At 50.3% G+C, this 60948-nt stretch overlaps 2 protein-coding genes across 8 annotated transcripts in view; one reads left to right on the top strand and one right to left on the bottom strand.

Annotated features, from left to right (window-relative positions):
- Positions 1–986: 986 nt before the first annotated feature.
- On the bottom strand, positions 987–28775 carry ZFR (zinc finger RNA binding protein). 7 transcript variants are annotated; one of them, XM_078880921.1, is made up of 21 exons: positions 28653–28775; positions 28257–28335; positions 22633–22945; positions 21962–22072; positions 21722–21839; positions 20733–20993; positions 19599–19837; positions 18239–18424; positions 17419–17698; positions 15183–15340; positions 14259–14378; positions 13942–14087; positions 13664–13823; positions 13125–13324; positions 12465–12657; positions 11850–12003; positions 8773–8870; positions 6616–6711; positions 5295–5406; positions 5057–5154; positions 987–4035 (listed from the first exon to the last, which is right to left on the bottom strand). In XM_078880921.1, the coding sequence occupies exons 1-21, from the start codon at positions 28687–28689 to the stop codon at positions 3877–3879; spliced, it is 3318 nt and encodes a 1105-aa protein (XP_078737047.1). In that variant the 5' UTR covers positions 28690–28775; the 3' UTR covers positions 987–3876. The 7 variants fall into 7 exon arrangements, with proteins under 7 accessions (XP_078737047.1, XP_078737049.1, XP_078737048.1 ...); XM_078880923.1 differs by having other exon boundaries at positions 13664–13799; XM_078880922.1 differs by having other exon boundaries at positions 21722–21836.
- A 24732-nt stretch (positions 28776–53507) lies between these two features.
- The window catches only part of LOC144950815 (ubiquitin-conjugating enzyme E2 R2-like), a 16455-nt gene continuing 9014 nt past the window's right edge, over positions 53508–60948 (top strand). Inside the window, exons 1-3 of the mRNA XM_078880920.1 lie at positions 53508–53645; positions 56159–56252; positions 56594–56961. Coding sequence (XP_078737046.1) covers positions 56776–56961 — 186 coding nt within the window. The 5' untranslated portion in view covers positions 53508–53645; positions 56159–56252; positions 56594–56775. The remainder of the gene's footprint in view (positions 53646–56158; positions 56253–56593; positions 56962–60948) is intronic.

Below are 60948 nucleotides of genomic sequence, written 5' to 3'. Positions count from 1 at the left end.
AAAAATAAACGAAACACGATTCAACATTGTTGGGTGTCTTGTTCTGTTCTATCCGCTCTGGGTATCTGGGGAGGGGGGAGATGGAGGTAATGAAGCGATGTAAGTTGTAAATATGGACGTGTCCTTCTTGGTTCTTTCGGTAAAGTCACGTAGAAGGGAAATAATAATAAAAATAAGCAGCAGTACGGCTGCTTGTGTTGTTGTCGTGAGCATTTTTTTTTTATTATTTCCCTTCTACGTGACTTTACCGAAAGAACCGAGAAGACGAATCCCTGCAGTCACGAAAGCTTTAAATCGAAATTTGGACGTGTCGTTAAACCCGCGCTTAATTTGAGTCTTTTGATGATTTCCCTTCGAACAAAAAAACAAATCTGGGCCATGTCTCTCACAAACTCAGAAAAGGCTACTCGTGCCCCCAGGGCGTGTTGCGAGCCCCCCAGGGCTAAGAAGAACCACTGCTCGGGAAGAACTTGAAATCCCAGCTCGTCTGTTTTTCGCGAGATAACCAGGCATGGCCTCATATCGACACACGCGTGTCCACCCACTATCGATCACTTCCATTGTATTCCTCCCGACAGACGGCCACGCAACAGTAACTCTCTTCATCCTCCCGACAACCCCACCACCCCTACCCCCACCCCCGTCCACGCTGTAATCGATGAAGCTTTCTGCGGGTCACGGGAGTTCGGCCAGGGGCAGCCTCACAACCGATGCAGCCCGACGCCATTTGGCTGGTCAGTGAGGTCACCGGTGACATGACCGGTGACATGACCGGTGACATGAGCGGTGACATGACCGGTGGCATGACCAGTGACATGACCAGTGACATGACCAGTGACATGACCAGTGACATGACCAGTGACATGACCAGTGAGACTGCGAGTGAGATGACCAGTGAGACTGCGAGTGAGACGACCGGTGATACCAATTTGACCGCGAGGGGTGTTTCTTCTCTTCCCCCCCACAAACTCTGAAGGTGTCAGCACTTGTTGTTTTATTTCTCGAGGTTTTTAATTCTACATCGGGCGACACCGACATCCAAACACAACACTGCACTTGTACACGGAAGTCACGACGCAGCTTCTCCCCCCGTGTCCTGTTTGTGTCACAAACTAAAAAGGTGTTGCCAATCGCGTTACCTTCAAGAACAAAGGGGGCGAGAGCTCTGGAACCAACAAGCATCGTCTGAATAATAATACTAAAAAAAATAAAAAAACAACGGTAACTCTTACTACGCAGTGAGTTTTGAAAGCCTGAAAGCCTGAAAGCATGCAAGGTCAAGTCAGTAATTCAGCCACCGGCTGCCCACAAAAGCCACGTCCTGGGCCTCTGCGACTCCGTGCCACGTTTTTGCAATGCCCACGCGCTCGGCGGCACCGCCACACGTGGGCCCCGGGCAAGGCCGAAAAACGTGGAGCAAGGGGAGTCGCGATAAAGCCCGGCAGTGGAGTTTAAGGGACATGCGGAACGCACGTGTGCGTCGCTCGCGACGACGTCAACAAACTGGACACAACTGGTTAAAAGTAAAAGCCGTCGCGCGCACAAATACGTGAAATAAATAAAAACAACAACAACGTTCTTAGAAAACAAAGCTCCTGGAGCGAGCGGGACACTGTCTGGGCCCCAACGAGCCGGTCGGTCTCCGCGCTCGTGCTTGGACGACTCTCTCCTCCTCCTCCTGCCGCGTCTTCGGGCTCCGTAACATCCCACGTTTGCGCTCCCGGGGGTGGTGGGGTGGAGTAACTGAATTCCGTTCCCAGAGCTGCCGGCACGTGGAGAGAAAAACGTCGGACACCGAGGCGAACAACGAGCCAGTGGCAGCCCTGAAAGCACTTGGGGGGCAACCAAATCAAGTTGTTTACCCCCCTCCCCCACCCTGATCGTGTCGCTCAAGAAGGACCGAGACTGGGGTTTTAGCTCGGGCTGCTACTCTGCATTGGCCCATTAATCCAGCCCACGTTTTGCTACCAGTCCTGGCAGTGTTTGGGTAGGCCCACTGGCCATCCTCGCAGCAGCCGCAGTAACAGCAGCTGCAGTAACAGCAGCCGCAGTAACAGCAGCCGCAGTAACAACCGCAACCGCAGCTGCAGCAGCCACAGCATCAAAAACACAACCTGGACTGGATCAACAAGGCAGATTGAATTTAGGCATAAGATTCGTGTTAGGTTTTAGGGGGGTTCTCTTCGTTGAAATTAACAAATAAATATTAACTAAATTTAGAACTTGTCGAATAAACGCTCAACTGTCCGACGCTTGGAGTGCAACTGTCAGGGCCATATATCAGCAAGCTCCCAATGTGAGATCCGACCCGCAACAAAAACGTTGGTATTAGTGGGAGCGACATGATGAGTTCACTGCGAAGGAAACCACGGGGCGGTGGGTTGGTGGGGGGCCTCTCTGCGTCACGCTCTACCCCCTAACGCACTGCCTGCTGGGGGTCTCCTCTACGGCGGCAGGAGCCACCCCCTCCTCCCCTCTCCTCTACGCAGCAGCGCTGCCGAAGCAGCTAATCACCGGTTTCACGACGGGAAGTCACAAACTGAAATGAGAAACAAAATGTAACACAAATTCACTTGAGCCGAAACTCACCGTCCCTACAGAATCTTCAGAACATCTAGACATCGAGGTTTTTTGCGTCCGCTAACTTATGTGGTTATTTATTTATTATACATTAACATTCTTAGCGTGCGCGCGTGTGTGTACAGCTAGAATGAAAAGTCTAGCCCATATCCGAGTCTGGGTTGCTGCCGAAGTCGGCGGGTTAACACCGGTTACGGTAGAACGCCAACTCGCGCCACCACGGCGGACGGCGGTGGTGGTGGTGGGCGCACGGGAGGGTGAGGGGTGGGGGGGCGTTCCGCACGACGACCGCACCCGCTCAGCACGAAAACATCGTGGCAGAGCGACGCAGGGGAGCGCGACGCCGCCCTACCGAGTCGTCCGCTTAAACCTAACGGACTCGTTCCGGAGACGCACGGCAATCCCTGCGATATCGCCGTTGGTGTATGGGGGGGGGAGGGAGGGGGGTGGTTGGGGTGGTGCAATCGAGGGAGGGGGGTGACACACACACGACCTCGCGGTCAGCTCCCCCGATTGTGGCTCGTCACCAGGGCCCACGTCTTTTATTTGTGATTTACGTCACCAAGAGCAGAAAGCGCACGGAGCTACGGACGGACGGCAAGGGCTGCTGCTGCTGCTGCCCTCTTGCCGTTCGCTCTGCAACCGCGGCTGCATATGCGGACCGCAGGCTTAATTAACCGAGTAACTAATCCAGCGCAGCCACATGGGAAGTCCATTCCTCCGCAGCGTTTTTTTACGTCGGGAACATCCGGCCTTCCGGAACGGATGCTTTCCAGGGGGGCATTTTTTTAAGCAGGTAAGTCATGGACTGGTTTTTGAACTTCTGGGTCTCATCGGCAGATGCCAAGGCCCGTGAAGACGCGGCGCCGCTGCCTGAAACGAGACTTCCCAAACCAATTTTAAAACTCTGTAAATGATGAGCGACTCGCCGGCATAGCAGCCAGAGGAATGTGACAAACCGTAAACCGACAAAAAAAAAACCTTCGTATGATCGTCATCCATCTGCTGCCGCTGCGGCCTTAAATAAAAATATCATCACTCCTCCTCCTCACCCCGCGGTCGTCCACCCCGGCGCACAGTGAGCGAGCCGAGCGAGCTGCGCGAGCGACATTTGCCGACGCCATTAATGGCAGCCGGGAAAGACGGGGGTCGAACCGAGCGAGAGACGCGAGGAGCGCGAGGACGAGGGCAGGGACCGGGCGGTGCGGGCAGGGCGGTGCGGGCGGGCAGCGTGTTGCCGGGTGTGCCAGCTGGGGCAGCAGGGTGACCACCGCCCCCCCCCCCGCCACCCTTGCCCTAGGCCTCCTTCTTGTCCTTCTTGCCGTCGCCGTCACCCTCCTCTCCTCCGTCGCAGCGCCGCTTGCGGTTGTGGCTCCGCGCCTGCGTCCTGAGTGGCGGCGTGTCCATGCCCAGCAGCTTGTACACCTGGCGGAACGTCATGAGGCGCAGGGCGTGCTGCGGGGGGGAGACACGGGGGCGGCAGGCAGCGCGCGGGGTTAGAACGGACGGAGCGCCAACTCCGCCGACGCCACGAACCGCTCACGCCATCGCCGCTAACGACACCGCGAACGACACCACCGTCAATCACGCCGAACACCGCCGCCAACAAAACCACGACCGCCACACCCCAACAGCAACAGCGCCACCGCCACAACCACCAACTCCACTAACAATGACCACCCAAAGCATCAACGCCAGTGACCATCACAGTTCACTTTTGAGACGGTCACGGCATCGCCGCGGCGCTTTCAGGTGCGCTTCTCCATTCCTGCGGAGCACGAGGTATATACTACACAGGGTGCCTCAAAACAATGTTAACAACACCACGAGAAATGTGCCTCCGGGCTCTGGAGACCACTTGGAGAAGATTCCAGGCACGCGTTGGCAACGATGGCGAACAAGTGGAGAGAGACTGACTTTTTGAAGCGATTAACACACATTTGTTATCATGTTACAGTGTATTTATTATCCGTTCTTTTTCCATTAAAAACGATAGTCCCATATAAGTGTTAACATTTTTTTGAAGCACCCTGTACCGCCAGACGGGACTGCAGCTGCTGAGGACCAAGGTCGTTTTGAGCTGGAACGCTCTTTCCTGCCTACATTACTAAGTCACTGGGAGCTATGCACTTTCAAATCATCATCATCATCACTTCTTAAGAACTGCTTTTTGTGTTCCGTTTGTTGTCCTCCCCTCCCCCCCCCGATTAGCAGTTGGCTACGTACGGTGGTGCAAAAGAAGTTCAACGCACAGTACATCAGCACCGTCACTCCGCCGTTAGCACCTCCGCCGTTAGCACCTCCGCCGTTAGCACCTCCGCCGTTAGCACCTCCGCCGTTAGCACCTCCGCCGTTACCACCTCCGCCGTTACCACCTCCCCCCGTTACCACCTCCGCCGTTAGCAACTCCCCCATTCCGCTGTCCACCCCCCCCCCCGCCTCTCCCCCCCCACCCGCATCGCCGTGCAATGGATACCTGAGCGCTGGCGGTGACCTCCTCCCTCTGCTGCATGGTCATGGATGCCAGTGCGTCCGTGGGGGCCTTCTCACACGGGTCGTACAGGCCCGGGCCGTCTGCGCGCAAAAGAACCACAATGAGGCCGCCGGCGGCGTCACGGCCGGTCAACGTCGCGTGGGGTGTGGGAGTGTGGGAGTGTGGGGCGTGGGGGGGTGGGGCGTGGGGGGTGGGCGCTGACACGAGCAGAGTCACTCACTGGGGAACAGAATCCCAGAGGCGAGACACTCCAGGACCCTGCGCAGGGCCTCTCCGGGGCTCAGCGGCCCCGCACTGCTGCTGATGGCCTTCTCAATCAGAAGCTCCATGGCCTGGGGAGACAACGCGAAGACACAGGAGACACTGACAAAGATCCCCCCCCCCCCTCCCCGTGTAGCTTTAACAGGCTGTTGCGGCAAGTGCCGTTTGCAAGTAGAACCTATGAAGGCCCGACTGGCTTTGTCTCCCCAGTGGCGATGTTTACACACCGCACCGGGTACTCAATTGAGGCCGAGTCGACCTAGGGGAATCGTCACTGGTGTTGGCCGCAGCGCACCGAACTCTACAGCTCTTTTTCAGAAGCGACCTGGCCACAAATGATAGCTCAACGAAGTGGCTTATCGCGTGCAAATGTATAGCAGCCAAATACTCCCCAACGCGTGACGTTGATTCTAAATGTGGCGGGGAAAACCGGAGGAAAAATCCACGCAAACTCCAAATATACAGCAGGCGTCAGGGTCGGCATCGAACCCACAACCTTCTGCATACCAAGCGAGGTAATTAACATCATTATAAATGGGTTCACCACGGTTAACCCAACTGGCATGTCACGTCTTTTAAGACGTCTGGGCCAGTGTGGCAAAGCCCCCGAAACACCCCTCTCCACAGCTCCCTCAAGGTCCTTGTACCAGCAGTGGTGGCAGCCGGCAACTGCATTATCCCAGTAGAGGTAGTAAGCTTACAGAGCTCAAACGGAAATGATAATTTCAAAGAGTAAGCATGTTTATATTTTATATTTTTTCCCTTCCCCCCCCCCTCTCCTACACCCCCCCAATTGGCCGACACCAGAGGACAGCCTTCTGTATGGCCTTGTGTCTCACCAGTGTTAGAACAGAGAACACCGCCAAAAGGCGGACACTGGTGAGGCAAGGCCGTAAAGTCGAACACTGTTTAAACATCCAAAAACCTCCTGTTTTATTGTCAGAAAGAGTAAAGCCTATTCTTATTTTTTCATCATTTTAATACTGCCAAAAAGGTACCAGTGATCCAGGTTTAACCCCCCTCCTCCCTCTGGCTTGTGTCAAGCGCGGTCGTCATCATCGTCGTCGTCGTCATCGTCGTCGTTGTCGTCGTCATCATCATCGTCGTCATCGTTGTCGTCGTCATCGTCGTCATCGTCGTCATCGTCGTCATCATCGTCATCATCGTCATCATCGTCATCATCGTCATCATCGTCGTCGTCATCGTCGTCGTCATCATCGTCGTCGTCGTCATCGTCGTCGTCGTCGTCATCATCATCATCATCGTCGTCGAGATCTCACCCAGCTGGGCAGGCTCCCCCACGTGGGCACACGGCAGCAGAGGTCGCGCAGGACGCGCATGACGACGACGCACGACTGCAGGCCCGTGGCCCTAGCCTGTCGCCATCGTTAGAACAGCGGGGGGGGGCGCCACCCAACGCAAAGAAGCGCGCACACGAGAAAACAAAACAACAACACAAATCCATCGTCGCTAACGGCGCCGTGGCGGGCGTGCACCCCGCGGCTCCGCGCCGGCCGTGTTACCGCGGCGTCGCCACCGCGGCGGTCTCGTGCCGACGTTCTCGCCGCTGGTGTTCGTGACGGTGGCGGTGGCGGCAGCAGCCGGCGAAGCCTCTTAGACGAGAGCTCGTTTGCTCGCCTGCCTGTGCGGCTATCCGGCCGTGTGGCCGTCCTTCCGGAATAAACGCCAGAACGCGCTTCGGCAGATTTAGCAAAGCACACCAGACAATCCGGCGGAAGCAACGACGGCTCCTTTAACACGGCCAAGCGAAACCGATGATCCGCCGATCCCCGTTGTGCAGAAACCGGAGGGGAGGGGGGGGAACGTTTGAATGGCCAAGTACGATGCCGAGTGCGATGTTGATTTCCCGCGCCGTCACCGGATTGATCCGGGGCTGTTGCCGACAGGGGGGTTTAGTTTGGCGACTGTCGCGGAATTTAAAATTTAGTCTGTTATTTTTTTTAATGTAGCTGGCTGTGATATTGCAAATTAAACTTTTGTAAAAGCGGCCGGTTTCACGAACATAAAAACGCGTGCTTCCATTTTTGGTCCGCCGTTCCTCGTCTCTACGCCGGCTGCTGCCGATCGCCAACACCACGAAAAAAAACTGCGTGCCGTCACGTTGAGATTTAAGTATCGCAATACGGATAAAGAAACTGAAGGTCAAAGGAAAGAAAGCAAATATATATATTCACGTAGAGAAGCAGCACGCGCTTTAATCACTGGGCTACTTGCTTGCAGCCTTATGAAAAATTGCCATGGGGGAAAAAAACGACTACATAGCTAAAGGATTTGGCACATACAATGACCAGAAATTAGCAAAATAAAACGAAATTAAATAAAACATCTCACTCGATAAGGAACAAAAACAGATTTTTTTTTTTCTCTCGTCGTTATCTGCTGCACAGCGGAGCGCCGCCGTGTCACTGGTTGGGACAGCCGGCTCCGGTTACTCGTTACAAGGGTTAACATCAACTCACTGTTTTATCATTAGCATGGTTAACATCAACGATTAATCAAAGTTTCTACGGACTGGATTTACTTTCTGGTCATTTTTTAATGACATTAACGGGTTCAAAACAGCTTGCTCTTAATACAACAATTAACGCGCATCCAATTTTTGGGTTTTCATGTTTTTTTTGTTTCAATCAATTCGGCTTCAAACGTTCACATCTAAAGCTTTGCACGACGATAGCGTCACTTTACTTCAAACTCCGTGAGCCAAAGGGACTTCGCGACTGGGGTGAAAATAATGCCCAGTCGACCGAACGTCCTTTCGAGAGCTTCGCCTTTCCCGGGCGAGGCCTCGGTTCAGAATCTCCCCCCAAGCACGACCGCGAGCGTCTTCGCCCGCCGAAGATGCCCGCAGTCGCGCGCGGGCAGAAGCTGAACGCTCAGCCTAACCCGGAAAGGACCGCACAACTGCATTGACGGAGTTTCTGCAACAAATAAAACCTTCGCGCCGAATGAAACAGTCCTTGAGTGAGCCAGGGTGGGTGCCAAACTCGAGCGTCGCGTCACTCTGCATACCTGTCAACCCATACGGTTCAACCCCGTATTCTTGTACAGGGAAATTGAGTTTTGAGGTCCATACGACGTACAGCCGTTGCAGGACTTGTAGGATGAACGTTGAGATTTATAAGGGCACGGGGTGACCAATAAGGTCTGAATTAGTCTGTAATAAAAGAGGGCACTGATAAGGGGTTGACAGGTATGACTGCGACGGGAAACTAAACCCGTTTTTAACGGCAAGGACACTTTCAACTGCTTCCATTCGAATGAGCGAAGAGGATGGCACCAACGCGGGTGGTGGGGAAAAACCCAAAAATCGGAGTGCGCGGGTATCTGGTTTTAAAACGCTTATTTTTTTTGTTACTTTACTCTCTTAGCGATAGAATGTGCTCATAAGGCCACAGGAGTAGAAACGGAATTCGAACCTGGAACCACTTAGCGTGGCGAAGGGCTGCCAGGGCGTCAAGGCACTTTTGCCTGTCCAAGACGTCCGGGGGGTCTTTCGCCGTACCGGTGGTTACATCTAAAACGGATTGTGCACAGTCTTGGTGAGGGACGGGTGTTTGACCAGTTGGGTATAATGGTGACTTTAAAACTTTCGTGACTGCAGCAATTCATATTCTTGGTTCTTTCGGTAAAGCCACGTTGATAGAAAATGAAATAAAAATACAAGACCGCTTGTGTTGCGATCGAAACATCGTGGGTTTTTTTATTTTATTCTTTTCAATTTATTACTTTTATTTTACATTTTTATTTCGTTAAATTTTATTAGCTTTATTTTAATTTTATTTTCTATCTACGTGACTTTACCGAAAGAACCAAGAATATGGTATAATGGTGTTTTGTTTTTCATTTTGTTTTAGCGTCGAGACAAAAAATAAAGCAAACGCTACCGCCGCAGATTCAACTGCCATCAGAGTACAGCTCTGACTTTTGAGGCATCGTCTGCGGCAACATTCCGTCGCGAGGGGGGTTTTTTTTTTTCTGCAAATGGGAACTGTCGGGTGGGCGCACGGAATTACGGGCGCGACGCGCGGATCCCCGGAGCTTACGCTTTTTTGGGTTTTAGCGCAAAAAAAAGTCAAGTCAGCCATTTGTGGACACGTGATGGGGGGGGGGGCGGTGGGAGGTAAAAGGATGCCGGCGTTTCGACCGAATGGCCTTCTGCTGAAGGACGATATCGGTCCTGAAGAAGGCTGGCGGTGATGAAACATCGACATCCTTCATGGCCCCCCGCCACCACTCCTCTGTTCACCATCGTCACCGATCATTCATAAATCGGACGTCAAAGTTGGTGCCACTCCCCGCACGGCGCTCCGTAATTCCGGACGGCTCGGGACACCGCGGGGAAGGGACGTACACCCCCCCCCCGTACGCGGATAGCCAGCCAGCGCATCTCGGACACGGGCTCAAGCGCAACTAACTGCCAGGCCACGGACGAAAGGGCCCCTCCGCCCCCCCCCCCCCACCCTCCCATTGGCCAAAACGGCACACCGGCTGGGTTTTGAAAAAAGCAATTTTTTTTTGCTATCGTCGTCGCGTCTCTTCGCTCTTAGCCGCGTCGGCAGTTCCCTCCGGTGTGTTTTACGGGGCCGTCGTGATCTCGGCAGTCGGGAATCGCTGAATGTCAGCGACTGCGAAATGTGGCTCCCAAGTGGAGCTTCTGCCCCGCCCCCCCCCCCCCCCCCCCCTTCGGACGCAGCTCGTCGGTCTAGAAAGCGGCCAGGAGCGACGCGCCTGAGCAATGGGAAAGTTTCCGTAGGCAAAGGCGGTGTGTTGTGTGTGTGTCAAACGTGGGTATTCGATGACGGCATTAAAATTAGCGTGCCGGTCTATCATTGTCGAAAGACTACAAAGACGGCGTCCGTCAGTCAGTCTAGAGTTCAGTGTCGATGACTCAATGCTAAAATGATTTTCACGGATCGCCCATGCAACAATGAGATATTTTCCCCAAATTAAAACTACCCGAAGAATGCCATAAAGTGTTCATGGGAAAGCTGTACAAATTATAAACAAACAAACAACCTCAGCAAATCCGTCAATAATGCTCCAAATAATTGGAATAAAAGCTAATAAACTTGCATCCTCTTCAGTCAACTAAATCAGCTGCGTAATGGGTAGCAAAATACATAACATTTTGTGAAAGAGATCGGAGCATCTCTGCAACCGTTCTGTTGACCACTTCCCACGGCCTTGTGGGGGGTGGGGGGGGGGAGAGGAGTGTGGGGCCCACCCCACCCGGGGGACCCACGAGTTGAGAAGCGCTGCTCTACAGAGGCTGTCAGAGGCGGGGGCGTCAGTCTGGGTCTATGGTCCATGGTGGAGTCGGTCCGTCACTGTCACTGTCCAGAGGCCCAAGGAAACCATCCCACGGCACAGACTCGCCCTCCCTGGCACGGGGGCTCAATAGTGGCAGTAACGCCTTGTGGAAACTCGTGACTGATTGGTCAAAAATCCTCCACAGTGCAGCAGCAGCGGCGGCCAATCGGAGCGGTCTGCAGCAAGGAGCCTCCTGATTGGTCACCTGCAAGCTGAACACAGATTCATCAAAGTGGATCGACCAGATGGATGGGAAAGGGGGGGGGGGGTTGTTGTGTGAAGGGGAGGGGGGGTGATGGGAAGGGAGGAGGTGGGGGGGGATTTCGGAGAAAACAAACCCTCCCGCTAGAACGAACGTGTGTGGAGAAGCGGGCCGCCATGTACCATTCACAGCCACGGCGGCCCACTCCTACGCAGGCAAGTAACGTCACACCCGGACCTTCCGCACGTACACACACACATACAGGCACGGACATGCACACACACGCACAGAGACGCATAGATAACCCGTAAAGCCTACGCAGGTCGTTGGGGCAAGTGTTCTTAGAGAGCACCTATGAAGGCCGGCACGGCGCACGACAATGGGTGTTTTTAAGCCAGACACCGCGGGCCCGGCCGCCTTCGTCTTCTCAGTGGCGATATTTAAACAGCGCACCGGGTACTCATTCAAGGCTGTGTCAACTTAGGCGAAAGGCCCAGGACAGGTTCCAAAAATGACCACCGATGTTAGCCATGACCGGCAATTGTCGCGCAGTGGCGCGAACCACACGTGATCACACACACACGCACGCACACTCGGGGCCAGGGCTGTCCCGGAATTGCCTGTGTGGCAGTTGGTGAGATTACATGCCAACACGCCTGCATTCAACATCCAGGCGTTTTCACTTTGTCAGTTAGGGTCCTGCTGCCTTGGGATGTTTGGCCAATGGCAGTAATGAGCGTTTGGCTTTGTGCGGGAGGAAACCGGAGGGCCCGGCAAAAAACCCCCGCCGCATGCGAGGAGGATTCGATAATTATCGATAACTGTGCTCCCATCTCTTGGCCACCTCACACATCCCACGGCCTACAGCATCGGGGGCTATTCCCAGACAGTCTTTTCGAGCGAGCGAGCGAGGACCAGGATCAACTCTGCTCGGATCGCGAGACCGCACACAACGGACGGGACGCCGACGGGGGCACCGACCTGCGTCCTTGTCCCGCGTGTCCGAGAGCAGCTCCCGCATGTCCGGGGACGTCAGGTGGACGATCACCTCGGTCTTGGGCTCGCCCACCGCCCTGATTAACACCGCCGCCTCGTCCACCTTCTTTGTCACCTCATATTTCTTATCCGTCACCAACTGGCGGCGTCGTGCGGAGAACGGTGGGTGGGGGCGGGGGCGGCCGGGGTCAGAGGTCGAGAGCGCGACATCAAAGAGAGATGCGTAACAACGCGGCAAACATCGCGCGCCACTCGCATATAGAATCGACTCTCGCTGGACTCCTCCGGCCGTGAATTCCACACGGTGAGGTGTGGATGTTGTTCACCACACCTGAGGTTCCCGATCTCTCTAGACCCGGCGCGCCACTGTCAACCCTCAAATACAATTTGCAGATCACCGTGTTCACACGCTTAGGAACCGCTGCTCTAGACTTTGAGTCTTAGTCTAGAACGGTCACTGTTCGTGTCTCCTCTCGCCGTCATCTCATAACTCCACAAATCGACGGAGGTCATGCGTAGGTGCTTGCATGCGTCGCTGCGTGCGTGTGCGCAGAGAGAGAGGGAGGGAGGGAGGGGGGTTCGGGGGGTTGGGGTACGCACGGCGAGCTGCGCAGGCAGCGCGTCGGCGACGCGCAGCAGCAGCGACTTTGTCGGCTTCTGCACGGACAGCAGCACCAGCTCCACGCTGAGGTCTCCGCGCAGGAGCAGCCCCTTGGCCAGCAGCCCCACGCGCATCACGCCTTTCAGCAACCGCTGCGGCGGAGGGTCCGACTTGTCGGCCGGCGGCGGCGCGCTGCAAGCGCCGGGGGGGAGAGGGAGCCGGCAACGGCGTGGGAGCGGCATGCGCACGGATTAGGCGGCGACGGGTTCCAACGTGCGTTTCGACAAGCGACAAGATGGTAGCGCTGACCGACAGCGATCGAATGCAACGCGCCGTTACGGACTGTCGCTCGTGCCCAATTGGTTCGACCGCGACTAAAACAGAACTTCTGTTCGATCGTCAATTCTACGACTTTCACCGATCACAAAAACGACAACCAAACCACCCCGGTGGGAATAACGCAGAGGGGAAGAAGTTGCTATCGCGACTGCCCGACGCACCGCGCAGTGCTGCACTCGCGCGTCATCTTGCGCGGCGGTGGCCAACACGTCAGGTGGCGGGGGAGATGGCCACCGATCGGCTCCCCCCCTTGGCGTCGATTTCCACTCGCGACTCCGCCGCCAAGATGCTCACATGCGGTGTACACGCTCGTAACTCACGCGCTCTCCTGCGCGGTGGAAGCGGCCGTGGCGGTGGCGGCGGCGGCCGGGAGGCTGTAGAGGACGGAGACGAGCTTGAGGGCGCGCTCCACGTGGGAGACGATGTTCTGCACGGCGGACAGTTCGGCCTCCGTCGGGTAGATGAGCGTGTGCTTCCCCATCACCTGCCGGTCCTCTAGCGAGTCCGGGCGGCGCATCGCCTGCGGCGCGGCACAACGGCAGCGCATCGTGATTTGCTCTCAATTGTTTTTATTCCTCTTCTCTGTTATAGTGTATTATTGATTTCTTTGACTGTGAATTGCTGCGTTTGCCGAAGCGGTGGTGTTGTTTTTGTTGATGGAAGCCGATTTAAGAGCTTCTCGGCTCGTAGGGCACTTCAAAATAAACTGCAACGAACCGTCTCACGGATTGCCGCGAGAACTCACGAGACCGGGGACGACCCTCACTTTACTGGACATCCGTGAAAAGGGGCTTCGTAGCCCATCGAATTCTTCGAGTCTAAATCAAGATTTCCCCCGATACAATTTGCAAGCACCCACCATGGGAGCTGGGGGGGCCATGGGGGGACCCGGGCGGTGCATGGGTCCTGGCGGGAAGCCGTCGAAACGCCAGCGCTCCTCCCAGTACGGTCCCTCCTCCTCCACGCGGCGCCAGTACAACTCCTCCTCGTAGCGCCTGCGAGAGATGGCGCCGCACGGCCTGAGTGAACGAGCGGGCAGGTGAGCGGGCGGGCAGGTGAGCGGGTAGGGCTGTGCGCTGGCTAAGATGGGGGAAACTGAAATGTGACCGTGAGTCAGTCGCCGATGACGCCGCTCACCTCATCTCCTGGCGCCAGCGTTCGTCCTCCTCGCGCCGCCGCCAGTACTCCTCCTTCTGCAAGGAGAGGCGCACGCGCTCCTCCTGGAACTTGCGGGCGCGGATGCTCGGCTTCACCTCCACCTGCAGCTCCGGGTTCACTTTTTTCTGCGCGCGGGGCGGGCGGGCGAGGGAGGGAGGGCTTTCATCTTTATTTGACGTAAAAAAACACGGGAGAAAAGCCACAGCGAGCGGCCCTGGGCCGTGCCCCCAGCGTACCCAGCACCCCAGCGCCCCAGCGTACCCAGCGCCCCCAGCGTACCCAGCGCCTCAGCGTACCTTGTACTGCAGGCGGTGGCGGCGCCCCTTGAGGTGCATCTCCTTGGCGTTTGGGTCATTGAAGCTGCACTCGCACAGCTTGCAGTAGAATCGGATTACTCGCCCGTCGTCGTTGCAGACCTGCGTAGGGCGACCATTGGCGTTTCCAGTTATCTTTGGTTACGTTTGTTGTTTTTTTGTGTGAACGTTTTGATTTCCCCCCACACCCCTCCTGGGCCTACCAGACTGGCTTGTATCGGCTCATGCAGAACAACGAGTTTAACCAGCACCCACAAACACCACATTGCAGCTCACAAAAATACTCATTCACCCCACCAACTCACGCGTATGCGGTAATGTAGCGGTTAGAGTGTACGCTATGAACCCGGCGACCCAAGATGGAGTCCTGCTCACAGCCAACACCAGTGGCGATTATGTGAACTGGTCCTGAGCCTCCCTTAGGTCAACTCAGCCTTAAATGAGTACCCGTTGCAATGTGTAACATCGCCACTCCGGAAACAAAGGCAGCCAGACTCGGGGCTGGCCACCCGCCCCCTCGTGTGCATTGCCGGCCTTCATAGGTGCTACTCGCTAACAGCACTTTCCCCGACGGTATATTTTTGAACGACGCTGGTCCCTGCATCGCGTGGCGTTTTCAGATGCGCTACTACGGCCATCTGCAAAGCCCTTCCTTCCGTTATTAGGAAGCCACTGGAGCTATGCAACTTTTAAATCATCATCTCTAGACAAACACATTTCTTTACAAGACCGGACTATATTTCGTCCACCGGATTTTTTCCCATTCCGGTGATTTGCCGCACCTCCGATGGGTACGCTTGGCTACATGCTCGACATACTCACATACGTACGTACACCAAGGCTACGCAACACGAAGGCTACGTGCGTGCGCACACACGCGCGGCGTTTGCCGGCGCCTGTGCCCACCTCCTCCACGTAGTCGTATCCGACGGGCAGCACGTCCTGCACGGGCGACGACTCGACGGCCTCCTCGCCCTGGCACACGATGGGCTGCTCCGCCGCCTTCAACTCCGCCACCTTCACCTCCTCCATCTTGCCGCCCGTCGTCTGCAGCTTGCTGCCACCTGCCCCGCGCGCCATGCCGCGGACCCACCACATCGTCGGCGTCATCGTCGGCGTCAGATCTGGCTACGTCCTAGGTTGTGAGGCTGCGTCAATTTGAAAACACAATTCTTTAGAGCTGCTTTTTCTCTTTTAAAGTTTGTTGTCCTTCACCCGCACCTCCGATTAGCACGGTTGGCTACGTATCGTGGTGCGAAACAAGTTGAACATAACGTACGTATATGTACGTACAATGTCAGCGGAGAGCGGTGCAGCAAAGTCCGTTGTCGTGCGCCCAAGTCTACGCTCCACGCCTTCATACGTGGTGGAGCATGGCCAAATATGACCCTCGCGATTCTGGCATATCGTCCGATGAAGCTGGTTGTTGTTGTTGTTGTTGTAATCGCCAGCGAAATGTCACGGGTACTCAAATTGTAAATGTGTGTGGGTTTACTCTCCAACACACGGCCGGTGTGCTGATGTAGTAACCAATTTCCATATTTCGTTTACACGACAAACCTTAGTAATTGGCTGTATTGACCTGATGGAGGGTTAATGACACATTTAAATTTAAGCGATCTAACCCAAAAAAACACCTCTATTATGGCAAATAACCCCCGTGATACGACTCGCGGCTTCCCCCAAAAGCAAAACAAGCGTTGGAAGAACGCAGATCCCTATCGGCGGCTACCAAGTCAACGGCGGAAATTCCACATTCCTACGGAAGCAGAATGGCTATATCCACGGGGTTTTCCAAAGCGTAAGGAGACAAAAGCTACTTTCTAGAGAACGGTTTAACACGTACGCATTTCCCATGAATATGCTAAATTCCTCTTGATATGCACATTCTTTTGTTAAGGCTCTCTTCTTCTTCCACCTCCAACTCAGCTTATATATAAGCTCCTAGCTTGGCAGTGTCTCATTCTTCACCTGAAGACGGCTGCTTGCGTTGTGGCCGAAACGTTGTGAGAATTGTTTTATTATGTTTTATTTTTATTATTTTATTACTTCCCTTCTACGTGACTTTACCGAAAGAACCAAGAAGACGTACGCTTTCACGACCAATATCATCCATGATACAAGTTGCTTTGGGTTCGATTGCGTGAAAATATAAATGTGTCGTTAAACCCGCCACCAGCCGACACGGCCAATCGGCAAGGTTTGTCACGTAAACAGAACTTGCCAATTCGGCTATTTTAGTCGACACAATCGACACGATGCACAAGTTCAATGTGCATGCATAATGTCCATGCATAATATACGTTGATTACCTTATAAATAACCTAACCGCCAATGGATACCAATTGTATTTCTATGCGTTCATTAATCCCCCCACCCCACTTCACGCAGGAAGTGCTCACAAGTGATGCCATCACATCGACCCCTCTCTTTAAGGAAGGAAATAGGATTTTTACACAAATCTGGCCTAATGAAGCGAATTGTAATTACTGGTCGAAACGTCGTACTCAAATTGTAAATGTTGTGGCTTGGCTCTCCAACACACAAGTGTGCTGTACTTGTACAATACCCTCCCCCTCTTTGCCTCGAATCACTGCACCAGATTGAATTTAATTAAATGATGACGTCACCCTGATGCTGCTCTATTTAAGACCGGAAGCAACTGGACAGCTTCACCATTCTTGCGCGATGAAGCTGATTGTAATTATCAGCGAAACGTCGTGCTACTCAAATTTTTTTTTTAATGCTGTTGATTCTCTCTTCAGCACAGCGGTGGGCCAAAGAAGTGAATTATTTTTTCCTTTGAAAAACGTGACACATTTTTTACTGTTTGGCCGTGTCGGGTGGTGGAGGGTTACGACACATTTATAAATAACGCGATCTGACCCAAAAACCTATTATGAATGTACTCGCAACGAATGGCACGTTCCGTCTACGTGACAACCCTTACTCGTTGGCCGTGTCGGGTGGTGGCGATCTAACCACAAAAAAAACTCTATTATGGATTTCTAGAGAACGTTCGCGCTGGAGAAGTTTCCGAAGTCGCAGCGTGGTTCTTTGAACGTCCGAGCGTCATGACCACCAACACGAGGGACCGCTCAACAACCTGCCCCCACACAACACACACGCACGAGACACTTGCCGACAAATGTGATCTTGGGGGTCGCCACTTTCTTGGGCAACACTTTAGCTGCTGGCGATGCGATAGACGCAGCGGCGGCAGCGGCGGCGCCGACAGCGGCGGTGGCAGCGGCCGGCGTGGACGCCGGCGTTCCCTTAGCAGCCGCCGTCGCGGCCGCGGCACCGCTGGCCGTGGCGGAAGCCGCCTTGGCCCCCGCCGTGGTGGTGGCGGTGGCGGCGGGCTGGCTGTCCTGAGCGGGCTCCGGGATGGGTATGCCGAGCTTAGTGTGTAGCTTCACGACCTGGTGCGCAAGGGGGTGTTGGGGGGGGGAGAGAGATCACGGCTCAAGCGCGGCAGCTTTGGTCGGAATCCTGACCATGGGTCACCGCGAGGCTCATCGTCGCGGCGCCGGGATGGGGGAGATGAGCGTGCAAACTTCGTGCGGAGCCAACCTGGTGTAAAACGTAGTTAGTTTAAGTGTAATATCACCTTAACGCGCACGCGAGCACCTCCGCCATTAGGTCACGCGCAGCGCCCGCAACTCACAAATGCAGGCAACTTATATTTTGCCGTCACGTTAAGAGGGACGGAGCCATTTTCTCTTCCCGCCATTTTTGGGACAGCGCGAGTCGGAGGCTGTGCTTCGTGGCTGTCGGGGTTTTTCATTTTCATTATAAAAGTTTTATTGTTAAAAGACCATGCTTAGTGCGATCGTCTTTGACTACAGTAGTTAGTAAGGTGCCCGAATTAGGAAATCGACTACACAAAGAACAACACCTTCAGGAAACCTTCACGGCCTCATAACATTTCCCCACGGACCAATCGGCAGGCTTCCCCGCACCTTCTGGTGCTTGGCACCGCGGATGTGCGCTGCGTAGGCGTCGGCTCCGGTGCACGTAACGTCGCACAGCTCGCAGCGCAGCTGATGCTGGGTGGCGCGGCCCGCCGTCGTGGTGGTCGCCGTGCCCGCCTTGGCGGCCGCCTCCTTCTTCTTGTGCTTCTGCCCTTCCAGGTGCTCGCGGTACGTCTGTCGGGAGGAGGGCGCGCGAGAGAGCGAGAGAGCGAGGGGGAATGCAACCGAGAGCCAGCCTCGCAGGCCCGGTGCTGCGCGTCGCTCGGCAGTAATGGACGTGAGAAGGAATGAGCGATGAAGACACTGGGGGGGGGAACTTGAAGATGGAACGAACAAAAACAAGACGGGAATGAAGGAACCGCGACGGTGTGCGGTCACGTCGGAAGAATGGCACCAAACGGCCATGGCAGCGCTAGCGGAAGAGGCAGGCAGAGGGTGTCCTAGACAAAAATGGACTAATGGACGGGAGGAGACACCAGAGAAGAGCAGTGATGAGGAAATATCAGCAGGGGATATGACGATGACGATTGCAATAAGTAATATTTAAAAATATTTTTTTAAACACGCTTTAATGAAATGTACCCTACTCGTAATGGCAGAACTCCACGACTCCAGGAAACATAACATAAAATTAATGTTTAAAAATACTTACTTTATTTTATTTATAGAATATAGTATTGTCATCAGTATGACATAAGTATGCCAAGTTTGCAGTCCATAGCACATTGGGAAGTGGGTTAAAATAGAGTTACAAGATTTGAGGATATGACAACAACAACAGACAGAGTGAGTTAAATAAAAGCGTGTAAAATGGGGAAAGTGGCGACTGCTGCTGCTAGAAGCTCACGGACCCAGTGGCCTCTACAAAGGGTTGGACGGGAGAAGAGAGCTGTGCACACCTTGTGCCACACAGGGACAGCTCCCGCTGGAGTTCCCCCTAGGCTCTACTGCAGCACAGCGTTGGATTGGTCGAGATGGGTTGTATCGCAAGGAGTCCTGGGCTGCAGCGGTGGTAATTTAGCAAGCGACATATAAATACAAATGCTTTAAACAAAGAATTACAGAATTGCAGCTCTATCCACCGCTGGATGAAGGCCTCCCCACGTCACGTCGATTACGTGCGTTGTGTGACCACGCTGGTGTGCACGTACGGGACGGTCAAGGGCAGGGTGGGTGGGTGGAGAGCTGGGACCGGTTTAGATAGCAATCACCGCTGGTGTTAGCCGTGGCTAGGAATCGAACTCCGGTCACCGGGTTCAAGGCACCGCCGGGTCGACTTAAGAAGGGAAAACGGCCAAACGGAGAGGAACCGCCGGCGCACGGCGCAAACCGTCCCTGCTAAGATCACCTGCGGCCCGGCACAGCTGATCTTGCAGACGTCACAGTAGTGCAGCTGCGGCTGCTTGGGCGAGAGCTTGGGCCGTGGCGGCTTGCCCTGGAACGCCGACCTCTTGTTGAAGGCGCTGGCCCCCCAGGGGGACACGTGCTGCTTCTGCTGCTGCTGCTGCTGTTGTTGCTGCTGCTGCTGCTGGTAGTAGGAGGTGGCGGCCGAGTACACCGCGGCCTCGTAGCCCGAGTACGCGCCGCCTGCGAGCGCGCGCGCACGCAGGTCACGCGCGTGTCAGGGCAAAGCCGCGTACAGCGCAGATGCGAGTGTATAGAGAAAGATCTCCCGCGAAGCCTTTAACGGACTGCTGTGGCAAGGGCTGGTAGCGAGCGCCTATGAAGGCCGGCACGACACACAAGGGGGTGGGTGACCAGCACCAGGCCATCTTTGTCTCCCTCGTGGTGATGTTTCACACACGACACCAGGCATTCATTTAAGTCTGAGTTGACAGAGGGGAAGCCACTGTTATTGGCCATCAACGAGAAGCAAACGCGGTTTGCCAGGTTCGTAGTGCAGTGCACTAACGACTGCACCACCACCCCCAACAACAAAAGCAGCAAATTGCTACTAAGTGGCAGTGACGTCACCATGGCGCTTGTGCCAGGCCATGTGCACTTTGAAGCCACGCGGAGTGTCGAACGCCTGCTGGCTGCAGGTCACGGGACAGACACACACACACATTTACACATTCACGTCCCACATGGGACGGATGCCGTGGCGTACCCACGAACGCAATGGTAGGGCGCGGTGCTGTAGCTCGTTCAGACACGCAAACGCGCCAGAGGTCGCAACCCGGTACCCGATACTCGTACCCTACCCGATACCCGGCTACCCGTACCCGGCCAGGTACGGGTACCCGTTTGCGACCCTGGTGCGGCCGGGTATGGGTAGGCCGTGAGTCACTGGTGAGTCACCGTTTGTCACTCATTTCGGCCGGGTACGGGTACGGGTACCCATTTGCGACCCTGGTGCGGCCGGGTACGGGTAAGGAATCAAAACCCGTTTGCGACCTCTGAAACGCACCCCACGCACGCGCATCCCACACACACGCGCCCCACACACACACGTGCGCGTGCAATCCCGGGTGCGGCGTACCCGTGTAGGTGACGGGCGTGGTGCTGTAGCTGGTGCTCTGCGTGTAGGAGGGCACCACGGCGGGCGCCGCCGCCACCACGGGCTGCACGGCGGAGCTCACGGGGTACACGGTGTAGGTACTCGTCGCCGTGCTTGGCGTCGCCTGCTTGATGGCCGTCACCTGGCGCGGCTGCTGCGTCTGGGTGAACTGCGGCGCCGACTGGCTGAAGCCGACCTTCTGCGCCGCCGACACGGACAGGCTCGACGTGATCGGCGGGATCACTGCGGAAACAACGAAGCGGAGAAACGAGAAGATAATGAAGATAAATTCTCGATTTAAAGCTTTCGTGACTGCAGGGAGTCATCTTCTTGGTTCTTTCGGTAAAGTCACGTAGAAGGGAAGTAATTTTATTTTTATTATTTTATTACTTCCCTTTTACTTGACTTTACCGAAAGAACCAAGAAGATAATGAAGATAATGACGATGACGATGGCAGTCGTTTACATTTGTAAGGCGCATTTCATCCGTAGATCCCAACGCGATCGATCCTTACTCGAATCACCGTAGAGGCCAACCGGACGTTGTTTCTAAACGGTTTAACTTCTTTTATCTTTTATAACGGTCTTCTTTCTGTCGTGTGGCTGCTGATGTAGACGCAGAGCAACAACTGCAATGTCACATTCAGGTGGTCAAGCCAGATAACCGCGTGAGGAGCAGCGGAGTAGTGTACCATCGCCGTGATGTCTCCCCTTCGTATTTGTAGATCGGGGCATTGCGTCGTTATATGGTCTGTTCTGGATGACCACGGTCACACATTACTACTGGAGAGTTTTTAAAATTCCATGTTGTGCATCAGGTATCCGCATCTACTGCCATGGTTTGTGCAGCATATACGGGACTGTCCACCACCTCCCATTAGCACGGTTGGCTACGTATGGTGCAAAAGAAGTTCAACACACGTACGTCCCGGCTGACCCGGGACGTTTGGCCGCATCAGCCGGCGACTCACCGCTCTGATAGTACGTCTCGGCGCCGGTGTGCTGCGGCTGAGACACGGCCGGCTGTGGGTAGTATTGCTTGTCATATCCGACGACCCCAGCCGACGAGCGCACATAGGTGTAGGTCTCCTTGGGTCAAGGGTTAGGGGAGGAATAATAATTCATTAATTTTGAACACAAATGCGGTTGAGGCCTTCTGGTCATCACCCCTCGCCGCCCCCTCCGACGCACGCAAACCAGGCCTGCCTCACCTGGTTTCCCTGCCCGGGTCCTTGCATCTCCCAAGGCAAAGGGAGGTGTGTGACATCATGCATGTGGTTCCTCCTATGGCCGATGACGGCAGCCATGGCCTGCGGAATTAGCTGTGGAATATATTGCTACATTTTAGCCAACCCCTTTGGCGAATGTAACCCGGTCGTCCGCGAGGTAAGTTCTTCATAAAAAAAAAACACACGCAACTTTGCAATCGCCGCCTGATCTGCACGAGGTCAACCTTCGTGAGAGTTATCGTGACCCCAATCTTCGGACAGTCGGACAGTCAGACAGAGCCAATGCATTGAGGATGTTAACCTTAGTTGTGAATCGTCAATAATGATGATGAATGGGCCACAGTCTTTGTGGGGAGCCTCTTAACCTGTAGAATTCACAAATCCAGACACATTCAGGCGCTCACAACACCAGACGAGCAGGCACATGGCATTTGATCTGGAGAGGTGGGGGCTATGGGGGGGGAGGCGAGGAGACAGAGGAAATAGAAAGACATGCAAGGAGATAGGGAGATGGAAAGGGGGTTTATGGCGAGAGTGGAGGGAATGGTGAGATGTAAGGACGACAGCGAAGAGATGGGGAAGAACGGGAGAGAGACGGAGAGGCGACAGCCAGCCACAGGCGGTGGTACGAGCGCACAAGGCAGGCGCAGTACCTGGTAGTTCTGCGTGGTCGTGGGCGGCGGCGGGGGCGGCGGAGCTTCCTGCTGGCGCTGTGCGTACCCGTAGTCGGCGCCGTGGCTCGCTGCGGCGGCGGCGGCAGCGGCGGCGTAGGCGCCATATGCCGGCGACGCTGCCACGGTGGGGGCGGCGCGAGCGGCGGCGGCTGCGGCCGCTGCCGCCGCCGCGGCGGCCGGGGCGGCGGCGGCAGCGGCGGCAGCGGCCGGGGCGTAGACGGTGGGCGCCTGCGGCATGGTGTAGCTAACGGCCGTGGACGGGTGGGAATAGGCCACGGCCGTCGGCTGCTGGCTGCAGAGCCGCGTAAAGAGACACCGGCGCGCGTAATGCAGGCGTTTAACGATCGGCGTTTGCACGGCGTAACCATTTGTTACAAACGACGTCGTTGTGGTCTTTAACGTCGGCTGGGGACTTGCGACGCAGAAGTCGGCGGTTCGATTCGTTCGCCCGGTGCGGGCGGTCGGAAGTTTCTTAAATCCCCCAACCTCTATCCACCCAGCAGTATAAAGCGGTGCCTGATACTGAGAAGAATCGGCCCCAACATCGAAGCCATCCTCCCAACAAGCTAGGTTCAGGCCCCAAAGAAGCTGCAGTGACTGAAATCCCGGCCTTTACAACGAAACATTCGAAAGCGAAGTCAGGCCCAGCGCCGCTTTCAACCACCTGTCTTCGACCAACAATAAGATTTAGAAGCAAGGTCTCATGGTGAAGCTGGCCACAATCCTACCGCTTGTGCCTGAACACTACAAGCTGATCTGTAAAATGCTGAGCGAGTGAATGTCGCGTGCCTACCTTGGCGAGAAGGTCAGCGCACACCCCGCACCCCGAATAACGCGCTTCACCAGGGGGTCTGCGCTCGGGGCTGATGATGTTCAGCGTCTACACGAGCCATCGTCCCGCAAGTCCCTGTACGCGGACGGCCTGGCACCGGCTACAAGGGGCCCGCAGCCTCGGGGCAGCGGATGCCACTCCTCGTGCCGACCTCAATCAAAGTCAACGGCGGAGCAACTTCCGGAAGCGGCGAGCGACACCGAACCCAAGGAATTCGATCGTCGTCGCAGCAGTGCCCAAGTCACACTCAATGCCGCGGGGGGAACAGGTGTGACGAGACCAGAACCGGACTCTTCTTGGCGAGACACTTGACGGCACGCTGGCTTTTAATGACCGGCTAAAAAAGGTCACCGGCAAAACCTAGGGTGAACCTCATTCACACACCGGCCAGTACAAGCTGGGGGGTAGATGGATTTGCGCTTCGGACATGGGCCAATGCCTTGCGGTGTACTCAACCGCACAGAACTGCTGCCCCAGTTCTGACAAAAAGCCGCAACTGTCGGCCCAGTGACACCAAACTGAAAATTGCCGCGTGGACCATCACTGGAACTTTAACATCTACACCAGCGCCTTGGCTTCCCTGTACTCTCAAATATCGCACCACCGGGTAGGTGCCACGACGCTGCAACACTCCTCCATGAACTGCACCGATCGGAAGTCGACCCAAACCTGCCGATCAACGACGATTCTAACAACATCCCGCATCCATGGCTGAGGTCCAGAACTTGGGCGTTTTAGCATCGAAATGTTGTGGACCAAACACCCGATCAGCGATCCCACCACCCACTGCCTGGCTTCCACAACACTAAGCTCATCAACGACCCCAACACCACCACACTGCCTGGCTTCCAAAACATACAGCTCATCAGCGACCCCACCACCACACAATGCCTGGCTTCCACCTTCCACGGAAACAATGGACAGCAGTTAACAGGATCTGCACAAACCACGGAAGACGCGGATACCTAACACACAAGGGGAAATTCAAAGACTTGCTCCTGTGTGCAATTGTGGCTAAGAACTCCACACCATAGCCCATGTGACTTCACACTGCGCTCAAAATAAATTTTCAAGCAAGAGTGGGTGGTTGTATCTGAAACTCACCAACTCTCAAAGCAATTGAATGGCTAAATCACTGATAACTGAATACAGTTGTTCTTCATTGGCCATACAAGAGAACCCAACCTCTTTCGAGAAATCTGAGCAGCATGGAAGAGGACGTCAAATACTCTTGAGTGGTTCTCAAGAGCTCCCTCTAGTGGAGACACTTTGGCCAGAAGTTGTGTGAGAAAGTAAATGCAGGGCTACATCTTTACCTTTCCCAACAACCGATTCCCAAAACGAAATCGTGAACCTGAATCATGACAATTTATAGACTCGTGAGAAGGGAAAATCATTGCTTTCCCTATCAAATGGTGTCATTCATTTACAGAGGAAACCCTCACTGAGTCTCAAGACTCTCTTTTTTCTGGTCAAGTCCTGCTGATATATGGGCAATTCATTTAGGACGAGTGTTCGGCTTTACGAGGGAGGGAAAAAAAAACTCGGAGAAAGCGCACAGCACACATATCAGGGGACAACCTTTGAAGAATCACGGGTGGAATCGGGGGAAACACACTTGTTGTGCTGCTATCTACCGGCCACCTCGCAGCCCACAAGCTTTTGGGAGCCTCACAAAACTGTGGGATTCACCAACCTGTCCCTCCAAAATCAGAATATTAATTTCTACTGGAGGAATCTGATGAGCTACAAAGCTATTTTTAACAAATGCCCACTTATCATGGGTGTGGGCCACCTCGCCCACTTTTCTTTTGTCCTCACGCGACCAAACGCTTTGCGTTCGTTTCAAAAAGCCACAAAGCAAACGTCAGCGTGGTCCCGTGCTCAATGGATCGCAAGGCAGCGAGCGCTTATCTCTATTGGTGGCCCAGAATCAGTGGTGGGAGTTCCACGTTCCTATGGCAGGGGTCAGTTTCTGCACATTGCAGCCACCGGCAATGTCCCCAGAGTGGTTTAGGATGTATTGACCCTGAAGGGTTTGATGGTCTGAGTCACAAACATCAATGCCATTAATAATTAAGTATGCCATTAAGTGTTACATATTTTACGTATACATACAGATTGGATGAAGCACTAGTTTAAAAATTTGTATTAACATAAAATGTTAGAAAATTATATCAATTGTAAAGTCATATAAAAACAGCTTGATGGTGCACACATTGTTTTTTATGTGGCAAAATTTTCCAAATATGGGTATGTTCCAGTGAGCACCAAGCCATTATTTTAGTTGAGATCACCTTCGGCATCAGTGGTGTGAATTTGACTTCACTATGCGACAGTTGCGCGCACTACTCGACGCTTAACGGCGATTACTAATAATTTATTTAGGGTGGCCATTCCCGTGCTGGATGAATAGGGGTTTGTTTGACCGTACTGAATGGGGGTGGTCTGACCATACTGCATCAGCGGGTCAGTTCGGGCTGGTCAAGGGCAACACCAGAAATGGTTCTGCTATCACTTGCCAGTCATCTTCTTCTTTGTCACGTCTCCTGTCCAACCTATATGGGTCTTTTTCTAATATTCTGCAGGGGCCACCGCTTCTGGTGTTGTCATTGGAAAATCTTGAGGAGTGCATCGTGGTGCTGCAGGGAATCTCACGAGGTGATCCACGGTTTGCTTCTCCTTACGAGCACATTGTTCGGTTTGCGCAGAAACCCCACGATTTCATGAGAGAGTTGCATCCGCCATGCGAGCCATTTGGAATTTGAGCCCGATACAAGATCACCACTGGGGATGATTCCTCGCCGGATCCATTGCCAGTGACGTTATAGCCGTGACCGGGAATCAAACTCAAGTCCATCGTGCAATTCACCAACCGCCATACATGACCGTGCCTAATATAACAGGCACAACGTATGAAGTATGAGGAGGCATGGGTCCCTCTTTTTTAGACGAGAAAAATACCTTTCACAGTTGCGGATCCTTATTTGTTAAAAAAAATAACTTTCCAACAGGAAATCAACATCATTAACAACATTTTACTTAGTTGTGAAGCTTTTGGTGCCAGTGGGCAGGATTTTCAGTGGCAGCGCAAAGCAATTTTTTGCAGCAATCATTGAATTCCTGCACTGAATCGCCGGGTTTCTAAAAACAACCGACAGCCACAACAACAACACAAATCAGACTGCAATCAATTACAGAGTTTGCGTGAAAGGGAACACAACGTCCGACCAACAGATAATTTGCCGTGAAGGTCAACGAAGGGGACGATGATTATTAAAAACATTCACAGAAAATCGATGTTGGTTTGAAACCAAAAAAAAACCGAAAGCAACGTAATGGGGTGTAGGAGGAGAGTTTTTGGCCGCGATAATTTCTGTTCGCGATTCACACGACGCCTGCTACCAGCAATCGCCGGTCACACAATTTGCCATCACTGTCAACATCGGCGACACGCCAGTTAATATACCCTGTGGCAATATGAGCCTAGGCACAATGGGGCCCCCTACTCCGAACAACAACAACAAGCGGATCTGATGGCTCGGTGAATGGAGGCGGTTATGCAGTTACACGGTGGATGATGGGCGAGTGGGACCGAACCCACATGATGTGCGGTTTAGTGGCCGAGTTCGTGTACCGCTTGGGTTGGGCGAGCGAACAAACCCATCGGTGAGCGAGGTGGCAGAGTGATGAGCGTCAGGGTGGGATGAGTGGATGGGTACACAGTATATGCTATGGTTGGTGGATAGGCGAGTGAATGCACAGCAGATACGACTGTGTAGGTGAGAGGATGGGTGGATGGTTGAATGGATGAGTGGTTAAAAACGAGCAAATGGATGAGTGAATGCGTAGACGAGTTCATGGTGAAGTGAATGTGCAAACTGGTAATAATGTCAACGCGTAAGCTAGAAGATCAGTCAAGACGAGTGGCTGGTCACGTGAATGTGTACGTGGATGGGCGAGTTTGGTAGGTGGACCGGTTGAGTGGACGGGAGAATTTGTGGTTAGGTGATGGATTTGGTGATTCCAGGAATGAAGAGAGGCATATGTGAGTTTATCCATGGAAAGGTGGGTGGGCAAATGATTTGCATGGTGAATGGGCGAGTGGGTAGGTGAGTAGATGGATGTGTGGATGAATGCAAGGATGAGTAGTTAGCCGATCAAGAATGTGAACAAGTGGGTGGGGTAGGTGATTTGGTAGGTGAGTAAATGTGCAGATGAATGATGGGCGAATTAGGTCGGTGATTTGGTGGTGGTGGGCGAGTGGGTAGGTGAGTAGATGGATGTGTGGATGAATGCAAGGATGAGTAGTTAGCCGATCAAGAATGTGAACAAGTGGGTGGGGTAGGTGATTTGGTAGGTGAGTAAATGTGCAGATGAATGATGGGCGAATTAGGTCGGTGATTTGGTGGTGGTGGGCGAGTGGGTGAGTAGGTTGGCACATTTGGTAGGTGAACGTGTGTACATGAGCGGACCGTCGATTGACCAAAGCGATTAGAACGAATGTGTCAACGAACTCGTCTCTCTCTCCGTCTCTACAACCACCACCACCACCACAACAACCACACACACACAGAGCCGTGTCATGTCGCGTCTCGCACCTTCGGCATAGCGCGCGGCCTCCCCAACCAGCATCCCACCACCGTGACGCGGAACCTCACCCCACCCCCCTCTTGTCGCATCCCCACCACCACCACCCTCCTCCCCACACACACACACACGGGCCACACGCTCTCTCGCCAGTGTGAGTGTGTGTGTGTTGTCTCGTCACCTGTACTGCGGCGCGCCGTGCGTGAAGCCGAAGTAATTGCTGGCCGCCATTTTCGCCTCTTCCCCGAGCCGGCCAGACACTGCACCACCCACACAACAAACCACGGCAGCAGCAGCAGCATCAGCAAGGGCAGCAGGGGCAGCAGCAGAGGCAGCGACAGAGGCGGCAGCGACAGAGGCAGCAGCAGCAGAGGGCAGCGGGCACACGAACGAAACTCTCGTCACAAATCAATGCACCATCGCGCAACGATGATGGACTTCTCCCCCCCCCACCAACCAACCCGCCCGACTGACCGACCGACCGCCCGCCCGACCGACCGAGGCGTCGCGCCGAGAACCGAGCGCACGCGTGGGGGGGTCCCGAGCTGCGCGTTCGAGATGGGGGGCGAGCACTGACCGTAAGTGACAGACACAAGCGGGCATATGGGGATCATGGGCTCCGGCAGAGAAGGCGCGACCTCTGACCCCTCTCGCTCGCTCGCTCGCTTCTCTCTCTCCCCCTCCCCACCTCGTCTCCGTCGGCGAGGTGCGGGTATGACGTCACCGCCGCACGCGCGCGCTGTGACCGCGCGTTGGTTTGCGGGATGACGTCACCGCGCCCCCCCCTCCCCCTCTCCCCCCCTTTCTCCTCCCCGCACCCCACCCCCGCGTATGAGGTAACGACGTTCCCCAAGCGCGGTCGTACGCAGGAATGACGTCATCGGCGCACGCGCGTGATGACGTCACCGCGTGTCCGTGTGTGGGATGACGTCACTGCGTGTGCGGAGCGTGATGTCAATCAATGCTCGTTCGTTTTTGCGGGATAACGTCACCACGCCCCTCACGTGTGCGGAATGACGTCGCAGCATCCCCCCCCCCCCCGCGTGTGCGTGATGACGTCACCGCACGTCTATGTGTGGTATGACGTTCCCGTGTGTGCGGAGGGTGACGTCACCGCGAAATGCTGTACGGGATGACGTCGCCGCGCGCATACATTTTCAAGTCGCGACGCGGCAGGGTCGGTGACGTAATCGGTTTTTAAAAACCGCCGCGTGATGACGATGTTTCGCGTGTGTGACGTCATGTCTATAGGGATGTACAATGTGGCTGCAGGACACACAGCAATCGTGTATTGTCATATTCTCAGGTTTTTTTCCTGGCTACCATCAAAGGTTTGTACACGAAGCCATACAAATATACAAACACAGACATAATTTCAACCGTGATGATGGGTACAAACTCAGTAATCACTGGAAAGATGTTATTAACCACGCAAAAAAGACTTAATTACACTTTTTGGACCATCTTATCTGACAGGCACTATTTTAATTTACTTCACCGAGTGTTAACATCCCCAGTTATTTTTAACAGTACTCTCTTCATTTTTCAGCCTGCATTGGTATAAACATGGGCATTTTCGTTCCTTTGTTCTATCATGTGTATCAGACCTCCCCTCCCCCCTTTCTGCCCATTGTGTTGGCGTGCGCAGCAGCCGCGTCCAAGCCGTCGCCAAATGTTTTGTTGGCTCCCTCCCCCTCCCACCCCCCTCCCTCCCGATACATTCATTGGCTACCACATTCTGATGAACTCCCCCCCCCCTCTCCTCCCCCCCTTCAACTTGCTTATAAGGGATTACATTTTGAATCATTGCTTCACTTGATGCAGCTAATCTGGCTGTGACGGTCCCACCTGATGACGGAGACTTGTGTTGCCTCCGAAACGTCGTGAATTTTATTTTTATTTTTGTTTTGTTTTATTTTACTTTCATTACTTTTAATGTTTTACCTACGTGACTTTACCGAAAAAACCTGAGAATATGAATCATTGCAGTCACGAAAGCTTCAAATCTCGTGTATTGTCGTTGTGGAGAGGGGCCGTCCATAAATGACGTCACGCACCTAGGGGGGGGTCAGACATTTGTGACGATGTGTGACGAGAGGGTTGAGAAATGTGACGTCACATCAAAATGCGCAACTTTAAATAAATATAGACAACACGTTCTACTTAACTAAATATACTTTTAATAAATGTTTTCTCCTACAACAACAGAGTGCAGCGCCACATTAAATACGCACTACAATGACAATAGTTTAAAGCGACTTGAAGCATGTTTTATATTTTTTTTTGGGGGGGGGGGGGGGCAGAGCTTTGTGACGTCATATTTGAGGGGGGGTCTGACTTTTTGTAACGCCGTGTGACGAGGGGGGGGGGGGGGGGTCAAAAATCGTCCAAAATCGCGTGACGTCATTTATGGACGGCCCCAGAATATAAGCTACGCAATCAAATACGCAGACAAACCGCCACCTCCGTCACGCATCTGTCCCTCCACACGCGCAAAAAATACACGGTATTTACCACGCAGAGGGACAGGTATGGGGAGTGCACAGTATGTATGTATGGGGCCGTCCATAAATGAGGTCATGCGATTTTGGACGATTTTTGACCCCCCCCTCGTCACACGGCGTCACAAAAAGTCAGACCCCCCCTCAAATATGACGTCACAAAGCTCTGCCCCCCCCCCCAAAAAAATATATAAAACATGCTTCAAATCGCTTTAAACTGTTGTCATTGTAGTGCGTATTTAATGTGGCGCTGCACTCTGATGTTGTAGGAGAAAACATTTATTACAAAGTCTATTTAACTAAGTAGAACGTGTTGTCTATATTTATTGAAAGTTGCGCCTTTTGATGTGACGTCACATTTCTAACCCCCCCACCCCCTCGTCACACATCGTCACAAATGTCTGACCCCCTCCACCCCCCCTAGGTGCGTGACGTCATTTATGGACGGCCCCTATGCACTGGACGTTGAACTTCTTTCGCACCGTACGTAGCCAACCGTGGCTTAATCAGAGGTGGTGCACAAACACAAACGACAGGATGCCCGCGAGACGTTCTCCAACGACATTGCGGCCTTCGACGAAACAGATGTAATCGGCAACGTTTCGGGCGACGGCCCTTCTTCAGAGCACATACGAGGCGCGGGAGACGGCGGATAAGTGTCGGAGACTGGCTGCAACGCGACCGTTCAAAAGTGCTCGTGTTAAAACTGCAGTTCTTATCGGGCGCAATTGCGTAAAGCGCATTGCAGCGTGTGACGACCTCTTGTTGGACACATTGTCTCTGTGACCGCTGTGTTTGTGAGCCATGTGGCAGAAAGGGACATATGTAGTAGTAGCTACGTGACTTTACCGAAAGAACCAAGAATAAGAAGTCTTCTTGGTTATTTCGGTAAAGTCACGTAGAAGGGAAGTAATAAAATAATAAAAATAGAACATAATAAAATAAAAATTTTATTTTATTATGTTCTATTTTTATTATTTTAATTATTTTATTACTTCCCTTCTACGTGACTTTACCGAAAGAACCAAGAAGATGAATCCCTGCAGACACGAAGCGAAACCGGACCCAACACGCTTCTCCCCAAGTACAGATCGAGAAACGGGTGGCTCATTGGCAGTCGACTGCCAATGTTTACTGAGGTAAAACATCAAAATTAATGAAAATAAAATAAAAACAAAAATCACGACGTTTCGGAGGCAACACAAGTCTCCGTCATCAGTCTCCGTCATCAGGTGGGACCGTCACAGCCGAATTAGCTGCTTGATGCAGCTAATGATGCAGCTAATTCGGCTGTGACGGTCCCACCTGATGACGGAGACTTGTGTTGCCTCCGAAACGTCGTGATTTTTGTTTTTATTTTATTTTATTTTCATTAATTTTGATGTTTTACCTACGTGACTTTACAGAAAAAACCTAAGAATATGATTCCTTGCAGTCACGAAAGCTTCAAATCTAGAATTAATGTTTACTAACTTCTTCTGCCGAGACCGGGGTGTTGCAACCTTCCACGCGCCCGCGGGGAGGAAGTTTCACAACAACTGGAGGAAGGGCCTTTGCTATTGATGCCCCCAGGGTCTGGAATGCTGTTGCCAATAAATTGCAACTTGAGTCACTACCTATGAGATCTTCACTCAAAACTGCTCTAGAGGAGTTGTACACCCCTAGCTGCCAGTGCTATTCAGTGGCCTAAAATAAAATGTTTCGCTCCGGATGATCGCTGCAAAGTTTGACCTGTGTTTTGATTTAGTGTGCTGATCTTAAAGGTGCATTGAAAAATTATAATACTCCGATTGATGCTACCTGCTGTTGTGAAGTGACTCATGTAGTTGGGTTTTGGTAGTACATGTTGTTTATGTCGTTTATTGTGAAAATTCCGTCACAGTTCCTATGATCACTGTTTCATTGCTTTCATGGCTTTATTTTGGTGATTTCGAAAAGTTTTTTGGTTTAGCCATGTTTGTTTGTTGTATTACGGAGTAAGACTGATGGCCTTAATCTAAGTTGTCTTGTGGTTGTTGTTGTTGTTGTTGTTTGACTTGCATCCGTTGGTGTACGGTGTTTTTTCTGCAATATTTTGCTGTCTTTTCTTGGATTTTCTGTTTGCACTCAGTCACATATTCACTTTAAGATGTTTTCTTGTTCATGTTTTTTTTTGTTGCCGTTGCAGTCGATTCAAGAGCCGAATGGCTCACAGGGCTATACCTAATCAATGAACTTGAACTTGATCCACCAACCCTCGCTGACACCAACACGATGCTGGATTCACCACACACGTCTACCCAGTGCCCCATTATCGTAGTAGCAAAATAGCTACGTATGTAGTCATACAAATATATTGTTTCATATTTTTATTATTTTATTGTTTCCCTTCTACGTGACTTTACCGAAAGAACCAAGAATATGAATCCCTGCAGTCACGAAAGCTTAAAATAATAAAAAAATAATTATATTTATAACTACGTTTTTCATCAACGGGCTTGCACAGAGCATAGCAAGCAGCAGACACACGACATTAAAATCGTTGCATTATAAATACATTTTAAGAACCCATGTAACTCAATGAACTAAACTTTTAATACGCCGAAGGGTATATAAGTAGGTAAAGTCACGTAGGTATACAATAAAATAAATAACGACGTTTCGGGTGCAACACGTCATCAGGTGGGAAAGGGACGCTTGTGTTGTGGCCGAAACGTCGTGATTTATTTTTTATTTTTTATACCTACGTGACTTTACCTAAATAACCAAATGGGATGGATTCCTGAAGTCACGAAAGCTTCAAATCACGGTTCCACCGCTTTGTAAATAGGATTTGTAGATGTTTTTGTTCTACGTGACTTTACCGAAAGACCCAAAGAATAGGATTGTGAACTGTTAAATACGTAAAACTTGAAGCCAGCGCAAGAGGTGGGGGGGAGGGCAACACGGGCGTAACACGGTGTGAAGAAGGTTGTTCTGTACCAGTGGCGGCTCCTGCAAAATCTCTCAGGGGGGGCCAATGTCTGGATGATTGATAAGGATAATGTCCACCCATGCAATGGATAAATTAACAGCTTAAGCATGTAAAGGCAACTTCACTTCTTTAATATTAATGAAAAATAAAGTGACTCTTACAATACATCTTGTTTGTTTCTATACTCACTATTAAAACAAACCACTCAAGTTTCTTTTATTAAAGATTCCACTAGGTGGCGACAAATTATATTCTTGGATGAAACGTGCTTACGTATGATGACGTAAGCACGTATGATGACGTAAGCACGTTAGGGCGAGCCCTCCCGGAAGCCATAGAGAATGCATTGCAGCGCCCCCGTTCGAAAAAAAACATCTTTGAATGTAAGTCTATGGGACCACTCGGGGCGATTCTCAGCCGGAGTGAAATCGCCCAAAAAGAGGTGGTACTCCACAGAACGTGACATGACGCTGATTGGACTATATCCAGAGGCACAGTGACGGCTAGCGTGACTCTGTGGTTGAATGACATTGGTGGTGCGTCGCCCAATCGCCCTAATAAAGAAACCGCCCCTGTTCTGTACTCTTTGGTTCTTTCGGTAAAGTCAAGTAGGTATCAAATAAAATAAATCACCTACGTGAGTTTACCCAAAGAACCAAATAGTGTGGATTCCTGCAGTCACGAAAGCTTCAAATCATGATTGAAGGTCGTTCTGGTTGACACCCTATTGGTCGAAAACATCTTAAAGTAAAACAAAAACCCACAAGGCCCTCTTCAAAAAAAACTCCTGTAACTCAGCGTGGCTTTCCTGGATAAATAAGTAAACTATACATTATTTTTCGATTTAAAGCTTTCGTGACTGCACGGATTCATCTTCTTGGTTCTTTCGGTAAAGTCACGCAGAATGGAATTAATAAAACAATACAAATAAAACATAATCAATTATTTTACACTCAACATCGCCGTATTATAATTGACAAGCGCGCTGCTGAACAGGCGAAACAATGTGAGTCTCCGAGTCGATGTTTGGATCCCCCCCCCCCCCCCTGGGCTGAGTTGGAACGGTCCAGATCTAGTGGGGGAGGGATCTGCGGGGGGGGGGCATTAATGAGTCCTCCCAATAATTTATTCCCTTTCCCAGCAGCAGCGTAACTCGCATGGGGGTGCCTTACCCTCCAACCCCCCCCCCCCCCTTAGGCTGAGTTGGTACGGTCCAGATCTAGTGGGGGAGGGATCTGCGGGGGGGTGGGGCATTAATGAGTCCCCCCAATAATTTATTCCTATTCCCAGCAGCAGCGTGGTTAGCGTGGGGGTGCCTTAACCCCCCCAACCCCCCCCCCCCCCTTAGGCTGAGTTGGTACAGTCCAGACTAACTGGGGGAGTGATCGGCGGCGGGGCATTAATGAATCCCCCCAATAATGTATTCACTTTCCCAGCAGCAACGTAATTAGCGTGGGGGTGCCTTCCCCCCCCCAACCCCCCACCCCTTAGGCTGAGTTGGTACGGTCCAAATCTAGTGGGGGAGGGATCGGCGGGGGGGGGGGGCATTAATGAGTCCCCCCAATAATGTATTCCTATTCCCAGCCGCAGCGTAATTAGCGTGGGGGTGCCTAACCTCCCCAAACTCCCCTCCCTTAGGCTGAGTTGGTCCGGTCCAGACTAAGTGGGGGAGGGGTTGGCGGGGGAGGGGTTGGCGGGGGGGGGGCATTAATGAGCCTCCAATAATTTATTCCTAATCCCAGCAGCAGCGTAATTAGCGTGGGGGTGCCTTAACCCCCCAACCACCCCCAACCCCCCTTGGTGACCAAAGCTACGATTTGCCCCCCCCCCCTGCCCCCCCCCCCTTGACATGCACCACACGACGCAGCTGCAGCGGCTGCGTGTTGCGAAGACGGAGCGTCCCCCTTCAGCAGGAGTGGGGAACTTTTTTCTGCCAAGAGCCATTTGTATATTTATAACATCATTCGCGGGCCATACAAAATTATCAACTTAAAAATTAGCCTGTTCTTGGTTCTTTCGGTAAAGTCACGTAGAAGGGAAATAATAAAATAATAAAAATATAACATAATAAAATATTTGATTCTGTTTTATTTTTTTATTAAAAATAATAAACAATTTTATGTTTTATTTTTTATTATTTTATTATTTCCCTTCTACGTGACTTTACCGAAAGAACCAAGAAGATGAATCCCTGCAGTCACGAAAGCTTTAAAATGGAAAATTAGCCTGTTGTTATATTTGGTCAAACATTTAATGAACTCACCCCTAATTCGATGGGCTGGAACTGCTTCTCTTTGGCGAGGCGTGTGATGATGTGAGCTGGTGTTGACGATGTTGCTGCTACTCGCAACTGCTTTTCCAGGTTTGCTCCGAGATTTATTGAATTTGGAGTCCCGCCTGCGGTTGCCTTGGCAGGGCCAGACCCAAATGATTTCGCGGGCCTCATACGGCCCGCGGGCCGGACGTTCCCCACCCTGCCCTACAGCGTTAAATGTTGGAGACCGTGGGCGTAACGACGACGTGATGATGTTAACACTTATATGGGGCCGTCCATAAATGACGTCACTCACCTCGGGGGGGGGGGGGGGGTCAGACATTTGTGACGATGTGTGACGAGGGGGTTTAAGAAATGTGACGTCACATCAAAATGCGCAATTTTAAATGAATATAGAATTGTTATAACACTAATTGTTATAGCAACACTCCTACAACATCAGAGTGCAGCGCCACATTAAATACGCACTACAATGACAATAGTTTAAAGCGATTTGAAGCATGTTTCATTTTCAAAATAGAAATATGGTTTTAGGGGGGGGGGGGCAGAGCTTTGTGACGTCATATTTGAGGGGGGGTCTGACTTTTTGTGACGCCGTGTGACGAGGGGGGGGGGGGGGTCAAAAATAGTCCCAAATCGCGTGACGTCATTTATGGACGGCCCCTATGGGACTAGCGTCGTTAATGGAAAAAATTACGAATAATAATGCGATGTAACATGATAACAAATGTATGCTCATAGCTTCAAAAAGCCAAAAAGTGTCTACTTATTCTTGGTTCTGTCGGTAAAGTCTCGTAGAAGGGAAATAATAAAACAATATAAAAAAAATTATCACGACGTTTCGACTGCAACACAAGCAATCATCATCAGGTGTGAAATCCACAGCAATTTTTTCTAATTTTCTTGCTGTGGATTTCACACCTGATGACGATTGCTTGTTTTATATTTATATTGTTTTATTATGTCCCTTCTACGTGACTTTACCGAAAGAAACACGAATATGAATCCCTGCAGTCACGAAAGCTTTAAATCAAAATTTTGTCTCCCACTTGTTCACCATCATTGTCAACGCGTGCCTGGAATCTTCTCCAGGTGGTCTCCAGAGCCCGGAGGGCACATGTCTCGTGGTGTCGTTGCAAATTCCAGAAGTGTTAACAATTTTTCGTTAAAGCACCCTGTTTCAAGGCCGTAGCCATGGAGTCAACATTGGGGGGGGGCAAATCTTCTAGGGGGTCTGGGGGTCCCCCCCCCAGAAAAAAAATCTAAATTTGAAAACGAATTTCCTGCCTAAAATATGAAACAATTCACGAACACATGGGATGGACTTTTTTTTTACAATAATGTCTAATAGTGTATTGTATTACGTTGCTCTGTTTTTTCTTTCTTTTTTATTGTTTCATTTTATGTAATGGCAGAGATTAGGGCTTCATAAAGTACAACCATAACCACAATCATATAAACAGAAATCTATTTTATAGCAATATGTTGCGGGGGACATTTTGAGCATATTTAAATATTGGGGGGTGATGTGCCCCCCCCCCCAATATATATTATAATTACGGCCTTGCCCTCTATAATAAGCTTTTAGGTGCGACCCTGCGAGACAAAGCAAATATTGGGAGGCCCCCACCATGTAAACTCCAAATATACAGCAGCAGCAGGCATCAGGGTCGGGATGGAATCCACGACCTCCTGTATACCAGGCGAAGTAGTTAACATCTCCCAGCCACCGTGGCGCCCCTAAACCCCGTCTCCATGCGCGGTGTTTCAGTGCTGCGAGACGTTTTTTCTGCGGGTGGTGCAATTTTACTTGTGCTGAGACATTATTAATCACAATCCGTAAATCCGGATTTCTTGCGGCTAATTTCTCGTGGCAGGTGACAGATCAGCAACATTTCTGGTTCAGAAAAAGAAAAAACCTCTCCCTCCACTATAATCCTTGTTCAAATGCTCTTTATTAGCCGGGTGGTGGTCATGCGCTATGCACTGCCTGTAAGATGTTTTCTTGTTCATGTTTTTTGTTTGTTGCGGTTGCACCCGATTCAAGAGCCGAATGGCTCACAGGGCTATACCTAATAAACGAAACTTGAAACTTGAAAACCCAGCACTGTGGAGGCATTGGCGACGGTTGGTGGATCACGCACAGATGGTGTGAAACTCCCTTCTCGTGGGCGTCGAGGAGCTAGTACCTTAGCTCGCCAGGAGACGGCAGTACAGCACAAATGTGGACTCCCGTCTGTTTCGTCTGTATGGGATAGAGCGTTGCCCCCTCGCACGCGCGTGGGTTTTTTTCCCGGTGCTTCAGTTTCCTCCCACGTGTAAACTATCATTTAACTGGCCAGGAACACCTTTATATGCAGAGGACTGCAGAGTCTCACATGGGTTGGACCAGATGACGCCAAAAAGACTAGGCTCTAAGGAAAGCTGTCTCGGGTGTGGACCAATCAACTTCAAGGACAGTGCACATTGTCAGAGTTATGTTTTTTGTTTGCATTATGACTGCAGGTATTGTGGTCTATGCAAACATGACTCCTTGTAAAAAAGGTGTCAGTTTTTGTTGCCAGATAGAAGGGTAAAAAAACTATTATCAAGTTGTCGTTACTTTTAGGATCAGAGTAGTTGGTGGCTGAAGGGTCGTGAATTCACCCGGGACGACCTTCCCGCCGATATTACCACTGGATTTGAAGTTTTCATGACTGCAGGAATCCATCAAACTCTTTGGCTCTTTCGGTAAAGTCACGTAGGCCTCCTTCAGCAGTTTTTTTCTTGCCGTGGTTGTCCCACCTGATGACGATTGCTTGTGTTGCGGTCGAAACGTCGTGATCTATTATTTTTCTACCCACGTGACTTTACCGAAAGAACCAAAGAGTATGAATTACCACCGGAGCTTTGCGGTTTTCAATCTAAATTGGAAACTCAATTTCCTTCCAACTTCTTTTTGTGTGTGTTTAGTTCGTCGTCCTAACCCCCCTCCCGCACCTCCGATTGGCACGGTTTGGCTACGTACGACTTGCGTTCATGTGTAGTGTTGTAAGGACGGACTTCTAAACTTCTTTATGGCACACACTGTTTATTATCTTAATACACAATTCCCTATCACACTAAGGGGTATATGGTCCCCTCACCCGTTACCCTCAGAAGGTACAAGCCTCCGGACCTTGCAGGCTATCTAATCTCCCTGCTCTCCTAGCGTCCTCTGGCTGGACCTAGGGGATCTCTCCCCGACCACTGGTTACTCTGAGCCCTAGCCCTGATAAGGGCTGGAGGGCTTGGTCCAGGGTCCTAGACGTCTTCGGTCGACTTGGGTCGTCGTGTAGCAGAACTCCTCCAGAGCTCTCAGCAGCTCTGGCTTTTATACCTGTTCGTGGCCGGGTTGTCCAATCCCCGGCCACCTTGTGGGACCCTCTGATTGGTCCTTCCCAATCTGGGTTTGGATCCTACCTCACCCCATTTGACCCTGACCGTTTGATTGAGCGGGAAACCCTTGTTTACGATCTGCTCTCACAGTTTGCGAACAGCGAGTAGTTAACGCCACTGCACATGCACGATGCGAGGGCACAGAGGAGGTGGCGTGCATAATAACAGTTGGAGAACTAGTTTGGGTTAAGACATGCAGTCACGCGTCGTAGCGAAGCAAGTACACAGGGAAATGCGGGGTGTTTACAATTAGAATATGCTCCTAATAGCTGTGGACTTGTGGCAATCGCACCTCCGATTAGGTGCTGTTTTAAATTAAGTAATAATAGCAGCTTGGCTCGGCAATGGGGCCACTAGTGTCTCGGATAGTATGATGACCATTGGTGAGATTTTAAGTTGGTGTTTTTCTTTAATAGTATATCACGTCTTCTTGGTTCTTTCGGTAAAGTCACGTAGAAGGGAAATAATACAATAATACAAATAAAACATAATAAAATACAACCCTGTTCGGACAGCCCTGTTCTTCACCTGAGGACGGCTGCTTGCGTTGTGGCCGAAACGTCGTGAGAATTGTATTTTATTGTGTTTTATTTGTATTATTTTATTATTTCCCTTCTACGTGGCTTTACCGAAAGAACCAAGATGAATCCCTGTAGTCACGAACGCTTTAAATCGAAAAGTATATCATGTCTTAACTGATTCTTAAATATGTGATTGTTAATTTGTTTTTCGTATGTTAGGTAGGTAACACTTAAATCTGTGCTCTGCAGTTGCCTGGGTGAAAAGTGGGAGAAGTCTTTGCCCAATTCCTGGCACCAGCCGACTCAACAAATGTGATCAACTAACCCCGCCTCTTAAGCATTCGCCCCCTTCTTAAGACCACGCAGTGTTTTTGTTGACACTAAACACGTTGAATCTTGTTGTTGTTGTTTGTGCGCCACTGCCAACGCAGCAGCAGCAGCGTCACCTTACATCATCATCATTTTCTGAACATAATTGAGCAAACGTTTTCTATTTTTCACATGCAAATATATACACACAAACACACACATATATATCCTGTATATAAACGAACGGCTTTGTAAAAAGTAAGGTTAGCTGATGAAGCGCGGCTGCTTTGTTGCACTGAAGTGGAAAATGAAAGAAGCCACGAACATTGACGCTTTAATTCATTTCTGGGAAGAATTCGCGGTGAAAATGAGAGAATAAATCGAGGTGGATTAGCGATGCCCTGGGGGTGGATGGGTGGAGGGGGTAACACCTCGTGCCACTGCCATGTGACTCGGTTCATGGCTGAACAACAACGGCACTCGCTGTCCCCAATTTAAAACCCACCGAGGCACAAGACCGTGTCCCTCCCTCCCTCTCTCCCAGACTCTCTCTCACCCTCCCCAGCCGTCTCCTGCTTCTCTCCCTCACCCGGTCACTGAGCTTCCCCTCACTCACACGGCTCTCATCCTCGTTCACTCACTCCATTCTCTCAGGCTATCTCTCTATCAACCTCTCCCACTCACCCCAATCCGTGTCAGCCTCTCTCACTCACCCTCTCTCTCAGCTTGTTACTCACTCACCCTATATCAGCTTCCTCCACTCACCCTATCTCTCAGCCTGTCACTCACTCACTCTTTTTCTCACTCTCTCAACCTCCCTCCCTCCCTCTCTCCCAGCCTCTCTCTCACCCTCCCCAGCCGTCTCCTGCTTCTCTCCCTCACCCGGCCACTGAGCTTCCCCTCACTCACACAGCTTCTTGGTTCTTTCGGTGAAGTCACGTAGAAGGGAAATAATAAAATAATAAAAATAAAACATAATAAAATAATTCTCACGACGTTTCGGCCACAACGCAAGCAGCCGTCCTCAGGTGGAGAACAGGTCTGTCGGGGAGACAGAGTCTTGGGCTTTCCCTAGGTCGACTGTCTTTTCAACAGACCTGTTCTCCACCTGAGGACGGCTGCTTGCGTTGTGGCCGAAACGTCGTGAGAATTATTTTATTATGTTTTATTTTTATAATTGTATTATTTCCATTCTACGTGACTTTACCGAAAGAACCAAGAAGATGAATCCCTGCAGCCACGAAAGCTTTAAATCGAGACTCACACGGCTCTCATCCTTGTTCACTCACTCCATTCTTTCAGCCTGTCTCTCTATCAGCCTCTCCCACTCACCCCAATCCATGTCAGCCTCTCTCACTCACCCTCTCTCTCAGCTTGTTACTCACTCACTCACCCTATATCAGCTTCCTCCACTCACTCTGTCTCTCTCAGCCGGTCACTCACTCTTTTTCTCACTCCCTCAACCTCCCTCTCACACTCTCTTTCTCTTAGACTCTCTGCAAACCTCTCCCAAGTTCGATTCCCACTCTGTCTCTCTCAGCCGGTCACTCACTCACTCACTCTTTTTCTCACTCTCTCAACCTCCCTCTCACACTCTCTCTCTTAGACTCTCTGCAAACCTCTCCCGAGTTCGATTCCCACTCACGGCCAACACCAGTGACACCTATCTGAACCGGTCTTGGGCCTCCCCTAGGTCGACTCAGCCTCAAACGAGTACCTGGTGTGTAAACATCGCCACTGGGGAGACAAAGGGGGCCGGCCGTGGTGCTGGCCACCTATCCCCTCGTGTGCCGTGCCGGCCTTCATAGGTGCTCGCTAACAGCACTTGTCCCAAAGTCTGTTAAGGCTGCATGGGGGATCTTTTTTCTTTGTATGTGTACGTGTAACGGGAGGGGGGGGGGGTTGGAGATTGAGGGGGGAACGGGGGGTATTTTCTGCCCTGTCCCAAAGCGACTTCAATCTGGCTCTGACCAGGGTGCCAGGTTTTGGTGATAGTACGAAGAGTTTCCCAGGCTTCTACGAAGTGCGCTAACCACTACGCCACCGCTCCCTCCCTCCAACCCCAGCCCCCCCCCCCTGTATGTAACTGGACGATGTGACTGACCACTGCAGCCACGAGCTACTCTGCAAACACGGATTCGTCCAGTTATTTTTTTACATCCAATTGTGCTCCGGGCGTCTTGTTTGCAGATTTTGGAGGTCCATTTCAGAAGTCTCAAGAAAACCACGTGCCCCATTTGTCGGAGAATAACGACACGAACATATAATGTTCACGGGGGGGGGGGGAACAATAATTCAAGTGGCCTCTTTATCCTTCACGCGGGAAGGGGGCGGCGCACTTTCCCGCACACTCTGCTACGGCATTGATTGTCGCATGAAAAAGCCAATCCGGAATTGATCCCAATCAAGCACACTATCATTGCTAATGACCGTTCTTTGTGCGTGCTGCACATCATCTCCAGCACTCGGTTAATTCACACGTGGATGATGGGGTTGTTTTCTGTGCGGTCATCAACAGGCCGTGTGAGTCTATGGGTCTACATGTGAATGTATGGGTCTCTATGTGAGTCATATGGGTCTCTGTGCGAGGACATGGGTCTCTATGCGAGTCTATGGGTTTCTGTGCGAGTCTATAGGCCTCTATGTGAATCTATCGGTCTCTACATTAATCTATGGTTCTATATGTGAGGCTATGGGTCTCTATGTAAGGCGATGGGTCTTTATGTTAATACATGGGTTTATATGTACATGCCTATGTCAGCTGTTATTTCCGACTCTCTGTGTGTGTCTCTCTCTCTCTATGCCTCTCTCTTAGATCTCTCATGCTCACCCTTATTTTTTACAGTTACATGCTAATCCCTCACATTAACATAGCCACTTCCGTGCCCTCTAATTTTTCACATTAACATCATGCTAATCTCTCACATTAACATAGCCACTTCCGTGCCTTCTAATTTCTCACATTAACATCATGCTAATCCCTCACATTAACATAGCCACTTCCGTGCCCTCTAATTTCTCACATTAACATCATGCTAATTTCTCACGTTAACATCATGCTAATCTTTCACATTAACATAGCCACTTCCGTGCCCTATAATTTCTCACATTAACATCATGCTAATCTCTCACATTAACATAGCCACTTCCGTGCCCTCTAATTTCTCACATTAACATCATGCTAATCTCTCACATTAACATCATGCTAATCTCTCACATTAACATCATGCTAATCCCTCACATTAACATAGCCACTTCCGTGCCCTTGTCTAAGAGGCCGCTCTCCTCCTATCGTACAGCTACATGCTAATTTCTCACATTAACATCACTAGCCCCGGCCACTTCTTTATGACCCTTGGGCTACACCCATTTCAAACCTTTTAAAACAGTCTGCCTCAGCAGCAGACCATGCTTTCCCACCTCATGACGGACGCTTGTGTTGCGCCCGAAACGTCGTGATTTATTTTTTATTTTATTTTATACCGACGTGACTTTACCGAAAGAACCAAAGAGTAGAGAGTGAGAGAGTTCGCGTCGTTTTGGCATCCCGCCTCTCTTGAAGGAGTGCAGATGGCAGTGGGTTACCGTGCGGTTGGTACGACTCGAATACTCTTAGTTCTTTCGGTAAAGTCACCACGTAGGTAAAAAAATTGAAATTAAAATTAATAAAAATAAAATAATAAAAATCACGACGTTTCGGAGGCAACACAAGTCTCCGTCATCAGGTGGGACCGTCACAGCCAGATTTGCTGCATCAAGTGAGGCAGAGATTCAAGATGCAAGCTCTTAAATACAAGTTAAGGGGGAGGAGACGGGGGGGGAGCTTATCAGAATGTGGTAGCCAATGAATGGAACGTATCGTGACTTTACCGAAAGAACTAAGAGTATGAATCCTTGCAGTCACGAAAGCTTCAAATCTATAACGACTCGAATAATTAATAATTGAAATGTATAAAGCGCCCTTAAGTAATAAAATCGTTCTCACGGCGCTGATCGTTCTCTGGCCTTTACAAAACGCGGCCTTCGGGTCGGCTTTTGGCATCTCCCGATCGCATCTGAACTTTTGTCCGCACTAATGACTCTCCCCCGGGGTGGCGGCATCATGGGTCTGCGGTTCAGGGCGACGTACTTGGGAGACCGACGCGCCGGGCACGGAGCCACCGGCGGAAAAGGTGGGGGGGGGGGAGGGGGGGAGGTGGGGGGGCCGACGACCGTCCCGAATTCCCGACAACAGTCCGCGTGAGACTTCTGCCAAGTAAACAAACAACAAACAAACAATAACCTCTATTTCGACTTAAAGCTTTCGTGACTGCAGGGATTCATCTTCTTGGTTCTTTCGGTAAAGTCACGTAGAAGGGAAATAGTAAAATAATAAAAATATATTAAAAAATATCAATATATTTAATTATTTCCCTTCTACGTGACTTTACCGAAAGAACCAAGAATAACAAACAAACAATGCATTTTTTCGATTTAAAGCTTTCGTGACTGCAGTGATTCATCTTCTTGGTTCTTTCGGTAAAGTCACGTAGAATGGAAATAATAAAATAATAAAAATAAAACATTATAAATTACAATTTTAAAAGACAATTTTATTATGTTTTTTAAAATTAATTTATTATTTCCATTCTACGTGACTTTACCGAAAGAACCAAGAAAATTTACTTTTTTTTTATGCCGCGAAGGTGGAAACTCGGGGGCCTCGTGCGCGTAAAATTAAAAACGCGAACGCCACCCCATGAAGAGACAATCCGCCCGCACGGAGAGAGGAGGGTGTCAAATTTATTTGTTTCACTTTTCAAACTATTATATTAATAATATAATAAGCCCCTTGGCAAATGGGCCCTCTCACTAATTGACCATAATCGGCCGTTGGGATGAAAGAAGGATTATGTGGAAGGAGTTATTTTTTTTTCACCCAGCCCCCAACCCCCAGCCCCCAGCCCCCCCCGAGTCATGAGACTGCCTCGCTTTGTCTAAAGACAGACGTCTCACATGACGATCATATGAGCCTCACTCGAGGGCACTTATAAAGGAGAGGCCCATTCCTGCCAGGGCACTGCCAGCGTCGAGAGCTCGGTGGTCGCCGCTGAATTCGCTCTCTCCCGCCGCGGCGGGTGCGGAGCGAAACGTCGGACACCGTGCCCCGAACGGCGCGGCGGTACAACTCCGTAAAGACGTCGTAGCGCCGCCGACTTCGGTAGAGTCGAGTTCCACTTCTGATCAGATGATTTTCATAATAATTATTACGATGAGATTCTGCACTTTCTTCGATTTTATTTTCCAAAATGCAGCCAGGAGGAGGATTTGAGACGTAGTGGAACCCCAGGGGATGAGATTTGGTGGAGGTCGAAACGGGCGAGCTCACTCCGACGGGTCAAAAAGCGATGAAGCGGCTGGACGCTCGACACCGACGCGGTGGATGCTTTGGTAAGGTTTAAAGACGAGGGCTGCGAGCGAACGGCGAGTGTTGGTCCGTGATGATATCGCTCGCTGATGCGTGCTGTGTCTGTAACCATAACGACGCTGATCCTAACCTCGTGATTTCCCTCCCAAAGTTTAAATGCGTAACCCTGACCCCTACCCCTAACGCTAATCACACATGGACAACAACAAAAAAATACTCTACCCTAAATGAAGTCTCAATCTTAGACGAGAAACGTTTTAATGGTTGGCTGCTTTGTTTTTGCTGTTAAATCCAGCATAGAAAGCAGCGCTCAATTCATTAAATCTCGTGTTGAGGTTCGTTTTTGACAATGTGTGTGGAGCGGAGCGGCGGCATAGCGGTTGACGCACGGTCCTACGAAGCCGGTGAGCTGAGATCGATTCCTGGCCACGGTTAACATCAGTGGCAAGTGATACCTGAGTCAGTCCTGCAGCTCCCACCCCCTCACCCAATTCAGCAACCCTCAAGAACCATCTTGGTGAGGTATGGTCAAAGCAATCTCCACGACTGGCGTGGGGAAGTCCTCGTTCAGCAGTGGATTGACCATGGGTTGTAAAATGTGAGAGATTGAAAGTGTATGAGTAGGGCGGTAGATGCCGTTTTTTTACAAGAGACATAACAAGTAAACCCGTAAAAACAAAGTTTTTCACTATAAATCCTTTATATGCGTGGCATCCGGGCGGCTAGAGTCCTCTCGTCCTCTGGCTTGAGATGGCTGCCACCTATGGGTCAGAAGATTGTCTGGCAGCATTAAACAATTGGTAATTAAATATTTAAAAAAATTTCCCTAAACAGTGTAACATTTTTGAAATATTTTTTTCACGAAAATGCATTGTCACGCACAACGAGTCTGTGTGCAAAATGTCAGCTCGATTGGATCACGGGAAGTGGGTTAAAAACGACCGAAAGATTTGCACGGTCCTAAGCAAGCAAGCAAACTTAATATAAAGGATTTAAAAATTAAACATGATTAACAAAATTTAAACATGATTTGCATTATGACTGCAGGTATTGTGGTCTATGCAAACATGACTCCTTGTAAAAAGGTGTCAGTTTTGTTGCCAGATAGAAGGATAAAAAAACAATTATCATATTTTTACTGGCAAATGAGGTTCCAATGATGATTAACAAATCAGTAATGTAAGGTGTTAGAAGGTGGTTTTAAGTAGCGGTCCAAATTATAATTAACAAAAAAATGCATAACACCTGTAGTTAAACATCAAAGCCTTTCTTGGCTCACAAAGCCGACAAAGTTGACCACCACGACTAGAGGCCTTTCCGCTTGCGATGCTTTGCGGTGATTTTGCTTTGCCCGAGTGTCTTCGCGTACCACAGGTCGGACCGAAATTCCGGGAGAAAACCCATGACCGCGGACCAGCACAGGGCACTCAATCCCTTGCGGCGCAGCGAGCCCCGCCAAGTAACCCACTTGCTGTACCCCCTACCGCAACGCACCACCTCGTCGCCCTGGCAGGTGGGTGCGTCAAGGACGCCACCGTCGACAGATCGCCGGTCGACATCGCGATGCGCACCGCCGCTGGCTGCTGGAGCCGGAGATCGATCGAAGTCGCCCATCCGTACGCGATCCACCAAATCCGCCCACCCAGGGTCTCGCGAAACAGAGGCGCGAGAGAGGACTGTCTACGGTTGGAGGGCTTCCCTTTGTCATCCTATGCCTGTAATCGCCTCTAAGGCAAGGACAGCAAAGGGGACCCCTGTACCCCGTCCAGCAGCGGAGCGTGCGGTCACCCGCAGCTACGAACCGCAACCTCTGATTCGCACGGTTGGATACGTGACGGTGCGGATGAGGTTCATCACGCAGTAGCATACGAACGTCGTCGCGGTCGAACCGTCGATGAATTGCCGCGATTCCGGGTTGCGATTCGGTTAAATTTTTTTTACGCGGTCCACCTAAGGTTCAAAGCGTGAACGCGTTTGCTCTGTCAGTCAGTCTGTCTGTAACGATTGGTGGCTGTGGGGTGGGGGCACTATACTTATTATTTGGATATTACGAAGCCACTGGAGCTATGCACTTATAAATCTCGATTGAAACTCATTTCTTTAGAACTGCTTTTTTGTGCTGAGTTTGTTGTCCTTCCCCCGCACCTATGATTAGCACGGTTGGCGAAGTACGGTGCGAAAGAAGTTCAACGCACAGTAAAATCCGTACATATACTCTCCTAAGCATGATCCTGTAATGATCAGCGGTGGCCAATGCGTGGATCGAGAGGGGATTTTTTGTTGTGGATCTCAGGACAAGTCAGAAAGAACGCGATTGTTGTTGTTTGGATGATCCAGGAGATCTTCGGCAGGTCTCACGGAGTCTTCTACGGGCGGGTCCTGCCGGGTGTTTCGGTAGCAAGGGGGACAACGCTGCGATGTGGAATCCCAATTAAGTAACTTTAAGGTCCATACTCTTAGTTCTTTCGGTAAAGTCACGTAGGTAAAAAAATTAAATTAAAATTAATAAAATAATAATAATTTTTATTTAAATTTTTAACCTACGTGACTTCACCGAAAGAACTAAGAGTACGAATCCTTGCAGTCACGAAAGCTTCAAATCTAAAACTTTAAGGTAATTTGGGAAGTTTAGCCAATAAAGATTAAAACATTTTTTTTCATTGCAGGACAGGGGAAGCGAGAACACAACAAAACTCCACACGGATAGACACCCCACCACTGGTTCATGATTGTATGAGCAGAGCTGTGGATAACGCCACGTGGTGTTGTGTCACGTCGTGTCTGCGGTGCAAGTGGGGAGCGGTGGTGGGGCGGTTAGCGCGCTGCGCTACGAACCCCGCTCACGGCCAACACCAGTAACAATCCATAATAGAGATTTTTGGGTTAGATCGCGTAAATATATAAATGTGTCGTTAAAACCCGCCACCACCCGACACAGCCAACTAGTAAGGGTTGTCACGTAAACAGAACGTGCCAATTCGTCACTGGTACAGCACTAGTGTAGTGTATTGTAGTGTATAGTGTAGTGTATAGTGTATTGTAGTGTAGTATACTAGGACAGCACTAGTGTATAATGTAGTGTATTGTGTATAGTAGTGTAGTGTATAGTGTAATATATTGTATAGCGTATCATGTAGTGTATAGTAGTATATCGTGACTTTACCGAAAGAACCAAGAAGATGAATCCCTGCAGTCACGAAAGCTTTAAATCGAAATTTAGTGTATAGTAGTGTAGTATATAGTGTAGTATACTAGTACAGCACTAACCGGTGTGTTGGAGAGCCAAGCCACAACGTTTACAATCTGAGTACGACGTTTCGCCAGTAATTACAACTAGCTTCATCAGGCAACAGCCAGATTTGTGGAGAAGTCTTACTGTTTCGTTCCTTATATAGAGGCGTAGATGTGTTGACCACACTTCTGCGCCTTTGCACGTCGTACTCAGATTGTAAATGTTGTGGCTTGGCTCTCCAACACACACCGGTGTGCTGTACTAGTATACTACACTATACACTACACTATACACTACTATGCACTACACTATACACTACACTATACACTACTATACACTACACTATCCACTACTATACACTACACTATACACTACATTATACACTACTATACACTACACTATACACTACACTATACACTACTATACACTACACTATCCACTACTATACACTACACTATACACTACACTACACACTACTATACACTATACACTACACTACACACTACTATACACTACACTATCCACTACTATACACTACACTATACACTACACTATACACTACACTATACACTACTATACACTACACTATACACTACTATGCACTACACTACACTATACACTACTATACACTACACTATGCACTACACTATACACTACTAAACACTACACAAACACTACACTACACACTAGTGCTGTACTAGTGACGAATTGGCACGTTCTGTTTACGTGACAACCCTTACTAGTTGGCTGTGTCGGGTGGTGGCGGGTTTTAACGACACATTTATATATTTACGCGATCTAACCCAAAAAAACTCTATTAAGGATGATATTTGTCGCGAAAGCCTCCTCTCACGTGTTAAACACGTGACGATCTTGCCGCGAGGCTCTGGTGTTCACGCTGCGCCACCCACACCGCCGCCCCAAGCTGACATTGCGAGCGAACAACAAATACGGCAAATAAAAATCCCCAACTTAAAAATAAAAAAAATAATAGCAACGCTTACAAAGTTCACGGCCTCCGAGGAATGCTTGACATGTGTACGGTGTAGTGCAAGGGGGTAAATTGTTGGTCACAACTTTCTGGTGGGTCGCGATGTATTGGACACCGCTGCCACCCTTTCGAACCAAAGCTTCGGTATGAAGTTTCGTATACACTTCAATATGAAATTGTGTTGCGGGTTCTGGACCTGCGCCATTGAAACCGGGCCAAATTGCACCTCTCTGCAGCACTGCCCAACGCAGCGTCGCCAAATGACGTTTTCTATTGTCCTTCCACCGCACCTCCCATTAGCACGGTTGGCTGCGTGCGGTGTGAAAGAAGTTCAACATACACGCGAGTACGTGATGGTGATGATGATGCGGCCGTCTGGAACGCTCTTCCTTCCGATATTAGAAGAGCCACTGGGCGCTATGCACTTTTAAGTCAATCTAGATTGACACACTCATTTCTTGAGAACTGCTTGTTGCGTTTAGTTTGTAGGTCCTCCCCCCCCCGCTTGAAAGCGCGGGGCTTGAACGCATTTAGCGCGGGTGGCCCTTGAAAGTGCGGGGCACGCAGCATACGTAGCTACGTTTGCTACGAGGATAATCCGGCACTGACACCACGTGCACTGCTGTGGCCTCCCCACGCCGTGCGGGTTGTGGGTGGTGGCGGGCTGCGGTTAGTTGATCTTCACCACCGGCGAGTTGATGCTTGGAGGCACACGCCTGGGAGCAAAGACACAGCAGCGTAACGTCACGTGCAAATTGCACAACCGTGCATTCGCGTGATTAGTGAACATGCGTGTCGGTGCGCGTGTGCCTCCGAAATGGAAATGTTGCATTCGGCAGTGACGGCATGCGAATTGTTTGCGCCCAATAAAATATTTGTTTGAAAACAATAAAACGGCATGCTCACGTTCAACACACATTTGTCGCGTGCCAGCGCGTGACAGCCACATGAGTCACATATTGGTTGGTCTGCGGTGGATTTAGCCAGCAAGGGCTACCTGTGCATTGCCCATACATCTCCATGTATATAAAATGCAAAGTTGTGAATATGTGTGTCTGTTCAAAATGTTTAGCGTACTTCCCGACATGCAACAAACTTGCCATGTGGGAAATTTGCCATGTGGGTACTTTCCAGACTGTACACAATACACAAATGATTAAAATACACTATGTTTGGGGGGGGGGAGCTCAATAATGCATATATTTTTTGCACGGCCAGTGAGCTGTGACGTCCATCTGTCACGTGACCCACGCACGTGGAAGCGTAACGCATTGTAGTGTAGAGGTTAGCGCTACGAACCCGGCGACCCGAGTTCGATTCCCTCCTCACGGCCACCACCGGTGACGATTATTACAACCGCTCCTGGGCCTCCCCTAGGTCGACTCAGCCTCAAACGAGTAACTGGTGTGGTGTGTGAACATCGCCACTGGGGATACAAAGGCGGCCGGGCGTGGTGGATCCAAGTCCCGGGCGAAGCCGGGTAGTACAGCTAGTACGGTATATATATCAAATCATTCATATATATTTTTTTCTTTTACACACTTTTCTCAAATCTTGTAACTAAGTTTTTACCCACGTCCCAATATGGTATCGACTGCGAACTTGGTATACTTATGTCATACTGATGACAATACTATATTCTATCATAAAAAATAAAATTTAAATATTTTAAAACGTTATTTTTTATATGTTATGTTTCGGCTTGGGTATAATTGTCCACGCTCAACTGACGTTGGCTGTAATTGCCCACGGTCCCTTACGTCGTGGCAAGCTTCGGGGCCACTTCCTGGAGTGGTGGAGTTCTTCCATTGCTAGAACATTTCATGAAAGCGTGTTTTTTAAAAAGTTTTTTTAAATATGACTTATTTCCCCGGCACTCCAATTCATTCATAATTAATTTTCCGCCACAAAAAAAAACATTGACGAAGAAATACGAAGGAGAGATGGGAGGTAGTGCAACGTGCGGTGTGATCCAGCGCTGTGGAGGCAGAGGGCTGGTGGAGCAATACCGTGGCTTGCCAGCAGAAGGCGGTAACAACAAAATGTGGACTCCCCTCTCCCCTTTTTTTCAATCTGTATGGGATAGCGTGTTGCTCCCTTGCACGCATAGGTTTTACTGGTAGGAACCTCCTGGGTTACACCAGCCCACAGGGGATTATTGTGTCCGTCCGTCCGTCGTGCATCCAAAATGGGAGGGGTGGGGCTGGGTGGAGAGGGGAGGGTGGGGAGGGTGGGGAGGGGAGGATGGGGAGGGGCTGGGTGGGGAGGGTGGGGAGGGGCTGGGTGGGGAGGGTGGGGCGGGGTGGGGGATGGGAGGGGTGGGGCTGGGTGGGGAGGGGCTGGTCACCCCGTGGTGCCCTTATAAACTCAACGTTTAACCTACTCACTCCGGCTTGTGCCTGCCCTCACAGTCGGCAATATTTGCGGAATACACCACGCCGCCGTTGACCCTGGCCATTGACCGAGCAACCCAACGTTCCTACCAACTCCCTCGCAGGAATGTGTTCTCCGGGTGCTCCAACGTGTAAAACACTAATTAACTGGTCAGTAACACCTTCATATGTAGAGGACCACAGAGCTTGGAGGGGTAATTTGGTGCCGGCTCACTGCCTGGCTGTTGCCTTAGGGGCCGTCCATAAATGACGTCACGCACCTGGGGGGTGGGGGGGTCAGACATTTGTGACGATGTGTGACGAGGGGGGGGGGTTGAGAAATGTGACGTCACATAAAAATGCGCAACTTTAAATAAATATAGACAACACGTTCTACTTAATTAAATAGACTTTTCAATAAATGTTTCCTCCTACAACATCAGAGTGCAGCGCCACATTAAATACGCACTACAATGACAATAGTTTAAAGCGATTTGAAGCATGTTTTATTTTTGGGGGGGGGGGGCAGAGTTTTGTGACGTCATATTTGAGGGGGGGGGGGGTCTGACTTTTTGTGACGCCGCGTGACGAGGGGGGGGGTCAAAAATCGTCCCAAATCGCGTGACGTCATTTATGGACGGACCCCAATCGCCAGGACACGTCGAGTTTTATAATACTTTTAACAAATCAGATATGGTTTTTAGTGTTTTTAAACAAATGTTCAAACTAACTGCCGTCAACATTAAAACGATTGATATTTTTTCCGACATTAAAATCCAATATTTTTGTCAGGTTGCAACATTGAAGTCTTCAGCAACTGCTGCATTCTTTAGCATGTACACGTATAATAACTAGTTGAACTCGTTCCTCGAGAGGAGGAGGAATGATGATGAGGGAGGGATGATGAGGGAGGGAGGAGGAGTAGGAATGATGATGAGGCAGGGAGGGAGGAGGAGGAGTTGGAAGAGGATGAGGAGTAGGAGCAGGAATGATGATGAGGGAGGGAGGGAGGGATGATGATGAGGGAGGGAGGAGGAGGAGTAGGAGGGATGATGACGAGGGAGGGATGATGATGAGGGGGGGGGTGGTGAGGGAGGGAGGGATGATGACGAGGGAGGGAGGGAGCAGGAGGAGGAGTTGGAGGAGGAGTAGGAATGATGATGAGGGAGGGATGATGATGAGGGGGGGGTGGTGAGGGAGGGAGGGATGATGATGAGGGAGGGATGATGATGAGGGGGGGGTGGTGAGGGAGGGAGGGATGATGATGAGGGAGGGAGCAGGAGGAGGAGTTGGAGTAGGAGGAGGCTGAATGATGACGAGGGAGGAAGAGGAGTAGGAATGATGATGAGGGAGGGAGGAGGAGGAGGAGTTGGAGTTGGAGAATGATGACGAGGGAGGGAGGAGGAGGGAGGAGTTGGAGAATGATGACGAGGCAGCAGGAGGAGGAGTTGGAGTAGGAGGAGGAGGCTGAAACACGACGCCCGGTGTCGTCACACAAAGCGAACTCAGCTGACAGCCATTTTCAGACCGCCTCCTCCTCCTGCTGCTGCTGTTGCTGTTGGGCACCGGTCGAGCGAGAGACATCCATTCCGGTACGTAACAAACGTCCTTGGTCACGCCTGTCGTGGTGGTGGTGCTGGTGGTGTTGTTGTTGTTGTCGTGGTGTTGTTGAGAGTAAACAAACAACAACAACGAAAGGCGGCGCGTTTATCTGTCGGCTGTGGGAATTTATTGTTGAGCGAGCCATCATCGGGGCTGGCTCTGTTGTGTCGTGTGTCCCCCCCCCCCTCCTCCCCCCCCCGTGTGTTGTTGTTGTTGTTGACGCTCTTGTTTGTTTATGTTTTGCTGGTGGTGGGAGGGTGGGCAGGGAGGGGGGGGTTAAAATTAACTTCACTCAAATTTTTTGGGGCTTTTAAGCTTCCCCCAACTTCAACCCCCGTCGTCGTCGTCTCACCACCGACCAGCTGTAAATGTGACACCATCACCACCACAACCACCACCACAACCACCACCACCACCACAACCACCACCACAACCACCACCACAACCACCACCACAACCACCATCACCAGCACAACCACCACCACAACCACCATAACAACCATCACAACCACCACCATCACAACCACCACCATCACAACCACCATCACCACAACCACCATCACCACAACCATCACAACCACCACCATCACAACCATCACAACCACCATCACCAGAACCATCACAACCACCATCACAACCACCATCACAGCTACCACCATCACAACTACCACAACTACCATCACCATCATCACAACCACCATCATCACAACCACCACAACCACCATCACCACCACCACAACCACCATCACCACCATCACAACCACCATAACCACCATCACAACCACCACAACCACCATCACCACAACCACCATCACCACCACCACAACCACCACCACAACCACCACCACCACAACCACCATCACAACCACCACGATCACCACCATCACAGCCACCATCACCACCATCACAACCACCACCATCTTCACAACCATCACAACCACCACCACAACCACTACAACCACCATCACAACCACCATCACAACCATCACAAGCACCATCACAATCACCTTCATCACAACCACCACAACCACCACCACAACCACCATCACAACCACCATCACAACCACCATCACAACCACCATCACAACCACCATCACAACCACCATCACAACCACAACCACCACCATCACAACCACCACCATCACAACCATCACAACCACCACCATCACAACCACCACCATCACAACCACCACCATCACAACCCTCACAACCACCACCATCACAACCACAACCATCACAACCACCACCATCACAACCACCACCATCACAACCACCACCATCACAACCACCACCATCACAACCACCACCATCACAACCACCACCACCATCACAACCACCACCACCATCACAACCCACCACCACCATCACAACCCACCACCACCATCACAACCCACCACCACCATCACAACCCACCACCACCATCACAACCCACCACCACCATCACAACCACCACAACCACCATCACAACCACCACAACCACCATCACAACCACCACAACCACCATCACAACCACCACCACCATCACAACCCACCACCACCATCACAACCCACCACCACCATGACAACCACCACCACCATGACAACCACCACCACCATGACAACCACCACCACCATGACAACCACCACCACCATCACAACCCACCACCACCATCACAACAGCCACCACCATCACAACCACCACCATCACAACCACCACCATCAGAACCCACCACCACCATCACAACAACCACCACCATCACAACCACAATCACACCACCATCACCACCACCATCACAACCATCACCATCACAACCACCATCACCACCACCATCACAACCACAATCACAACCACAATCACACCACCACCATCACAACTACCACCCATCGACTTCTGTCTCCTTTTACGCAACCACCCTCTTGCACATATTTGTTCCGGTCATTCTTAGTTACCACGATCACCACCGTAATCACCAGCACCACTGTAACCACCGACACCACCACAATCGCCGGCACAACCGACACCACCACAATCACCGACACCACCATAACCACCGACACCACCACAATCACCGACACCACCATAACCACTGACACCATCATAATCACCGACACCACCATAACCTCCAACACCACCATAATAACCGACACCATCGCTTAATCCATGACCGATGTCACCACCGTCACTGCCTTTCATTATTTATAACACAAACATCACAATCAATACACCCAACTTCATCACCACCACCATCGATATGTAATAGACCACCATCAACGTTACCGCCATCGTCACCGTCACGACCTGCATCCATCCCCTCCATCACCACCACCACTACTACTACTACATCTCTTACAATTGATATCACCACCACCATCACAACCAACAATACTACCTTCCACACCATCACTACCATCATCACCTTCATTATTACCACCATCGCTACAATACCACCGTACCACCGTCACTAAGGAATCATCACCACCACCATCACGTCCACACCTTCATCACCACCTTTGCCTCTTCCAGGTCGATCTAAGGAAGAAGTCGGCCCTCCGGTCACAGCGGAGTTGGCATCGCGTGCCCACCACCCATCGCGTGTCCACCACCCATCATCCACCTTGTGAGTGATGGAGGGGAGGGAGTGGGCTGGGTGAGTTGGTGAGTGGATGGAGGCCGAGTGTGTGGGGTGAGTGAGCGAGTAGATTCAATGGATGATGAAGCGGTGTCGGTGAGAGTGCGGTTGAGTGAGTGAATTGGGCGTTTAAGCGATTAGGCGAGCGAGTAAGTCGGTGAGTAGTTGTGTGTGTGATTTTAGTGAGTTGGTGAGTGGATAACAGAACGGTTTACGGAGTGGGCGAATGAGCGGGTGAGTTGGTATACAATTTAGCGAGTAGACAGGTGAGCGAGCAGTCTGATCAAACAACTAATCCACCATTTATGGTCTCTTGTCGCCCTCCCAAGCTCCAGCGCCGTCGGAAGTTGCGGAGGAGACTCGAGGCTGTGGGGGGCGGCCCGGGTGGTGGTGGTGTGGTGGTCGATCTCGAAGAGAAGGAGGCCGGGGGGGTCGGAAGGAGACTCGGCGACTCGGAGAGAAGAGGACTTGGTGACCCCTGGAGAGAGGATTTGGAAGAGACTCGTGCCCGATGGCGTCCCCACGGGGACCAGGATCGTCCTCTCAGAAGGCACTCCTGCGGGAGCTCAAGGGTGTTCAGCAGGACGAGCCAATGGAGGGCTTTGCCATCACTCTGGTGGACGAGGCGGACCTCTACGTTTGGGAGGTCGCGATATTCGGGCCGCCAAACACCCTCTACGAGGGCGGATACTTTAAGGTGACCTGCTGGCTGGCTGTCCTCCTCCGCTTTGTCGGTGCTTGTGGCGGTGGTGGATTGATCGTTTTGGCTGTCGATTTTTTTTTCTACATGAAAGTTCAAGTTTAGTTCAAGTTTATTTTATTGAACCAGGTTGAGGGCTCAAGAGACCAGGTGGTCTCCGTTTAGCATGGTTGGCTACGGACGGTGCGAAAGAAGTTCATACATTCACTAGAGTGACCTGGCTCATCAACATATACACACAATACATTTGCTATATTGATCTGACTCGTCAACACACACTACATTTGCTATATTGATCTGACTCATCAACACACACAATACATTTGCTCTAGTGATCTGACTCATCAACACAATACATTTGCTCTAGTGATCTGACTCATCAACACATACTGATCTCTGGCTCATCCACACACACAATACATTTGCTATACTGATCTGACTCATCAACACATACTGATCTGACTCATCAACACACACAATACATTTGCTATATTGATCTGGATCATCAACACACAATACATTTGCTATACTGATCTGACTCATCAACACATACTGATCTCTGGCTCATCCACACACACAATACATTTGCTATATTGATCTGGATCATCAACACACAATACATTTGCTATACTGATCTGACTCATCAACACATACTGATCTGACTCATCAACACACACAATACATTTGCTCTAGTGATCTGACTCATCAACACATAGTGATCTCTGGCTCATCCACACACACACTACATTTGCTATACTGATCTGACTCATCAACACATTAATCTGACTCATCAACACACACTACATTTGCGATACTGATCTGGTTCATCAACACAATACATTTGCTATAGTGATCTGACTCATCAACACACACTACATTTGCTATATTAATCTGACTCCTCAACACACACAATGCATTTGCTATATTGATCTGGTTCATCAACACACACAATACATTTGCTATACTGATCTGGCTCATCAACACATTAATCTGACTCATCCACACACACAATATATTTGCTATAGTGATCTGACTCATCAACACACAATACATTTGCTATAGTGATCTGACTCATCAACACACAATACATTTGCTATATTAATCTGACTCATCCACACACACAATACATTTGCTATACTGATCTGGTTCATCAACACACACAATGCATTTGCTATATTGATCTAACTCATCAACACACAATACATTTGCTATATTGATCTGACTCATAAACACATACTGATCTGACTCATCAACACATAGTGATCTCTGGCTCATCCACACACACAATACATTTGCTATACTGATCTGGTTCATCAACACACAATACATTTGTTATACTGATCTAACTCATGAACACACACAATACATTTGCTATATTGATCTGACTCATCAACACATAGTGATCTGTGGCTCATCCACACACAATACATTTGATATATATTGATCTATATCAACAACCACAATACATTTGCTATACTGATCTAACTCATCAACACACACAATACATTCGCTATACTGATCTAGTTCATCAACACACACAATACATTTGCTATATTGATCTAACTCATCAACACACACAATACATTTGTTATATTGATCTGGTTCATCAACACACAATACATTTGCTATACTGATCTAACTCATCAACACACAATACATTTGTTATATTGATCTAGTTCATCAACACACACAATACATTTGCTATATTGATCTAACTCATCAACACACACAATACATTTGTTATACTGATCTAACTCATCAACACACACAATACATTTGTTATATTGATCTGGTTCATCAACACACAATACATTTGCTATACTGATCTAACTCATCAACACACAATACATTTGTTATATTGATCTAGTTCATCAACACACACAATACATTTGCTATACTGATCTAACTCATCAACACACACAATACATTTGCTATACTGATCTAACTCATCAACACACACAATACATTTGCTATATTGATCTAACTAATCAACAAACACAATACATTTGCCAGAGTGACTCAGCTCCGTCAACAAATTGACAAACGCTGCCTGCTAGGCCCCCAAGTTGTCCCTCTGTAAAGTCGGGGCTTGGGGTAAGTTAACTCTCGCGACGAGAGGGGTCCAATGTGAACAGAAACAACAACTTGTCGAGTGAAGTTGTCTTGCAGCTGTGAAGGTCACCAGAATTGGTCGTCAAACAGCCGTGGTACGGCGCGAAAGAAGTCCATAGGCACATACAGTACAAACGCAACGACAGTACCATTCTTGTTTGTAAATGTACATCATTGACGGCCACTCATCGGGCATCTACGTCGATAAAACACCATCCCGGGATGGTGTTACAAAAACGTTATATAATAAATGGGGGTTTAAAAAAAATTAAAAGTCGAATCATTGCAAGGCCCTCCCGACGGCTTCGGGCCTAGTGAAGGCTTTTTACGGCTTTACTAGCGAGCGACGCCGACGCTGTGTCCCTTAGACGGGGCGGGATGCGGTGGAGGGAGGGGGTCGGGGGGTCGGACGTAGGTTAAGCAAATGCGTATTTCGTGAACTTAAAATGAGGCGCAAGTCGTCAAATGTCTCGTACTGTGAACTTTAAACGCCCCGAGATGAAGCCTCGTGTTTGCTAGTTTAATGTGTATAGGGGGGGGGGGGCGATGTTTAACGAGGCGAGAGCGGCTGTAAATGTTCTAGAGTTGAGTGCTTATTCTATTATCACGGTCCTTCTATGTTAGCTTACTTAGTTCTATTTACTTTCAAAAGTAATTTTTGCTGAATGAGACCGGCTTATCGTTTAAATTAAGCACGAATCCCATGTTCATAACACGAGCCGATTGTTATAGCCTTAAGAGTAATGTACTGTACAGTTTGTGGATGTTTTCATCTAGCAGTGGATTTGCCAATGGAGGAGGAGGATGATGATGATACTCTTACGTTGTTTCGGTAAAGTCACGTAGGTAAAAATAAAGAATAGAAATAATATTAGAAATATTATTGTTATTATTATTTATTTTTACCTACATGACTTTACCGAAAAAACCCTAGAGTATGAATCCTTGCAGTCACGAAAGCTTCAAATCTAGATGATGATGATATTGGAAAACATGTTTTACAAGCTTTAGTGCGGCACTCAAACTGTTTACTACTACCGAGGCTAACGTAATTGTTCTTATTATCGTGGTCTTTTTTAGTGGGCTCATTTACAAAGTAATTACGTTTTAAACTGTCGTTTAAATGACAATCGTCATTTTGCAATATGCAGTGACCACACAACCTGCTGTACTTTCGTCTTGTATCGATTTACATCGAAAGGGGTGCGATAGTTCACGGCGAATTCATCATTTCAAAGCCCTTTGTCGATCGGTCCACTGCTGAAGGCCTCAACACCGTCTCAGTCGTGGGAGTCGTTTGGTCATACTTCACCACGCTGGTCATTGTGGGTGTATGAAGAAAAAGGTTGCCCCCAGGGGGACCTGGTTCTGATATCGATCGCTTCTGATGATAGCCGCGACCGGAGGATCGAACTTGGGGTGGCCTGGTTCGTAGTGCGGTGCACTAATAACCACCACTCCGATACAATTATTGCACGCGAATGATTGTGTGAAGACAAAAACAATCGTCGCGTCAACAAATTGTTTACGCAGTTACAGCATTCACGGTTAGCTATTACCCAAGTGTTGTAAGCTGTGGTTACCAGGTTAGGCCAAGAGATAGAATTACATCAATGAATCTGTCTTTGCTGTTTGGGGTTTTCTCTGGCTATTTTGTTCTTTAGTTTGTTGTCTTTCTGCACCCCCCGTACCCCTGATGGCTTCGTACGGTGCGAAAGAAGTTCTACATACACTCTTATTCCAGTCTCTTCCCACGTTCAGTAAGAAAAAAACACATGTCAGTGTAGCAGGACCCTCCTGAAATGAGTTTAGACTGGTGCGACTCTGCTGATTAAATAAATTCCATTATTATTATTATTTGCTCAGAGGGAT

The sequence above is a fragment of the Lampetra fluviatilis genome, chromosome 59 (genome assembly GCF_964198595.1).
Source record: "Lampetra fluviatilis chromosome 59, kcLamFluv1.1, whole genome shotgun sequence".
Lineage (NCBI taxonomy): Eukaryota > Metazoa > Chordata > Hyperoartia > Petromyzontiformes > Petromyzontidae > Lampetra > Lampetra fluviatilis.
This window is presented reverse-complemented; position numbering and strand designations above follow the sequence as displayed.

Excerpts from the sequence above, each read along its gene's own strand:
- ZFR (XM_078880921.1), bottom strand. The coding sequence starts at position 28,689 with ATGATCCCCATATGCCCGCTTGTGTCTGTCACTTACG. Across the intron at positions 8,871-11,849 it reads CACGCGGGACAAGGACGCAG|ATGTAACCACCGGTACGGCG; the intron begins GTCGGTGCCCCC and ends AATCCGTTTTAG. Across the intron at positions 4,036-5,056 it reads AGGTCACCGCCAGCGCTCAG|CACGCCCTGCGCCTCATGAC; the intron begins GTATCCATTGCA and ends TCCCCCCCGCAG.